The sequence below is a fragment of the Heterodontus francisci genome, unplaced genomic scaffold, assembly GCF_036365525.1.
Source record: "Heterodontus francisci isolate sHetFra1 unplaced genomic scaffold, sHetFra1.hap1 HAP1_SCAFFOLD_740, whole genome shotgun sequence".
Classification (NCBI taxonomy): Eukaryota; Metazoa; Chordata; class Chondrichthyes; order Heterodontiformes; family Heterodontidae; genus Heterodontus; species Heterodontus francisci.
In genome coordinates, this window is record NW_027141300.1 from 377,574 (window position 1) to 449,662 (window position 72,089).

Here is a 72,089-nt window from a genome sequence, read left to right on the forward strand (position 1 = left end):
TGCCTGGATTGGTGCAGCTCTAACAATACCCCAGAAGATCAACACCATCCAAGACAAAGCAGCCTGCTTGATTATCACCCCATCGACAAACATTCACTCCCTCCACCACATCCATCCACAGTGGCCACATTGTCTACCATCTACAAGATGCAGTGCAGCAACTCACCAAGGCTCCTTCGACAGCACCTTCCAAACCCGCGACCTCTACCAACTTGACAGGCAAGGGCAGCAGATGCATGGAAACACCACCACCTGCAAGTTCCCCTCCAAGCCACAAACCGTTGCTTCACTGTCACTGGGTCAAGAACGTGGAACTCCCTTACTAACAGCACTGTGAGTGTACATACCCCACATGGACTGCAGCGGTTCAAGAAGGTAGCTCACCACCACCTTCTCAAGGGCAATTGGGGATGGGCAATAAATGCTGGCCGAGCCAGTGGTTCCCACATCTCGCGAATGAGTGAATAAAAAGAAAACTGTGTTCAACTATAACTCTACAGCCTCAGACAGAATCAGTCAACAATGGGCAGTAGTGACTGCTGTCTCCAAACACAAAGCTGGATATCCCTGTTCTTGTTGGGATAAAATTGTAGGATTGAGTTTATTTTATTAAAGGACTATTAGAATTTCGTTATCATATCCTTCATTATAACGGTGAAAATAGTACTCTGCATATGATATAACCACAAAGCATTATGTTAGATAAACTTCTGGACAAATCATCAACTGCTGAGACATGTTATTTAAAAGTCGTTAAACTGTGGATTATCCCATGGAGTCTGTTATATCTTTAACTGGTATAAAACTGTAAGCAATGCCTTTGTGACCAGGAAGCTGTGAAATGAGATAAGCACATATCAATCCCATTAAGTGGTCACTGTGGTTGAAGAGACACAGCAGGATGTCACCGGGTCAAGATATGACCTTTGTAAAGGAATTCATAGAGTCAAGGCAGCTCGAATCTGGAGTCCCCTCCCCCCGACCCTCACTGAATGACAGTGACTTAAACCAAGCTCGAAATACCATCATGGAAGCGTAGCTAGCTGATGACTGAACAGTCCAATTAAAAGAAGCGGGCTTTTACCTAATCTGGCACATAACCAAGCTGGGAAAGGTGTATAACGTAAGAAATTGTAACACCCCAAAGGCACACATCATCATCAGGAAGAAGGCAGAAGATAGACTTCAATGAAGAGACAATGTTCCACAGTTAACCGGAGGTTAAAGACTGTGTTCTATTGTGAACACAACTGCTGGCCACTGCCCTTTGCTAAATATCAACATTTTGTGTTGATTGTGGAGAATTTCATTAAGTCTGTGAAGCTTGTGAAAGCAGCCTCGTACCCATGTGGTTTTATGGCTACTCTGAGCTGGAAGTCCCTTTTAGATCTAGTCTCCCAACATGGACTGTAATTGGATTTGACCTCAGTCTGACGATTAAAATAAATCAAACACCAGACCTTACAAGTGGGGCTGAAACCCAGGACTGTGACTTCTACCTAAACCAAGGGTGTTGGAGAAAGTTTCACATACATAAGAACATTCGTTTGACCAGCGAAAATTCTTGCAGGATAAACTCTGCTGAGGGGCAGCAGATTATACTGACCCAGTGGTGTCTCTTTAAATTGCATATTATGTCACAAAAAGAGAATTGGAAGAAGGGTCTCTGGGAAACATATGAGGAACAATTAAGCACTAAATGTAATATGGACAGCATCCAATCCCTGTTCGGAGAGTGTGTACGGAAGCATGAACACGTTCCATTTAAAAAGATAGTTCAGTTTATCCAGGCACAGGTCTTGGCTAAACATCGGAAGGGTGAAAAGGTTTTAAATCTGACTGCATGTGCAGCATCATACCGTGCACAGTGCGATGAGGAAGTGATACAATCACAGGTGAGAGAAATGGTAGCTCAAAGTGAACAGAACCAGCAGCAGCAAACACAGCTACATGAGTTACACACGAAGCTAGTGTCCTTTACTGATACTATAAAACAACAGACATTTAATGCAGTACAGGCTGGTGCCTTTCAGCAGCAGTTAGAGTTAGCAGAGAAACATATTGTCATTGTCACGCAGAATAATGTCCAGCTGACCCAGAAGTTAGAGGATTCTAGAGGTGCCCTTACGGAGTGACCCCACCGGGAGGCAGACCATGCACAGTACAGGTCAACCATTAAGTGACTGCAAACCCAGAGGGAAAACAGCACCCAGGCGGCTGCAGCAGCCATAACAAAAAACAGAGGATCATGCTGATGGCACTGAAACGGGGCAGGAGGCCTCGCAGGAGGACGATGATGGGGAGGAAGAAACCTTGCCAGTCTCTCCAGTTCAGGTAGCGCCCTTGCCTCTCTGTCCCGTTTAGGATGCCCACTTGCCTCTCTGTCCCGTTAAGGTAGCAACAACGCAGAAAAGAACAATTTGTTACTCCCAATCCCACAAAGTCACGACTGAGGTTGCGAAATAAAGGGAAAGGAAATGTTTAGGAGCCGCAGTGAGGCTAAAACACTGTGTGAGGAAAACAGGAGGAAAAAAATAACTAGCGTGTGAGTAAGTTTCTGTTTGTGTGTTTTAAGTTTCTTGTTTTATTTAATTGTATGTCGCAAGCCAGTGTCTAGTAAGGGTAAGTTAACACTCTATTGTCCTGTCCTGCATGTTATCTTAAAATCATTAGTAGTTTAACATGCGTGTATAGTTGGATTTTTAAGTTATGATAAAATGGATGTTGGAGTGTTAAAAAGCAATTGCTTTGTGCGGGGGGAGAGAGCGAGAGAGAGAGAGAACAGATCAAAACCACTGAAGTAAAGTATTTCCTTTGTTTTCCTTCTTTTAAAAGCAGATGTTATTTTATTAACTTAAGTTTTAAATTGTTAAGATCAGTGTTGTGAATGGAGAATACAAAGTACGGTATGCAATACTTCCAGTGGCAATTCTGACTGAAGATTGTTCCACATGCTTCTGCCTTATCTTTCGCTCTGATCTGCTGGGCTCCCTCATCAATGAGGATGGGGATATTTGTGAAGCCTCCTCCCCCTGTTAGTTGTTGAATTGTCCACCACCATTCACGACTGGATGTGGCAGGACTGCAGAGCTTAGATCTGATCCGTTGGGTATGGGATCGCTTAACTCTGTCGATCGCAGGCTGCTAACGCTGTTTGGTACACAAGAAGTCCTGGGTTGTAGTTTCACCAGGTTGACACCTCATTTTAAGGTTTGCCTGATACTGCTTCTGGCATGCCCTCCTGAACTCTTCATTGAACAGTATATGAAAGCATTAGTAATAGTATTCCCCTGTCAGTGATTCATTACAGCACTGAAGGTGTCCACTCGACCCATCGAATCCATGCCAGCTCTCTGTAGAGCAACCCAGTCAGTCTCATTCCTTGTTTTGTCCCCGTATTCCTGGAAGTTTATTCCCCTCACCTGTCCGGAGAAAATCCTTTTGAAGTCGTTCATTGTCTCTGCTTCCACCACCTCTGTGGGCAGATTTCCACGCCATTACCACCTGGTACATAGAAAGGTTCTTCCTCACATTCCCCCTGAATCACTTGTCCGAACCTAAACTCTAGTCCTTCTAATAACAGCGAATGGGAACAGTATTTCTTTCTGTTCCTTATCTAAACCTATTAACTTGTGCACCTCTATCAAATCTCCCTTCAATCTCCTTTTCTCCAAGGAAAACAACTCGAGGTTTCTGACCATACCTTGTAATCCTCCATCCCTGAAACTATTCTGGTAAATCTCCTCTGCAACCTATCAAGGAACCTCCTAAAATGCGGTGACCAGAACTGGAAGCCATATTGTAGTTGAGGTCGATCCAGAGCTTTAATAATGTCAGTAAAACTTTACTACTTTTGAACTCAATGGTTCTAATTAAGAATCCCAAGATCCCATATGCTTTACTAATGACTCTCTGAAGATATTCTTCCAACTTCCACCTTCTAAGGTCTATATGTATGAACCCCCAGGTCCCTCTATCCCTCCATAAACATTTGAACTCTGTTGGATTTGGTGCTTGGCAACCAACCAGGCCAGGTGGCAGATCTCTCGGTGGGAGAGCATTTCGGTAATAGTGATCACAACTCCCTAACCTTTCCTATAGTCATGGAGAGGGATAGGAGCAGACGGGATGGGAAAATATTTAATTGGGGGAGGGGGAATTAAAATGCTATTAGGCAAGTAATGGGGAGCTTAAATTGGGAACAGATGTTCTCAGGGAAATGCATTACAGAAATGTGGAGGTTGTTTAGGGAGCACTTGCTGCGACTGCTGGACAGGTTTGTCCCAATGAGGCAAGGAAGGAATGGTAGGGTGAAGGAACCTTCGATGACAAGAGATGTGGAACAGCTATTCAAGAGGAAGAAGGAAGCTTACTTAAGGTTGAGGAAGCAAGGATCAGACAGGGCTCTAGAAGGTTACAAGGTAGCCAGGAAGGAACTGAAGAATGGACTTAGGAGAGCTAGAAGGGGACATGAAAAAGTCTTGGCGGGTAGGATTAAGGAAAATCCCAAGGCGTTCTACATTTATGTGAGCAACAAGAGGATGGCCAGAGTGAGGGTAGGGCCGATCAGGGATAGTGGAGGGAACTTGTGCCTGGAGTCGGAGGAGGTAGGGGAGGTCCTTAATGAATACTTTGCTTCAGTATTCACTAGTGAGAGGGACCTGGTCGTTTGTGAGGACAGCGTGAAACAGGCTGATATGCTCGAGCAAGTTGATGTTAAGAAGGAAGATGTGCTGGAAATTTTGAAAGACATGAGGGTAGATAAGTCCCCGGGGCCTGACGGGATATACCCAAGGTTATTGCGGGAAGCGAGGGAAGAGTTTGCCGCGCCTTTGGCGATGATCTTTGCGTCCTCACTGTCCACTGGAGAAGTACCAGATGATGGGAGGGTGGCAAATGTTATTCCCTTGTTCAAGAAAGGGAATAGAGATAACCCTGGGAATTACTGACCAGTTAGTCTTACTTCGGTGGTGGCAAATTATAGGAGAGGATTCTGAGAGACAGGATTTATGATTATTCGGAAAAGCATGGTTTTATTAGAGATAGTCAGCATGGCTTTGTCAGGGGCAGGACATGCCTCACAAGCCTTATTGAATTCTTCGAGGATGTGACAAAACACATTGATGAAGGAAGAGCAGTGGATGTGGTGTATATGGATTTTTAGCAAGGCGTATGATGAAGTTCCCCATGTTAGGCTCATTCAGAAATAAGGAGGCATGCGATACAGGGAAATGTGGCTGTCTGGATACAGAATTGGCTGGCCCATAGAATTCAGAGGGTGGTAGTCGATGGAAAGTATTCAGCATGGAGCTCGGGGACCAGTGGTTTTCCACAAGGACCTGATCTGGGACCTCTGCTCTCTGTGATTTTTATAAATGACTTGGATGAGGAAGTAGAAGGCTGGGTTAGTAAGTTTGCCGACGACACACAGTTTGCTGGGGTTGTGGATGGTGTGGAGGGCTGTTGTAGGCTGCAACGGGACATTGACAGGATTCAGAACTGGGCTGAGAAGTGGCAGATGGGGTTTAACCTGGAAAAGTGTGAAGTGATTCATTTTTGAAGGTCGAATTTGAATGCAGAATACAGGCTTAAAGACAGGATTATTGGCAGTGTGGAGGAACAGAGGGATCTTGGGGTCCACGTCCATAGATCCTTCAAAGTTGCCACCCAAGCTGATAGGGTTGCTAAGAAGGCGTATGGTGTGTTGGCTTTCATTAACAGGGGGATTGAGTTTAAGAGCCACGTGGTTATACTGCAGCTCAATATAGCCCTGGTTAGACAACACTTGGAATATTGTGTTCAGTTCTGGTCGCCTCATTATAGGAAGGATGTGGAAGCTTTAGAGAGGGTGCAGAGGAGATTTACCAGGATGCTGCCTGGACTGGAGGGCATGTCTTAAGAAGAAAGGTTGAGGGAGCTAGGGCTTTTCTCATTGGAGCGAAGAAGGATGAGAGGTGACTTGATAGAGGTGTACAAGATGATGAGAGGCATAGATAGAGTGGATAGCCAGAGACTTTTTCCCAGGGCGGAAAGGGCTATCACCAGGGGGCATAATTTTAACGTGATTGGAGGAAGGTTTTGGGCAGATGTCAGAGGTAGGTTCTTTACACAGAGAGTGGTGGGTGCGTGGAATGCAATGCCAGCGGTGGTAGTAGAAGCAGATACACTAGGGACATTTAAGCGACTCTTGGATAGTTACATGGATGATAGTAGAATGAAGGGTATGTAGGTAGTTGGATCTTAGAGTAGGTTAAAGGTTCGGCACAACATCGTGGGCCGAAGGGCCTGTACTTTGCTGTACTGTTCTATGTTCTGTTGTTATGTCTATATTGCCTCTTCTCTGGCTTCTGCCAAAGTGCATCACCTCACAGTTCTCTGATTTAAATTGAAACCGTCACTGGTCTGCCTATTCTGTTTGTCTACTTATGTTTTGTTTCAGTTGGCATATAAAAGCAGTGTTCCCAGCACTGACCCTTCGGGAACACCACTATCTATTGCCCTCAGTCTGAAAACCTACGATTTCCTATGACTCGCTGTTTTCTGACCATAAGCGATTTTTTAGTCCAAGCTGACACAGATCATCAATTAACATGGACTTCATGAGTGTCTGTGGGCCATCAGCCGCAGCAGAATTGAATTCAACCACAATCTGTTACCTCAAGGTCCGACATGTCCCCCACTCTATCATTAACATCAAACCAGGAGACCAACCATGGTTCAATGAAGAGTGCAGGAGGGCATGCCAGGAGTAGCACCAGGCATAACTCAAAATGACGTGGCAACCTGGTGAAGCTACAACAGAGGACTACTTGCGTGCCAAACTGCCTAAGCAGCATGCGACAAACCGAGCAAAGCGATCCCATAATCAACGGATCAGACCTAAGCTCTGCAGTCCTGCCACATCCAGCCGTGAATGGTGATGGACAATTAAACAACCAACTGGAGGAGGTGTCTCCACAAATATCCCCAATCTCAATGATGGGGGAGTTCATCACATCCTTGCGAAGGATAAGGCTGAAGCATTTGCAACAATCTTCAGCCAGAAGAGCCGAGTTGATGATCCATCTCAGCCTCCCCTGAAGTCCCCAGAATCAGTGATGCCACATACCCCCTGCATCTCTTGTCCGGACCTAAACTCTAGGCCTTCTAACATCAGCGAATGGGAACAGACCCAGCCTCCAGTCTGTCACCACGGTGAACTGACCCGCCCTCCTCTATCACCACAGCTGCAGGTTCTGTCCCCGTTCTGACAACATAGCGACAGGCCCTCCCCCACCCCAACATCAGTCACTGCGGGGATGGGCTCCGCCCATGCTTAGTCACATCAGCGACAGGCCTGTCATCACTCTGTCAACACAGCGAAAAGACCCACCCTGCTCTATCACTATAGCGACAGGCCCCGCACCTGATTTGTCAGCAGTGTGGCAGGCTCTGTCCCCGGCTGCTGGAAATAGTCAGTGATTCAGTTGCTCACCACATCGAATACATTTAACAATTGCAGTAAAGGGATATTTCATCGCATTCTTCAACTGCTCTCTGAACTGTGTCTGGGTCACAGCATAAATCGCTGTGTTTGTGCAGCAACTCAGAAGCTACAGCATGAAGCCCACTTCTACCAGATAATCAGGTAGATAAACAGACCAAAACCCAGGCCCATACCCAAAATTCCACATCCGCCTCCATATTGCATACATGATTAACACTGCCCATAACAGGATGAAATTCCCCGAGATAACTAACAGTAAAATAATGGATTTCCTTCGGCTCTCCATCTCTGGGTCTCTGCGACTCTCCCCACTGCTGTGAGCCCGGAGTCTTCTGCGCGCACTGCTGCTCACTAAAATGTATCGGACAGTGAGGGCATTGAGCAATAGCATCAGCACAAATGGGACACATGGGGTTACAATATAATGGAGGAACTCGATTGTTGCCCAGAACGGAGAGAGCAGCACACCTGCTGATACATCACAAAACCCGGGGACGTTTTTCAGCCAATACCGACCTGTTAACATAAAATACCAGATGATGTTATTTAATCGGCTCAACACAGTCGCTGTTCCCAGAACTACAGCCGCTGTTTTTTCGCTGCAATATTTTCTTTTCAGCTTCTGGTAACAAATGGCCACAAATTGATCAAAGGTGAAAGTGATGGTGAACCAGACAGAACAGTCTGTGGCTGCGTAAAGCAGGATGGCGTGGATGTTACACAAGGGAATTGATTCCAGGAATTGAAAATGTTTCTGATAAACAATGGGAATGTGCCTCAATATCAGGTCGAGGATAATGACCAGTAGATCCGCCGCTGCCATGGCCACCAGGTAACGAGTGACACATTTGGAGAGACCACACTTTCCCCGGGACAGGATCCGAATCGTCAGCAGGTTAACTGTGAGGAAGGGAAATTATACATCAGGCTGGGAGAAAAGTTACCAGTTTGATTGAGGAATTATTGAGAATTATAAATGTGTTCCTGTATCCAGTGATGTACTGAAATGATTGGACCTGAAAGAACAAATGGGAAGGTCTGCGATACAGTAATAAACAGGAGAGATTAAATGACAAAAGGATGATACTGAAATTGTTAAAATCAACGTTGACCATAATCCCCCCCTCCCCTTATTTTGCCCAGTTTATAAACTGTTCCATCTCTAATCTCTCCCGGTTCTGATGAAGTGTCACCGACCTGAAACATTAACTCCGTTTCTCTGTCCACAGATGCTGCCAGACCTGTTGAATATTTCCTGCATTTCCTGTTTTATGTCATATGTATCGCATCTGCACCACTTTCCTCTTGTATAGAAAGTTAAATGTTGGACGACTGAGTGATTCCCTCACCTGTGAGAGGCTGCACTGAATTCTATTATTTCAAAGCAATAATGGGGAATGAGTCCACTGAGAAATCAATGAAACAAATAATCCCAATCGCCACTATGTTAACATCACCATTGGAAATTACTAAGGCATTTATACATCAGTTTGCAAATAAAAACAACAGATTGAAGGAGTTTAGAGTGACATTTGAACAATTGTTCATGCATTTATAATGGATCTAGTTGTTGTACCAGTGACAGGGATTTCTGCTGGAGACAGGGAGCTGAATTTAATGGAGCCAGCGGAATTCCTGACGGTGGGCTGAAAAGTTAGGGAAACCAATCAAAATTCGGAGCCCCCACCCAGCGCAATTCAGTGGTGCTCGGGCAATAAACTACCTGGCGCTCTGATCCCAGGCATTTTATGGATGGGTATTCCACCTGCCAAAGTTGCTGAACCTTGTTAGGACCTTGGCAGGAGGAGTGGACTGTAACTTCATTCCCACTTCTCCAGCGGTCACAGCATATCAATAAATCTTGCCAACCACAGAACAACAGCCAAGTTTCTCCTCTCTTTGTCCCCCAGAGTAAAGCACACCAGCCAGGTTTGTTTAATCAACTAAAAAAGTAACTATTTATTTAAATAAATCCTAAATCTTAACCAATAATGAGCCCTCCTGGTGGGAATGGAGGTGCAGATCGATTGGACATCCATAGTGAAGAGTTGGGGCCAGGAAACTGGAAATTGTCAAAATGACTAGGGCGACAGAAGAGTCATAGAAGTAGGTGGATGGTTTGAAGGTTCTCCGCTTCTTCCTTGAACAGAGGCCCAACCAGTCCCCATCACCACCACCCTCCTCCGCCTGGCTGAACTTGTTCTCACATTGAACAACTTCTTCTTCAACTCCACTCCCTTCCTTCAAGTAAAAGGTGTTGCTATGGGTACCCGCATGGGTCCGAGTTATGCCTGTCCTTTTGTGGGAAATGTCAAACATTCCTTGTTCCACTCCTACTCAGGCCCCCTCCCCAACTTTTTTCCGATACATTGATGACTGTATCGATGGCGTTTCCTGCTCCCGCCCCGAACTGGAAAACTTTGTCAACTTTGCTTCAAAAATCCACCCTTCTCTCACCTTTACATGGTCCATCTCCGACACTCCACTTCCCTTCCTCGACTTCTCTATCTGCATCTCTGGGGATAGGCTGTCTACCAATATCCATGATAAGCCCACCGACTCCCACAGCTACCTCGACGACATTTCTTCAAACATTGCCTCCTGTAAGGACTCTAATCCAGTCTCCCAGATTCTCCTTCTCCCACGCATCTGCTCTGATGAGGCTACCTGCCATGATAGCACTTCTGATATGTCTTACTTTTTCGTCAACCGAGGAATCCCCCAACACCCCCACTGTGGTTGACAGGGCCCTCAACCGTGTTCGGCCCATTTCCCGCACCTCTACCCTCACCCGTTACCCTCCTTCCCTGAACTGCGATAGCGTTCCCCTTGTCCTCACTTTCCACCCACCAGCCTCCATATCCAAAGGATCATTCTCCAGCAATTCCGCCACCTCCAGCGTGATGCCACTACCAAATGTAGCTTCCACTCCCTTCCGCTGTCAGCATTCCAAAGGGATCATTCCCTCCGCGACATCCTGGTCCACTCTTCCATTATCCCCACCACCTCCCCAGGGCACCTTTCCCTGCAATCGCATGAGCTGTAATACCTGCCCATTTACCTCCTCTCTCCTCACTATCCCAGGTGCCAAACACTCCTTTCAGGTGAAGCAGCGATTTGCTTGTACTTCCATACCTTATTCGCTGCTCACAACGTGGTTTCCTCGACATTGTAGAGACCAAACGCAGACTGGTTAATCGCTTTGCAGAACACCTCTGCTCAGTTCGAAAGCATGACCCCGAACTCCTTGCCATTTCAACACTCTCCGCTGCTCTTATGCTCACATTTCTGTCCGGGGATTGCAGCAGTGTTTCAGTGAAGATTAATGCAAGCTCGAGAAACAGCATCTCATTTACCGATTGGGCACACTACATCCTAACGGACTGAACATTGAGTTCAATAATTTCAGAGCATGACGGGTTCCGCTATTTACTTTTCTTATTAGTTATTAATTATTTTCTCTTTTATATTTGTTGTGTTTACTTAATCATATTTCATCTTAGTTTGTTCAGTTTGCTTCCTCGTTTTTTTCATCTTCCGACTTGTGGCTGTTCAGTTTTCAATCCGTTAACACCCTATCTGTGCTAATGCTGTATATTTCAACACACCATTAACATATTGTTTGCCTTTGCTCCATGACCTTCAGGTTGGTTATTCTCTGTGACCTTGCCCTATCTACACCTTCTCCTTTCTTATCTCTTGCTCCACCTCCGCGTTACTTGATTAAAACCTTTCAAATGTTTAATATTTGCCAGTTCCGAAGAAGGGTTACTGATGTGAAACTTTAACTCTGCTTGTCTCTCCACAGATGCTGCCAGACCTGCTGAGTATTCCCAGCATTTCTTGTTTTTATTATCTAAGATTTTAGTACAAGAATAAAACCCTTGTAACAGCAATCATAGGGCCAGCAGCTCAATAGTATCTGCAATTCCTTCGGGAACAATGGAACTTCCAGGACTACACCAGTTCTGGGAACAGGACTTCACTAGGGTTCGGGCTTCAGGTATGTCTGGTGGGGTAGCCGTGATCAGTCGGGGACGAAGGGTCACAGCTGGTGACCCATAGTTCACATAAGTGTGGCAGGGTCACCTGGGCCCGTAAGGAAACGTGGGTCACTGCCCATCGCTGGAAACCAGGTCCCCAAGTAAGTGATATGGGGTAGCTTCGGTCAGTCATGAACCGGAGGCCATTGTTGGTACGATACCAGCCCTGGGACCAGGAGCAGTCTTGGAGTTCCAGTGCCCAGGTAACTGTGGTAGAGTCGCCGGTTCAAGTCCAGTAACCCCTGGAAGGTAGGTCAGAGTGATTGTTGAGTGAGGGAGTGTTTAGCATAGAAGCGGTCTTTGCTGCCGTGTGTCCACCCATGGGTCACAGATTACCCACGGAGGAAGCCTCCCCAGATCCTATCCAGAGGCTGTATTGCTTTACTGGGCGGCCTGAACAAGTAGCGGGGCTCCCACCAACCGCTCGTGCGGTTTAATTGGCTTTAATTGGCTTCTTGACAGCAAGGTCGTCATATTCGCCATTTTATGGGCCCCTCCACCTTCTATCCCATCTCCTGTGGGCCCAGTAAATTCCACACAGGTTTTAAATTAAATATTCATGGTTGGATTTCGAAATATAATCAGAAAACAGGGATTTCAGCTGGAAAGAGCGGTGGATTGAGCAGCTAATAAAACAAGAGTAACTATTTCATGACTAATAGCTTTATAATATATCAGCTCCCCACGATTTACTGATGTGGACATCAACACAAATTATGAGGTATTTTATCAACATTGTGGTGAATGGCCGTTTTCTGAACTGGTGAGAAGTATACAGTACTGATCTGCATGGTTCAGCACCAGGACCACTGCTGTTTCTGACATACATTAAACACATAGACTTCGGGATTCAGGCAAAACATTTCAAAATGTGCAGAAGTCATGAAGGGTGTAAGTGCAGTGAAGATCGTTACATAATTCAACAGGGCATGGACAGGGGTTGTGGAATGGGCAGAATCACAGAAATCTTATCTCGCAGAAGGATGTAATTCGGTCCATCGTGCCCGTACTGGCTCTCTGAAATAGCATTCCCAGAAACAATAATATTTCCACAGCGCCTTTAATGTATTGCAGCCTACCAAGGTGCATTGCATGCGAAAATAAGAGATTGACTCACATAAGAATATTGTAGGTAAGATGGGTGAAGGGGCTAAGTTTTAAGCAGTGTTTTCAAAGGCAGACAGCGTGGTACAGAGTTGTGGAGAGGGTATCACAGAGCTTATGGGCCAGGCAACTGCAGGTACCGCCACCAATGGTGAAGATTATAAAATCGGAGTAGCACAAGAGGACAGTATTGGATGAGCTTGCGGGGTTGTGGGCCGGGGGTGATTACAGAGTTAAGGAGCTGGAGCTCTGTAAGAGGCGGGGCTCACAGCGCCAAGATGAACACCACCTCAGGCTTTTCATGCCAAACCCTCCCCGCCCCCAATGCCGAGTGATCCTGCGTTTTCTTTGTATAGATGTCCCGAGCCAGACTCCCTGTCTCTTTAAAAATGAGGGCCTGCCTCGAAGAGCCACCGGCCCAGCACAGGGCCAGCGGCTCAACAGTAGCAGCATTGTCACTGGCAGCGATGGCCACTGGTGAGATCCCAGCGGCGGCGGTAAGGAGCCCTTAAGCTGATCTTAATATGCCACTTAAAGGCTTCAAATGGATTCTGGGGAGGAAGGAAGTCAACGAGATGGTGACGAGCCGTTTGCACCCGCCAACTGTCGCAATTCTACAGGCCCCCGCCTCAGATATTGACTCAGGAGTGTCCAAAAAAGCCAGCCCAGGGAGTGCTGATACCATAGAGGAATTTGAAAAAAAGAAAGACATTTTAAAATCAAGGCATTTGTTAATGACTAGTCATTGTAGGTGAGTGAGCACAGGACAGATAGGTGAAGGGGAGCAGCTGTGAGTTGGTTAAGACGTCAGAAGCAGAGTTTTTTGATGAACTGATGTTTACTGATAGTAGAATGTGGGAGATGCGCAGGAGGGCATTGAATGGTCAAGTCCAGAGGTAACACATGCATGAATGAGGGATTTCAGCGGAGGAGCTGAGATATGGGCAGAGTGGAGTGATGTTACAGAGGTGGAATAAGCCATTTTAGTGAAGGTGTGTATATGTGGTCGGAAGCTCATCTCAGGGTCAAACAGCACACGATCCAGGGCTTCAGTTACGTGGAGAGATTGGAAAAGCTGAGATTTTTCTCTTTCGAGCGGTGCATGTTAGGGGGAGATTTAATATAGAAGGTCAAAATCGTGAAGGGTTTTGATGAGGTAATTAAAGCAAAACTGCACGCAGTGCCAGAAAGTTCCACTTTGAGAAGACACAGATTGACGGTATTTGGCAAAGAACCAAAGGGGGAGTGAGGAGAAATTTCTTATACAGTGAGATGTTGGGACCTGCAATTCATTGCCTGGAAAAAGGGTGGAAGCAGATTCAATAATACCTTTCAAAAGTGATTGTAATAAATATATGAAAAGAAAAAAAATGTAGGCGTCTAGGAAAACAGGAGGGGATTGAAACTAATTAGATAGCTCTTTCAAAGAGACAGCACTGACACTCTATGTCTCTATGACACAGTAGGCCAAATAGTCTCCTTCTGTGATGCATCCATCTCTGATTCTATGAACAAGAGAGAGAGAGAGAGAGACAGAGGTGAAAGAGAGGGAGGAAAATAGAGACAGAGAGTAACAGAAGTTTGCAGCAATTTTCAGGCACAGGGATTTTGATACGTGATCTGTCTGCGCCTATACTGTTGAGGCAAGCAGCATACAAACTCGTGCTGCTTCCTCATTTCTGCCTGCACTCTTAGCAGGGCCGAACTGCAAGGCTGGCCCACGATTCAGCGAGCTTCCAACTCTGACGATACAGCATTTACACCAAAGACCAAATCATTCTCTGATTCTATAAGCGAGAGAGAGCATGGAGAGAGAGAGAGATTTGTGCTGCTTTTTGAACGTCGGGTTGGCAATTTCTGATCTGCCTGTGCCCGTTCCTGTTGAGGCAGGTGACACACAAACTTCATGCTGCCTCCTCATTTCCATGAATTCTACGTGCCGCCCAGCGTGACCCGTGCTTCTGTCTGTCTGCACGCTTACCAGTGGCTTAACTGTGTGTGCGGTTGGCTCGTGTTTCAGCCAGGATCAAGCTCTTAAAGGTAGTCAGTCCCTCTTGTCGGGAAGCTGCACTGAAACACAGGAGGCTGCTGCTGCTGACTGTGAATGATGCAAATGTAGAAAAGGTTCAATGAATACCTGTGCAAATACAGGGCTCTTCGGTTTATGGATGAGGCACTGGAGGCCTTTGTCATGGACGTTGACAGAAGGAGAGAGGCAATGTTTCTGGGCAGGGGCAGAGGCCCTCAAGCAACGCTCTCCAAAGGGAATGGGAACAGGTGGCGAAGGCCCTCAATGCAAGATGTCTGGTCCAGAGGACCTGGCAGCAGTGCCAGAAGATTAATGAGGTCACACGGGTGGTCAATGTCAGTGATTGTATCTCCACCCATCAACAGTCCCTCACACTCAAGACGCACTTCTAACATTCATATGTTTCACATTGCCATCACAGAGCTTCCACTGTTGCCATCGTCTCACGGACATCTCACTGCCTCCACATACCGCCAGCTATTCAGTTATAGCAGGCACAGCACGCAAACACAGTGCAACACAATCACTGGTATCCTGCAACAAAAACAAGAAATGCTGGAATCACTCAGCAGGTCTGTCAGCATCTGTGGGAAGAGAAGCAGAGTTAACGTTTCGGGTCACTGACCCGAAACGTTAAATCTGCTTCTCATTCCACAGATGCTGCCAGACCTGCTGAGTGATTCCAGCATTTCTTGTTTTTGTTTCAGATTTCCAGCAGCCGCAGTATTTTGCTTTTATTTTACTGGTATCCTGCTCTGTGTTTTGCAGAACAAGGTGGCCCATCGTCGCTGGGAGCAGCAGTTAACTGGCGGGGGCCAGACATACCTTCATTCACTTAGCCTGAGGGAGGAGATGATTCTCCGCATTATGGGGCCGGCTGTGACTGAGCGAATATGGGCCAGAGTCACTGAGAGCATTCAGGATGATACTATGTTCCTGTTTTATGCTCCTTAGCTCCCACCACCCCTCATCCTGTTGCCTGGGATGATGTACAAGCTGCAGTTGTTGGGACCATGGATCTCCTGCTTTCCATCTCACCCCTAATCGCTCGAACCAATCGGTCCCTTCTGATTTTATACTTTCCAAAGTTGGCCAAAACATCTGACTTTCCAGTCACCGGACCTCCAGGCCACAGAGAGAGAACAACTGTGTAACAGTAATGATGAAACATGGTCACTTGGTCTGACATTCCCAAACACCAGATCAAACACTTGCACTGCATGTACCTCAGGGAGTGAGAAATGTGTATGTTACACAGGACTCTGATCGGCAATCTGATGGGGCAGCTTACAGGGAAATGCTCGTAAGAATGTATCCTGATATGCTTTTTGCAATGGCAGGCCTCTCAGGAAGTCTTAGATTAGATTAGAGATACAGCACTGAAACAGGCCCTTCGGCCCACCGAGTCTGCACCGAACATCAACCACCCATTTAGACTAATCCTACATTCCCAACAAACATCCCCACTTGTCCCTATATTTCCCGACCACCTACCTATACTGGTGACAATTTATAATGGCCAATTTACCTGTCAACCTGCAAGTCTTTTGGCTTGTGGGAGGAAACCGGAGCACCCGGAGAAAACCCACACAGACACAGGGAGAACTTGCAAACTCCACACAGACAGTACCCGGAATCGAACCCGGGTCCCTGGAGCTGTGAGGCTGCGGTGCTAACCACTGCACCACTGTGCCGCCCAGTCGATTGTCACTGTCAAGAAGCATGAGGTGTCTGGATAAAATGTGCAAGGCTGAAAGGGAATGTGTGATGGCCAGGCATAGTAGAAGAGCCAGGTAGGTAGTGCAGGAGTCCCCTGTGTCCATCTCCCTCTCGAACAGATATTCTGCTTCGATTAGCTTTGTGGGAGATAACGTCTCAGGGGACTGCAGCAAGGGCCTGGTCTGTGGCACCACTGGTCGCTCAGCTGCACTTCAGAGGAGGAGAACGAGTGGGAGAGCTATACTGATAGGGAATTCTATCGACAGGAATGCACATAGGCGTTTCTGTGGCTGCAAACGTGACTACAGGATGATATGTTGCCTGCCTGGTGCTGGGATCAAGGATGTACGAAGCGGCTGTAGGATATTCTGAAGAGGAAGGGTAAACAGCCAGAGGCCGAGGTACACATTGGTAGCAACGACAAAAGTAGACAGAAAGAGGAGGTCCTGCAACAAAAATTTCGGGAGCTAGGTCGCAGATTAAAAAGCACGATTACTCCCGGTGCCACGTGCCAGTCAGTATAGGAATAGGAGGATGTAGCAGATGAATGCTTGGCCTCGGAGATGGTGGAGGAGGCAAGGCTTTAGTATCATCCATCACTGGGTCTGTTTCTGGCGAAAGTGGGACCTGTACAAGTCGGACGGTTTCCACCTGAACCTGAACGGGACCAAAGTCCTTGCAGGGAGGTGGCGGACCAGGGGGATGGGATATAGAGTGGAGGTACAATTTGCGGTCATTCACAGCCAAATATAGAAGAGAAACTAAGTCAGTCTGGAAGACAGAGCAAATGTTGAGTTGTTAAGGCACACACGAATAATGCAAGGCTGGATTACTTCTATTTTAAGGCAAGGAGTCTTAAAAGTAAGGCAAATCAATTGAGGACGTTGATTAACACATGGCAATATGATATTTTGCTATCAGGGAGAGACGGTTGAGGGAAGGGCAGGACTGGCAGCTGAATATTCCAGGGTATAGAATCTTCAGGTGGAACGGGGTGGGCTGGGGGTGGGGGTGGGGGTGTAAAATAGGAGGTGGCATTGCATTGTTGGTCAAGGAGTCAATTACTGCAGAAAGGAGGGATGATATCTTCGAAGGTTACTCAAATGAGGCCATATGGGTAGAAGACAAAAACAAATAGGGCCATCACTTTGCAGGGATTGTACTGCAGGCCTCCAAACAGGCAGGGAGAGATAGAGGAGCAGATATGTAGGCAAATCGCAGAGAGGTGTAAAAATAATTGGGTACTGATAGTAGGGGATTTCAACTTCCCCAATATCAACTGGGATAGTCTTAGTGTAAAAGGCTCAAAGCGGGCGGAATTCCACCTCTTTGCTCTCCGAAGGAGAGTTTTTTGAATCAGCACGTAGAATGACCGACAAGAGAAGGGGCCCAATCTCAGCAAATGAAGCCGGACAAGTGGCAGAAGTGTCAGTTGGGACGCATTTTTGTGATAGTGAACAAACCTCTTTAAGATTTAAGGTAGTTATGGTAAAGGACAAAGATAGACCGGAAATAAAGGTCCTGAATTGTGGGAAGGCCGATTTCAATATGATAAAACAGGATCTGGACAAAATGGAGCAGCTACTTGCAGGAAACTCGACATCAGACAAGTCATTTAAAAATAAAATAGTGATAATTCAGGGCCAACATGTTCCCGTAAAGGTTAAAGGTGGCACTAATAAGTCCATGGAACCCTGGATGTCAAGGGATATAGGGGATTAGATGAGGGGAAAAAGAGGCTTATGGCATATTCAGAGGGCTGAAAAGAGCAGAGGCCCGAGAGGAATATAGCAAGTGTAAGGGGGTACTGAATGAAGTAATTAGGAGAGCGAAGATGAGGCATGAAAAAACACCAGTGGGCAAGACAAAGGAAAATCCCAAGGAATTTCATAAGTATGTAAAGGGTAAGAGGATACCGAGGGAAAGGGTTGGGCCTATTAAGGGGCAAAGTGGCAATCTGTGTGTGGAGCTGGAGGACGTCGGTGAGGTTTTAAAGGATTACTTTTCATCTGTGTTCACTATGAAGATGGACGATATAGGTGTAGAGGTCAGGGTGGGGGATTGTGATATACGTGAACAAATTAGATTTGAAAGGGCGGTGGTATTACCAGTTTTAGCGGGCTTAAAATGGTTAAATCCCCAGGCCCAGATTAGAAGTATCCCAGGCTGCTATGTATCAGGCAAGCGAGGAGACAGCAAGGGCTATGGAAAAAAATCAAGTCCTCTCTGGCCATAGGATAAGTGCCAGTGTACTGGAGGACAGCGAATGTGGTACCATTATTCAAGAAGGGTATCAGGGATCAGCCAGGTAATGACATACCAGTGAGACTAACATGAGTGATCGGGAATCGATTGGGAAAACAGTTCTGAGGGACAGGATTAATCTCAAGTTGGAGAGGCAAGGATTAATCAAGGATATTTAGCATGGCTTTGTTAGGGTGAGATCATGTATAACCAATTTGATTGATTTTTTCGAGGAGGTGACGAGGTGTGTCGATAAGGGTATGACAGTTGATGCAGCCGACATGGACTTCAGTAAGGCTTTTGATAAGGTTCCGCATGGGAGATTGGTCAAGAATGTAAGAGCCCATGGGATCCAGGGCAATTTGACAAATTGGATCCAAAATTGGCTTAGTGGCAGGAGGCAGAGGGTAATGGTTGACGGTTGTTTTGGCGATTGGAAACCTGTGACCAGTGGTGTTCTGCAGGAATCGCTGCTGGGACCCTTGCTGTTTTAAGTGTCCATTTAATGATTTAAATATGAATATCGGAGGTATGATCAGTAATTTCGCAGATGACACGGAAATTGATGGTGTCGCAAACAGCGAGGAGGAAAGACTAAGGTTACAGGACGATATAGATGGGCTGGTAAGATGGGCAGAGCAGTGGAAAATGCAATTCAAGCATGAGAATGTGATGTGATGCATTCTGGGAGGACGAACAAGGCAAGGGAATACACAATGAATGGTCGGACCATAAGAAATACAGAGGGTCAGAGGGAATTTGATGTATTTGTCCATAGATCACTGAAGGCAGCAGCACAGGTATATAAGGTGGTTAGGAAGGCCTGGAAGTGAGCAGAACGACATGGCACTATGCTAGATGGGAAATCTAGGCAAGTTAGGAGTAGTCACTTTGTTGAGCTCTGATGAAATGATTTAATGATTTAAAGCTTGAGAAACTGCAATGAAATAGTTAAAAGTAAAGGCTGAGAGTGTGATATCGTATAAACTTACAGGCACTGGTAATTGCAAGGACATTTGTTCATTCATGACTTGATTGTGTAACTCCTTGTGGTTTGGAACAAATGGATTCCTGTGAGACATGCTGGCCATCCCTGTGTGAGTGATGATAAGGAATGAAAGGCCACACTATCACTGTATACTGTTGCTGCTTGGTGTTAGTTCATGATGTGACTTGATAGAGATTACAGGATCCCAGGACTTATGACAATTGTGGGAAGCAAAAGCAGTATCTGTGGGAATCAAAATCAGTATCTTGTTTCTAACTCTTCTTCCTTTGCTAATTGTCTTAATGTCTGTTTTCTTTTAATCTTGCTGGTACAAAACGATATTTTATTAGTAACAAGTATGTATTGAGAATGGAGTGTATTGTAACCTCAATAACAGATGTACTGCATGTCACCACGTGGGTGAAGTCGAATTGTACCGCACTGATTGGTTAAACAAGGAGGTGCAGCATGAATCTTAATGTATAAACAGTAGTACCTGTATCACAAACTTCACTTACTCTGGGGGGGGGGGGGGGGGGGACCCGACAGACTCTGGTGGAGTCAGTGCCGCTGTTCTCAGAGTAAGTCCGCTGGCGACTGCGCAAATAAAGTAATCGATTTTACCTACACATCCGACTCGGTATATTTACTGAACCAGACTGAAGGCAAAAAGAACTCAGATTTACATTTTGGTGTCAGAAGTGGGATCTCAACAGACGACCGCCGATCATCAGCGAAATCAGAATCAGACTAGTAGAGGACGGAGAGAGAGGAAATGGGCCCCCGACGTGAGTAGTTGATGTGTGACTACGCCGGTTTTCCCCTGTCTCGTAGTCCGATAAAAGTTTGATCACTCGCTTATGGTCAGGTAAGATCGTCTGGACGAGATCAATGATCAGTCTGGTGGATTAGAAAAGATAAGGGTCAGTCGAAGTAGGTACGACTGAGGTTAAGGTTAAAGTAGGTCGTATTAAGCTACGGCTGAAGGTTGATTAAAGTCAGTGTCGTTTTAGAACGACTGACGCTCAGGTTCAGTCTGTTTCTTTAGAGGACGGCTGATGGGGACTGAGGTAGAATTAAAGTAGGTTGTATTGACTACGACTGAAGGGTGATTAAAGTCAGTGTCGTTTTAGAACGGCTGACACTCAGGTTTAGTCTGTTTCTTTAGAGGACGGCCGATGGGGACTGAGGTAGAATTAAAGTAGGTCGTATTGACTACGACTGAAGGTTAAAGTCGGTCGCGACTGAAGGTTATGCGAGGTTGTTTTAGAACGACTGAGATTATGGTTTTATTTTTTTATTGTGAGTAACTGTTTAGATAATTTGTAAGTAATAATAGTTTGTAATAATAGTTGTAATTATAGTTTGTGATAATAGTTGTGAATATGGGAAACTGTTTAGATAATCCAAGTGATCCATCCTGCCCATTACAAGTACTGTGTGATAAATATCCGGAGAAAGGGAAAGACTTCAGACAATTATCGGCAGCCTTAAATAAGAAATTAATAGACCAATGGCCCTTAGGGGGGACAAAAGATTTGGAAGTGACTAAAAAAAACCCAAGAAAAAATCTGGAAACAAAATAAAGGCAATAGGGCCAAAGAATTAATTGGATTATGGATACAATATTGTCAGGAGAAAAAAAATAGAATCCTCCTATCAAGTTGGCACGAAAACGCCCTCAAATTAGGAATACCGATTAGTGAAGGGGGAAACCAAAAGACTCTAAAAATTCCCTGTCCCATGTTCGTCTCCTTGTGTGTGGTTCGTCCTTTGTTTGTGTTACTGTGTCTATTCGTTTTCTTGTGTCATTTGTTTTCTTTCGTTTTAATGCTGCTTGATTCATAGAAAAGAACTAGGGTTTGAGAAAGTAGAGGAAGAATGGGCTTGACGGCTTGTAAGGAGGAAGGGTTGCCCCCGGGGACAAGTAAATCATGTCCTCTGGAGAAAGGCGACCCACGTCCGTTTGCCCCCTTGAGAAAGACGCAGAAGCGCCACGGTAACTATGTGTTTTAAAGATAGGTATGTTTTTGAGTAAAAACAAGTTACTGTGTCTTTGTTCTGTACAACTTGTGTTCTGTAAAACTGACTGTCGTTAACTCTTTGTTGTCTGGCCTTAATGATGAGAGAATGAGTCTGTTACTTTTTCTATTTTTACAAGTGTATATTTTGTGGGAACCTTGAGTCATGTTTTGGTTGTGAATTAGTTGAATCTGTGTGTGTTCCTTGACATCGGGACAAGGGAATTTTGAAAGAGATTTGGTATTTTGAATTCGTAACCCATTACAGAAATCAATTTTCAAAGTTGTTTGGTATTGAATGAGTGTGAAAAGTGATTGTTGAGTGTGTTCATTTCGATTTAGTGTTGTGCACCCAGGAATGGGATATAAAATTGAATTATATTTTAAGTTAAAATTTTATTTTGATTTTAAAAGCTGGTTTTGCAACTGTGAAAAGGCAATGAACAATTTTCTAAGAGATAAGCTTCAGCCTTGAAGGTCTGAAGATGTTTGGCAGAAATCCAATTTGAAGTTTACAACTCCTGCTTTAATTGGAGTTCCAGTTTAAAATCTGTTCTAGTTTTTTTGGAGTTTAAATTAAAGACATGTTTTACTGACTGTTTTAAGTAGCAAATGTTAGGAATTGGATATTGGTCTAATGGAGAGAAGGATAAACAAAGGAGATATAGGAAAGAAGAAGCTGATGTTAAATATTTTGTGTTAAGAATGTTAAATAACTTTTACTTTAGTTTTTGGTTTTATTACAGTCATTTGAAAAGGCGCCTGAAGAACAAGAAAATGACGTAATTTACCTATCTTTTAAAATAAGCACGTGCTATGCTGTTCTGTGTGTAGTTAATAAGTAGTATAAGTTAATAAGTCTGAATTGAATTAATACTATTAAGGTTAATTGACCTGTTTAAGTTGAAGAACAGGAAATTTCATTTGTTGCCACAATGAACTTTCAAGTTTATTATTTCATGTTTTGGAGGAGTCTTCGGTTCCGGACAGAGGACTCACTCATATAACATTGGCAGTTTTGATTTTAAATATTATTGCAGTGAATTGGAATTTGGAATCATCTTTGTTAAAAAAAAATCATCCTTGGATTAGAAACCTCTTATAAAAGATGCCAAAAAAATCAGTTTGGAAACAATTGAAGTTTAATCTAAAATGCTGTCTATCCTGATGGAGATGGTTTCCTTTGAAGTTGATAATGTTACTAAAGATTTTGTTGTTTGAAAATCCTAAGGATAAAAAAAAAACATTTAAAAAGGTGTTTAGTTCTTTTCCATTAAAAAAAGGGTTACGTAAAGCGACGCAGCGGAGAATGCTTTGCTCCGCCCCCTTGGAGACAAGCAAGAAATTAACCCTGCTGCAACCATCCTTATCAATGAGACAAAGTGCTTGAGAAGGAGAGATAGTTGCAAGCACTTCTGTCTTTAACGTACAAAACGTACAACCAAGTATGGGCATAAGAAATTGGAATCGATAAACTAAATTAAATTGATATGAGTGGTTATTTAAAGCATTCAAAGGGAAATTTACTGTTATTTGAATTTGGAATAATCTGAGATGTCAAAAATCCAGTTTAATTTGGCAAGTTATTTAAGGAATTAAAATGTCATCGAAGGTAAAAAAAAAACATAAACAATATACACTAATGTCTGGAATCAAATGGGAATGTTTGATTTCTGTTTTAAGGAATTATTAATATTAATTGTAAAGGTTCTCCAGGGCTCAAAATGAAATAGAATTATAATTAATGGGAATTGGCAATCAGATCTGGCTGATGCAAGCGCTAATAAAGGAATTCTGGGGATAAACAAATATTGAAATAAACAGCTAATTTCCAAGAAACCTCGAATTTTACAGTGAATATCAGGAAAGTGTAGATAAGACTAGCAATTGATAGTTTTCTCTTGGAGCTATGAGTTTTTAAGAGAGCTACATTTGAAAGTCTGGCCATAACCAGAGACATCAGGACCCTGCAGGGGGAGGTAAGCAAAGATCTCAGATAGACACCACCAGCCGCCCCCCTTTTTATCACCGCTGATATTTGATCTTTTGATAAGATCACCTGAGAGTTCAGAATATGTGGCATGACAGTGGAATACCAGTATAAGTGTGCAGATGTGATTTGTTATTTTGAAAGCAGCGGAAGCATTTGTGGCATTTTCAACTTCAAAGGCGAGCAACCCTAAGGATACCAAAAGGATTGAAAAAAAAATAGATTAAAATGGAGTGTGGTTTTTTTCCGATCACAGAAGGAAAAGGTTTTGTAACGTGACGCAGCTGAGACGATTTTGCTCCACCCCTTGAAAAAAAAGCCCCGCTGCAGCTGCTGTTTTTCCATTTAATCCACCACACAATTTTGCATTGCTGAGAGTAAAATTTATACATATTGGACATTGTTAAATTTTAAATTTCTAAATTGACAGATAGAATTGGACAAATTAACCCATTGGGCTCAGGGGCAGAGCCACAGTGGATTCTTTGTGGGTTGTTTTTAAGCAGGTGACGGCAGGCCATGTGAGAAATAAATGCCACGGCAAAAGATCCAGCAGCTTTGAGAATTTAAGACCTTAATTGCAGACATCAAATATCGCAGCATCTTTATCAATGAGACAATTTTCAGCATCTGCAGTATTTTGCTTTTATTTTAGTGGACAATTTAATCTACCAGGTGTGTCAGCTTTTGACAGCAAAGGCCCTCAAGGGACCTTTTGTGTCAAAATCATTGGGGGGGTGAACAAGGGAAAGAGCCAACAATCAAACCAGCATTCAAAATTTATCAAACGGACAACAAGCTCCAATCACCCCGATTACCCCCACATTTTAATTACTAACAAGTAAGGTTACGACCCAACAGCCACAAGTGACTGGTCTCGCTTGCCCAGCCTTGACTACAGAATGGACTTGCGATAATAAAAACTAATACAATTGTATATGATAACATAAAACTTGAGTTGGTACTGGTAATATTGAATATCTCAGATATCCAGCTACCTGGCTGGTGCCCTAAGAACCGAGAGTTGTACAAGGTTACTGTAACAATTGCTGAAACAGGGGTTTGGTAATGAGGGAATAATAAAGTTAAAGAGACATAAACATAGCTTAGTGAATAACGCAGCCACTGTCCTTAATACGGGAACTTCAATTGTCAATACTATAGATTTTGAAAATGTGGACCAGAATGTTAGAACACTTAGTCAGCTACTAAAGGATATTTTGTAAAAGAAACAAAAAGGACAGAGTGGTGTAGCTAAAGTAGGAAAGACTTGATGAATACGGTGACAGGAAGGGTGATGAGACTGCCAAGGTATGACGTAGCAGGTAGTGAGGAAATAGGACCCGTAAGAGAAAGAGTTAAAGATTTGTGAAGGAGCTGTGCAGACAACTGCATAAGGTGAGGCAGGAGGTTCTATCGAAACATGATAGAGGAACAGACAAAGGTGCCTGTTGTGGGAGACAAAGTAATGGTAAAGGGAAGGGCCGATAGAAATACATGGTACCAACTAAAAAAATATATAATCAAGGGAATAATGGTAGTATTAATAGGCATTTGGACTATTATTAGATGGGTTACTAATCGGCCAAGGATTGTGGGGAACGAATCCTGAGTACAACGGGACCATATAGATAATTTCAAAAGAGTAGAGATGATAAGAATATAAATTAACTCCTGGATTCCCCAGGACATGTTCGGTCCCCACAGGTAGACATGTATCCCTCATCGGGGGATACTCACAACATGGACAAGTACTAACACCTGGTGACCACCAGGGCAGTGTGTTTAAATTACAGATATAACCACTAGTGGCGTATGGCAAAGAACCGGACTGCAGTGGCTGTGGGGCCTGATACTAATATCCGGAGAGGAAGAACAAAGACCCGGTAATGGATGCACAACGGATTAATGAAAGGAATATTGATATGCACTATATGAACTATGGGGCATTGCACAACATGTTGGATGGGAAGTGTGTACGGTGTTCCACAGATGACCGTGCTAACTGCGTGATCAGACAGAAAGGGGAAGGGGTAACTGAGAGCTGTGTCTTTGGAATTATTTGTGCCCCTCCCATTGGGCAACAGATGATAAGGAAAGTTGAAAGGAACATGGATGTGTGTGGGTACATCGAGCCCAGGGGAAGCGTTGTATGATAATGTTAAACATGAGATTGTGCCTGCCCTGGACAATATCTCAAATGCCGGGATATTGTACGGAACAGGCAAGAAATATAATAGTGTATTAAGTAAGATTGTAATGCAGCAGGCTGCTGATGCCATGGGTGCCACCAGATTTAGAGGCCAGGATCAGCTTTATAGAACAAAGAGTGGGATAGTTAATGACGTTGCTACCAGATTCAATACCGGTGCCTCCATAGTAAAATACAGTTAATACTGGCCACAATATGGGGCATACTAGCTTGCCATTCATACAGGCGCTATGTGCAGCGAAGGAGGATGAAAACCAGAGCAAAGGCAAGGGAGACAATTTCTCTACCTAGAAATATTATTTTAGTAACCAGTAACATATAATATTAGTGAACAGTGACATTTCAAATAATGAGAGTGTTTGTAGTACATACAGTTTGTGAATGTTAGAACAAATTCGAGAAAATTCGAGGCAAATTGATGCAAGACAGGTGCCAGTTTGGATCAATGACACCCAGTTGGAATACTTAACTAGTCACACACATGATAAAATTACCAGGTGCCAAATCAGAAAACTTAAAGTATGGAAAGATCAGGAATGTGTAAATACAGGATCTATGAGTATTGGAGTAGTGTTGGGAATACCTGTAATTCTGAGAGATAAGTTAGGGATGCAATTATACAAAGTAGAAAATACAGGAGTGATAAGTGGAAAGATTACATAAAATACAATGATATTTTACCCTATGTTATGGAAATTGGAAAAGAAAAAGAGGTAATTGGAACAATATTGTCCATTGTCTGAGTGTAGTCTGGAAAACCAGGTGGTCATACATCCTCATCCTAAATATAAAACGGCAGAATCAAAATGTGGGTTTAATGCCACTGTAAATTACACCATGGAGACTAGGAAAGCATTGTCAGAGCTAACCCATGTGGCCTATATGGGAAAGGGGAGATATTGCTTAACCACCACAGCGAAGGAGTACCAATATGGACATAAACAGACTTGGCCGGTGAGCAACAGTACATTTTGGTTCATCCCACAAATGCCAACCCGAGTAGGGAAGATGGAGTTGGTACAGATACATAAGCAAAAGACAGAAACAATAACTGTGACAGAAAGTATTAAGGAGGATTTGACTATTCAGCCATTGCCCACACGCTTGGGTAAAGAGAGACAGCAGCTAGAAGTCATTGCTGTAGTGTAATACAATTTGGAACAATAGTCGAAGATGCAACAAGATGAGATTGACAAGATAAATGATTCTACCTGGCAGGATGGCAGGAGGACTTATGGAACTGGGGGTCAGACGTGCAGATACACCCCTGGTTTAGAATTATCTCCCATGTCCTGATAGTGGTTTTGGGTATCATGGTGTTATATGTGACCTACTTAAATTGGCAACTTTAGAAATTAATTGGGCGATGTAAGAGGATGTATGAACACAGGTTGGACAGCTACCCGAAAAAGCAATCTGTATTCGAACTTACTCTATAAATGGATAGGCAATTAGTTATGCCACACAAGGGTAAATGTATAACCTATTCATATATTGTTAAAATGAATTAGTGAAAGATCAGTATACTCTAAGAATGAAATTGCGACTGTATTATGTTCGCACAATTGATTGATTATGTAATAGTGATGTTTAAATTGTGCTTTCTTCAATATTACACTGCTTATGCTTTTGCTTTGCAAATGAAATTGTAATTGTACAAGTGTATCACCTTTTATGTTGTAAGAAAGTAGTTGAAGCCCCTGCAAAACTTATGCCTTGACAGAGTTCCCGCAGGCCCCTCTTATGGCACAAGCAGGCAACGTATTGAGTGCGACCCCTCTGGGTGTTGAAGGCTGTTTCCAGACAAATAGAGACCATTAAAGGCACCTAGGTGGGATCAAGGGATTGACTTTTTAAAATGTTTTGAAGAATCGAAGGGGGGACTGTAAGAACAGAATTTAGCTTTTATAATTTTTAAGAACAGAATTACATGGGAACATTTAAGATGAAACAATTAATCAGTCATGTATTGCTAACACGCTAGCTCCAGTGCTGTAGGGAGGGACAGCTTATCAGAAATGACTTCATAACTTCAGGTCTGCAGAGGCAACTTGGCCTTGCAGCTGGTACAGCGAGAGAGCGAGACATTGTACTTCAACAGCACTCTTCTTATCACCCAGACATGACAATCCTAGGGAAAGGCTAGAATGAAAAACATACCGACCAGGCTAATACACGCCCCCTTGTTAGAGGGTGGCTCAGCCTACCCTTCAGATTCAGCAGTTGCTGAGTTTTTTATATTTGCTTTTATATTATACTGTTTAAATGTTATTTGAGTAAATAGATCCATATAATCCTAGTGAATATATATAATCATATATAAGTTGATCAGTAGAGAGAAGGTTATCATAGAATGATAAAAGGGGGGAATGTGGAAGTGAGCAGAACGACATGGCACTATGCTAGATGCGAAATATAGCCAAGTTAGGAGTAGTCACTTTGTTGAGCTCTGATGAAATGATTTAAAGCTTGAGAAACTGCAATGAAATAGTTAAAAGTAAAGGCTGAGAGTGTGAGATCGTATAAACTTACAGGCACTGGTAATTGCAAGGACATTTGTTCATTCATGACTTGATTGTGTAACTCCTTGTGGTTTGGAACAAATGGATTCCTGTGAGACATGCTGGCCATTCCTGTGTGAGTGATGATAAGGAATGAAAGGCCACACTATCACTGTATACTGTTGCTGCTTGGTGTTAGTTCATGATGTGACTTGATAGAGATTACAGGATCCCAGGACTTATGACAATTGTGGGAAGCAAAAGCAGTATCTGTGGGAATCAAAATCAGTATCTTGTTTCTAACTCTTCTTCCTTTGCTAATTGTCTTAATGTCTGTTTTCTTTTAATCTTGCTGGTACAAAACGATATTTTATTAGTAACAAGTATGTATTGAGAATGGAGTGTATTGTAACCTCAATAACAGATGTACTGCATGTCACCACGTGGGTGAAGTCGAATTGTACCGCACTGATTGGTTAAACAAGGAGGTGCAGCATGAATCTTAATGTATAAACAGTAGTACCTGTATCACAAACTTCACTTACTCTGGGGGGGGGGACCCGACAGACTCTGGTGGAGTCAGTGCCGCTGTTCTCAGAGTAAGTCCGCTGGCGACTGTGCAAATAAAGTAATCGATTTTACCTACACATCCGACTCGGTATATTTACTGAACCAGACTGAAGGCAAAAAGAACTCAGATTTACATTTTGGTGTCAGAAGTGGGATCTCAACAGACGACCGCCGATCATCAGCGAAATCAGAATCAGACTAGTAGAGGACGGAGAGAGAGGAAATGGGCCCCCGACGTGAGTAGTTGATGTGTGACTACGCCGGTTTTCCCCTGTCTCGCAGTCCGATAAAAGTTTGATCACTCGCTTATGGTCAGGTAAGATCGTCTGGACGAGATCAATGATCAGTCTGGTGGATTAGAAAAGATAAGGGTCAGTCGAAGTAGGTACGACTGAGGTTAAGGTTAAAGTAGGTCGTATTAAGCTACGGCTGAAGGTTGATTAAAGTCAGTGTCGTTTTAGAACGACTGACGCTCAGGTTCAGTCTGTTTCTTTAGAGGACGGCTGATGGGGACTGAGGTAGAATTAAAGTAGGTTGTATTGACTACGACTGAAGGGTGATTAAAGTCAGTGTCGTTTTAGAACGGCTGACACTCAGGTTTAGTCTGTTTCTTTAGAGGACGGCCGATGGGGACTGAGGTAGAATTAAAGTAGGTCGTATTGACTACGACTGAAGGTTAAAGTCGGTCGCGACTGAAGGTTATGCGAGGTTGTTTTAGAACGACTGAGATTATGGTTTTATTTTTTTATTGTGAGTAACTGTTTAGATAATTTGTAAGTAATAATAGTTTGTAATAATAGTTGTAATTATAGTTTGTGATAATAGTTGTGAATATGGGAAACTGTTTAGATAATCCAAGTGATCCATCCTGCCCATTACAAGTACTGTGTGATAAATATCCGGAGAAAGGGAAAGACTTCAGACAATTATCGGCAGCCTTAAATAAGAAATTAATAGACCAATGGCCCTTAGGGGGGACAAAAGATTTGGAAGTGACTAAAAAAAACCCAAGAAAAAATCTGGAAACAAAATAAAGGCAATAGGGCCAAAGAATTAATTGGATTATGGATACAATATTGTCAGGAGAAAAAAAATAGAATCCTCCTATCAAGTTGGCACGAAAACGCCCTCAAATTAGGAATACCGATTAGTGAAGGGGGAAACCAAAAGACTCTAAAAATTCCCTGTCCCATGTTCGTCTCCTTGTGTGTGGTTCGTCCTTTGTTTGTGTTACTGTGTCTATTCGTTTTCTTGTGTCATTTGTTTTCTTTCGTTTTAATGCTGCTTGATTCATAGAAAAGAACTAGGGTTTGAGAAAGTAGAGGAAGAATGGGCTTGACGGCTTGTAAGGAGGAAGGGTTGCCCCCGGGGACAAGTAAATCATGTCCTCTGGAGAAAGGCGACCCACGTCCGTTTGCCCCCTTGAGAAAGACGCAGAAGCGCCACGGTAACTATGTGTTTTAAAGATAGGTATGTTTTTGAGTAAAAACAAGTTACTGTGTCTTTGTTCTGTACAACTTGTGTTCTGTAAAACTGACTGTCGTTAACTCTTTGTTGTCTGGCCTTAATGATGAGAGAATGAGTCTGTTACTTTTTCTATTTTTACAAGTGTATATTTTGTGGGAACCTTGAGTCATGTTTTGGTTGTGAATTAGTTGAATCTGTGTGTGTTCCTTGACATCGGGACAAGGGAATTTTGAAAGAGATTTGGTATTTTGAATTCGTAACCCATTACAGAAATCAATTTTCAAAGTTGTTTGGTATTGAATGAGTGTGAAAAGTGATTGTTGAGTGTGTTCATTTCGATTTAGTGTTGTGCACCCAGGAATGGGATATAAAATTGAATTATATTTTAAGTTAAAATTTTATTTTGATTTTAAAAGCTGGTTTTGCAACTGTGAAAAGGCAATGAACAATTTTCTAAGAGATAAGCTTCAGCCTTGAAGGTCTGAAGATGTTTGGCAGAAATCCAATTTGAAGTTTACAACTCCTGCTTTAATTGGAGTTCCAGTTTAAAATCTGTTCTAGTTTTTTTTGGAGTTTAAATTAAAGACATGTTTTACTGACTGTTTTAAGTAGCAAATGTTAGGAATTGGATATTGGTCTAATGGAGAGAAGGATAAACAAAGGAGATATAGGAAAGAAGAAGCTGATGTTAAATATTTTGTGTTAAGAATGTTAAATAACTTTTACTTTAGTTTTTGGTTTTATTACAGTCATTTGAAAAGGCGCCTGAAGAACAAGAAAATGACGTAATTTACCTATCTTTTAAAATAAGCACGTGCTATGCTGTTCTGTGTGTAGTTAATAAGTAGTATAAGTTAATAAGTCTGAATTGAATTAATACTATTAAGGTTAATTGACCTGTTTAAGTTGAAGAACAGGAAATTTCATTTGTTGCCACAATGAACTTTCAAGTTTATTATTTCATGTTTTGGAGGAGTCTTCGGTTCCGGACAGAGGACTCACTCATATAACATTGGCAGTTTTGATTTTAAATATTATTGCAGTGAATTGGAATTTGGAATCATCTTTGTTAAAAAAAAATCATCCTTGGATTAGAAACCTCTTATAAAAGATGCCAAAAAAATCAGTTTGGAAACAATTGAAGTTTAATCTAAAATGCTGTCTATCCTGATGGAGATGGTTTCCTTTGAAGTTGATAATGTTACTAAAGATTTTGTTGTTTGAAAATCCTAAGGATAAAAAAAAACATTTAAAAAGGTGTTTAGTTCTTTTCCATTAAAAAAAGGGTTACGTAAAGCGACGCAGCGGAGAATGCTTTGCTCCGCCCCCTTGGAGACAAGCAAGAAATTAACCCTGCTGCAACCATCCTTATCAATGAGACAAAGTGCTTGAGAAGGAGAGATAGTTGCAAGCACTTCTGTCTTTAACGTACAAAACGTACAACCAAGTATGGGCATAAGAAATTGGAATCGATAAACTAAATTAAATTGATATGAGTGGTTATTTAAAGCATTCAAAGGGAAATTTACTGTTATTTGAATTTGGAATAATCTGAGATGTCAAAAATCCAGTTTAATTTGGCAAGTTATTTAAGGAATTAAAATGTCATCGAAGGTAAAAAAAAAACATAAACAATATACACTAATGTCTGGAATCAAATGGGAATGTTTGATTTCTGTTTTAAGGAATTATTAATATTAATTGTAAAGGTTCTCCAGGGCTCAAAATGAAATAGAATTATAATTAATGGGAATTGGCAATCAGATCTGGCTGATGCAAGCGCTAATAAAGGAATTCTGGGGATAAACAAATATTGAAATAAACAGCTAATTTCCAAGAAACCTCGAATTTTACAGTGAATATCAGGAAAGTGTAGATAAGACTAGCAATTGATAGTTTTCTCTTGGAGCTATGAGTTTTTAAGAGAGCTACATTTGAAAGTCTGGCCATAACCAGAGACATCAGGACCCTGCAGGGGGAGGTAAGCAAAGATCTCAGATAGACACCACCAGCCGCCCCCCTTTTTATCACCGCTGATATTTGATCTTTTGATAAGATCACCTGAGAGTTCAGAATATGTGGCATGACAGTGGAATACCAGTATAAGTGTGCAGATGTGATTTGTTATTTTGAAAGCAGCGGAAGCATTTGTGGCATTTTCAACTTCAAAGGCGAGCAACCCTAAGGATACCAAAAGGATTGAAAAAAAAATAGATTAAAATGGAGTGTGGTTTTTTCCGATCACAGAAGGAAAAGGTTTTGTAACGTGACGCAGCTGAGACGATTTTGCTCCACCCCTTGAAAAAAAAAGCCCCGCTGCAGCTGCTGTTTTTCCATTTAATCCACCACACAATTTTGCATTGCTGAGAGTAAAATTTATACATATTGGACATTGTTAAATTTTAAATTTCTAAATTGACAGATAGAATTGGACAAATTAACCCATTGGGCTCAGGGGCAGAGCCACAGTGGATTCTTTGTGGGTTGTTTTTAAGCAGGTGACGGCAGGCCATGTGAGAAATAAATGCCACGGCAAAAGATCCAGCAGCTTTGAGAATTTAAGACCTTAATTGCAGACATCAAATATCGCAGCATCTTTATCAATGAGACAATTTTCAGCATCTGCAGTATTTTGCTTTTATTTTAGTGGACAATTTAATCTACCAGGTGTGTCAGCTTTTGACAGCAAAGGCCCTCAAGGGACCTTTTGTGTCAAAATCATTGGGGGGGTGAACAAGGGAAAGAGCCAACAATCAAACCAGCATTCAAAATTTATCAAACGGACAACAAGCTCCAATCACCCCGATTACCCCCACATTTTAATTACTAACAAGTAAGGTTACGACCCAACAGCCACAAGTGACTGGTCTCCCTTGCCCAGCCTTGACTACAGAATGGACTTGCGATAATAAAAACTAATAAAATTGTATATGATAACATAAAACTTGAGTTGGTACTGGTAATATTGAATATCTCAGATATCCAGCTACCTGGCTGGTGCCCTAAGAACCGAGAGTTGTACAAGGTTACTGTAACAATTGCTGAAACAGGGGTTTGGTAATGAGGGAATAATAAAGTTAAAGAGACATAAACATAGCTTAGTGAATAACGCAGCCACTGTCCTTAATACGGGAACTTCAATTGTCAATACTATAGATTTTGAAAATGTGGACCAGAATGTTAGAACACTTAGTCAGCTACTAAAGGATATTTTGTAAAAGAAACAAAAAGGACAGAGTGGTGTAGCTAAAGTAGGAAAGACTTGATGAATACGGTGACAGGAAGGGTGATGAGACTGCCAAGGTATGACGTAGCAGGTAGTGAGGAAATAGGACCCGTAAGAGAAAGAGTTAAAGATTTGTGAAGGAGCTGTGCAGACAACTGCATAAGGTGAGGCAGGAGGTTCTATAGAAACATGATAGAGGAACAGACAAAGGTGCCTGTTGTGGGAGACAAAGTAATGGTAAAGGGAAGGGCCGATAGAAATACATGGTACCAACTAAAAAAAATACATAATCAAGGGAATAATGGTAGTATTAATAGGCATTTGGACTATTATTAGATGGGTTACTAATCGGCCAAGGATTGTGGGGAACGAATCCTGAGTACAACGGGACCATATAGATAATTTCAAAAGAGTAGAGATGATAAGAATATAAATTAACTCCTGGATTCCCCAGGACATGTTCGGTCCCCACAGGTAGACATGTATCCCTCATCGGGGGATACTCACAACATGGACAAGTACTAACACCTGGTGACCACCAGGGCAGTGTGTTTAAATTACAGATATAACCACTAGTGGCGTATGGCAAAGAACCGGACTGCAGTGGCTGTGGGGCCTGATACTAATATCCGGAGAGGAAGAACAAAGACCCGGTAATGGATGCACAACGGATTAATGAAAGGAATATTGATATGCACTATATGAACTATGGGGCATTGCACAACATGTTGGATGGGAAGTGTGTACGGTGTTCCACAGATGACCGTGCTAACTGCGTGATCAGACAGAAAGGGGAAGGGGTAACTGAGAGCTGTGTCTTTGGAATTATTTGTGCCCCTCCCATTGGGCAACAGATGATAAGGAAAGTTGAAAGGAACATGGATGTGTGTGGGTACATCGAGCCCAGGGGAAGCGTTGTATGATAATGTTAAACATGAGATTGTGCCTGCCCTGGACAATATCTCAAATGCCGGGATATTGTACGGAACAGGCAAGAAATATAATAGTGTATTAAGTAAGATTGTAATGCAGCAGGCTGCTGATGCCATGGGTGCCACCAGATTTAGAGGCCAGGATCAGCTTTATAGAACAAAGAGTGGGATAGTTAATGACGTTGCTACCAGATTCAATACCGGTGCCTCCATAGTAAAATACAGTTAATACTGGCCACAATATGGGGCATACTAGCATGCCATTCATACAGGCGCTATGTGCAGCGAAGGAGGATGAAAACCAGAGCAAAGGCAAGGGAGACAATTTCTCTACCTAGAAATATTATTTTAGTAACCAGTAACATATAATATTAGTGAACAGTGACATTTCAAATAATGAGAGTGTTTGTAGTACATACAGTTTGTGAATGTTAGAACAAATTCGAGAAAATTCGAGGCAAATTGATGCAAGACAGGTGCCAGTTTGGATCAATGACACCCAGTTGGAATACTTAACTAGTCACACACATGATAAAATTACCAGGTGCCAAATCAGAAAACTTAAAGTATGGAAAGATCAGGAATGTGTAAATACAGGATCTATGAGTATTGGAGTAGTGTTGGGAATACCTGTAATTCTGAGAGATAAGTTAGGGATGCAATTATACAAAGTAGAAAATACAGGAGTGATAAGTGGAAAGATTACATAAAATACAATGATATTTTACCCTATGTTATGGAAATTGGAAAAGAAAAAGAGGTAATTGGAACAATATTGTCCATTGTCTGAGTGTAGTCTGGAAAACCAGGTGGTCATACATCCTCATCCTAAATATAAAACGGCAGAATCAAAATGTGGGTTTAATGCCACTGTAAATTACACCATGGAGACTAGGAAAGCATTGTCAGAGCTAACCCATGTGGCCTATATGGGAAAGGGGAGATATTGCTTAACCACCACAGCGAAGGAGTACCAATATGGACATAAACAGACTTGGCCGGTGAGCAACAGTACATTTTGGTTCATCCCACAAATGCCAACCCGAGTAGGGAAGATGGAGTTGGTACAGATACATAAGCAAAAGACAGAAACAATAACTGTGACAGAAAGTATTAAGGAGGATTTGACTATTCAGCCATTGCCCACACGCTTGGGTAAAGAGAGACAGCAGCTAGAAGTCATTGCTGTAGTGTAATACAATTTGGAACAATAGTCGAAGATGCAACAAGATGAGATTGACAAGATAAATGATTCTACCTGGCAGGATGGCAGGAGGACTTATGGAACTGGGGGTCAGACGTGCAGATACACCCCTGATTTAGAATTATCTCCCATGTCCTGATAGTGGTTTTGGGTATCATGGTGTTATATGTGACCTACTTAAATTGGCAACTTTAGAAATTAATTGGGCGATGTAAGAGGATGTATGAACACAGGTTGGACAGCTACCCGAAAAAGCAATCTGTATTCGAACTTACTCTATAAATGGATAGGCAATTAGTTATGCCACACAAGGGTAAATGTATAACCTATTCATATATTGTTAAAATGAATTAGTGAAAGATCAGTATACTCTAAGAATGAAATTGCGACTGTATTATGTTCGCACAATTGATTGATTATGTAATAGTGATGTTTAAATTGTGCTTTCTTCAATATTACACTGCTTATGCTTTTGCTTTGCAAATGAAATTGTAATTGTACAAGTGTATCACCTTTTATGTTGTAAGAAAGTAGTTGAAGCCCCTGCAAAACTTATGCCTTGACAGAGTTCCCGCAGGCCCCTCTTATGGCACAAGCAGGCAACGTATTGAGTGCGACCCCTCTGGGTGTTGAAGGCTGTTTCCAGACAAATAGAGACCATTAAAGGCACCTAGGTGGGATCAAGGGATTGACTTTTTAAAATGTTTTGAAGAATCGAAGGGGGGACTGTAAGAACAGAATTTAGCTTTTATAATTTTTAAGAACAGAATTACATGGGAACATTTAAGATGAAACAATTAATCAGTCATGTATTGCTAACACGCTAGCTCCAGTGCTGTAGGGAGGGACAGCTTATCAGAAATGACTTCATAACTTCAGGTCTGCAGAGGCAACTTGGCCTTGCAGCTGGTACAGCGAGAGAGCGAGACATTGTACTTCAACAGCACTCTTCTTATCACCCAGACATGACAATCCTAGGGAAAGGCTAGAATGAAAAACATACCGACCAGGCTAATACACGCCCCCTTGTTAGAGGGTGGCTCAGCCTACCCTTCAGATTCAGCAGTTGCTGAGTTTTTTATATTTGCTTTTATATTATACTGTTTAAATGTTATTTGAGTAAATAGATCCATATAATCCTAGTGAATATATATAATCATATATAAGTTGATCAGTAGAGAGAAGGTTATCATAGAATGATAAAAGGGGGAATGTGGAAGTGAGCAGAACGACATGGCACTATGCTAGATGCGAAATATAGCCAAGTTAGGAGTAGTCACTTTGTTGAGCTCTGATGAAATGATTTAAAGCTTGAGAAACTGCAATGAAATAGTTAAAAGTAAAGGCTGAGAGTGTGAGATCGTATAAACTTACAGGCACTGGTAATTGCAAGGACATTTGTTCATTCATGACTTGATTGTGTAACTCCTTGTGGTTTGGAACAAATGGATTCCTGTGAGACATGCTGGCCATCCCTGTGTGAGTGATGATAAGGAATGAAAGGCCACACTATCACTGTATACTGTTGCTGCTTGGTGTTAGTTCATGATGTGACTTGATAGCGATTACAGGATCCCAGGACTTATGACAATTGTGGGAAGCAAAAGCAGTATCTGTGGGAATCAAAATCAGTATCTTGTTTCTAACTCTTCTTCCTTTGCTAATTGTCTTAATGTCTGTTTTCTTTTAATCTTGCTGGTACAAAACGATATTTTATTAGTAACAAGTATGTATTGAGAATGGAGTGTATTGTAACCTCAGTACAGATGTACTGCATGTCACCACGTGGGTGAAGTCGAATTGTACCGCACTGATTGGTTAAACAAGGAGGTGTAGCATGAATCTTAATGTATAAACAGTAGTACCTGTATCACAAACTTCACTTACTCTGCGGGGGGGGGGGGGGGGGGGGACCCGACAGACTCTGGTGGAGTCAGTGCCGCTGTTCTCAGAGTAAGTCCGCTGGCGACTGCGCAAATAAAGTAATTGATTTTACCTACACATCCGACTCGGTATATTTACTGAACCAGACTGAAGGCAAAAAGAACTCAGATTTACAAAGGCATATGGGATACTTGCCTTTATTAGCCGAGGCACAAAATATAAGAGCAGGGAGGGTATGATAGAGCTGGATAAAATGCTAGTTCGGCCACAGTTGGTGTACTGTGACAGTTCTGGACGCCACACTATAGGAAGGATGTGCTTTCACCGGAAAGGGTGCAGAGGAGTTTCACCAAGAATCCTGCCTGGGCAGGAGAATTGCAGATATGAAGAGAGACCGGATACGCTGTTTCTTATTTTCTTTACAGCAGAGAAGGCTGAGGAGGGACCTGATAGAGGTACACACAATAATGAGGGGAATATACTGGGTAGATAGGAAGAAAACTGTTTCTTTCCCATTGTGGAGGTGTCAATAACCATGGGCTATAGACTCAAGGTAACAGCTAGGAGGTTTATTGGGGATTTGAGGGGGGAAATCACACAGAGAGTGGTTGGAAACTGCAACACACCGGCTGAAGTTGTGGTAGAGGCAGGGATCCTCACAACAATCTAGAAGTATTTAGATAAGCTCTTAAAACGCAATATCAAAAAGGGCTACGGAAAAAGCGCTGGAAAATTGGATTAGAATATATAGGCTTGATGGCCAGTGCAGACACGGTCGGTCGAAGGGCCTGTTTCTGTGATGTATAGGACTTGAACACACTCTTACCCCCGTGGATGTGGTCACGAACTTCATGACAGTAACTGGTGAGCAATAACCTGCTCACTGATGGTCAGTTTGAGTTCTGCCAGGGCTAGTAAGCCTCATTACAGCCTTTGGCCAAACATGGACGAAAGTGCTGAGCTCAAGAGGTGAGGTGAGAGTGACGGCCCTTGACATCAAAGCAGCATTTGACCGAGTATGGTATCAAGGAGCCCTCGTAAAATTGAAGTCAATGGGAATCAGGGATAAAACTGTTCACTGGTTGGCGTCGTACCTAGCACAAAGGAAGATGGTTGTGAATGTTGGAGGTCAATCATCTGAACACCAGGACATCATGCAGGAGTTCCTCAGGGTAGTGTTTTGGCCCAGCCATCTTCACCTGCTTCATTAATGACCTTCCTTCAATCATAACCTCAGAAGTGGGTTATTCGCTGATGATTGTACAATGTTCAGAACTATTCACGACTCCTCAGATACTGAAGCAGTCACTTTAGAAATTCAGCATGAGCTAGACAATATCCAGGCTTGGGCTGAAGTGGCAAGTGGCATTCACGCCACACAAGTGCCAGACAGTGATCATCTCCAACAAGAGAGAATCTAAGCATCTCTCTCGACTGTCAATGGCATTATCATCTTTGAATCATCCACTATCAACATTCGGGGGGTTACCATTGACCAGAAACTCAACTAGATTAGCCATATCAATACCGTGGCTACAAGACCAGGCCAGAGGCTATTCTGTGGCGAATAACTCACCTCATGGCTCTCCAAAGTCTGACCAACATCTACAAGGTGCAAGTCAGGAGTATGATGGAATAGTCTCCACTTGCCTGGACGTGTGCAGCTCAAACAAAGCAGCCCGCCTAAAATTCACTAAAATTCACTCCCTCCGCCATCGACGCACAGTGCGAGGAGTGTGTACCATTTACAAGAGGCATTATGGCAACGCACCATGGCTCCTTAGACAGCACCTTCCAAACCGCGTCCTCTACCACCTAGAAGGACAAGGGAAGGAGATGCATGGGAACACCACCACTGACAAGCCATACATCATCCTGACTTGGAATTATATCGCTGTTCCTTCACTGTTGCCGGGGCAAAATCCTGGAACTCCCTTGGAAACAGCAATGTGGGTGTAGCTATGCTATATGGACTGCAGCGATTCAAGAAGGCAGTTCACCAAGACTTTGTCAAGGGCAATTATTGATGGTTAATAAATGCTCTCCTAGCCAGCCACACCGCCATCCCAGGAACGAATTTAAAAAGCACGAGCAGACCCAGCCGAAAGACAGCGTCTGGTGGCCATTGCCTGAGCTTCCAATGTAGCACAGGCGGCAGACATCCAACGTGGAAGCTCATACTGAGGTCATGAGATCCATGCTTGCTGCCATGCAGGATCAGACTTCTGCCATCAGGGCTGTGAATCTAAGAGCTCAAAGGGATTTGCAGGCTGTCCCAGCAGTACAGCAATCTGTGATCCAGTAGATTACTAGGATTGCTAAATTGTCGTCACGTGGGCTCTTTGGAGCATGAACCTGCTGTTCTCTCTCAGGATGTCAGCCTGTTCTCCCTTCATTGCCACTCCACCAGTGTCCTTGCTGCTGCCCGTCAGCCAGCCCAGGCTGCAGCTGCCCATGCTGAGGTGGTGCAGTCCGAATCTGGGACTTCAAGGCCCAAAGCTGCTCGAAGGCATCCTGCAAGGCAAACTGCAGTGAAAGTCAGTAGGCTCCCACCAGCCGTGCTGCAGCCACTGGGGAAGAACGAGGCAAGTTGAGGGAACGCACAAGGTAGACAGTAAGGGAATAAACGAAGGTGAATAGGTCAATTTTGTTTGTACAATTGGACGTGTTGTTGGATAAAGATATTAATAAATATGTTTTTGTTGGTGGTCGTTTTTATTGCAGGATAGTGACCAAAGGGATGCTGTGATGGGTGTAACAGTGAAGAGTGGGGGATTCATGTTGCTGAGGCAAGTTATCCGATGGGAACTGGAATCTTAGCAGGCACTCTCCGACAGGCTGTCTGCGTCAAAGGTGCGCAGGAGCTATTCTTCCTGCCTTCTCTTCCTTCTCCTCTGGTGGCCTCCGGATTCCTGGCAGCAATGCCTCTGTCCCCGTGATGGTGATGATATAAAGGGTGCAGCAGAACATCATGAACTTGGACACTTGCTCCAGTGTGTATTGGAGGACTCCCCCCGGAGCGGTTCAGACATCGGAAGCATTATTTCATGATTCCAGGATCTTTCTGGTGGCTACATTGCTCACGTTCTACACGTGGTTGGTCAGTAGTAGGGGTGTAGAGGGAGGGGAGTTTGTGGAGATAAGAGGTCATCAGCCGTGTATAGAGGGGGTAGCCTTCTCCTCCAGGAAGCCACATTCTGTTTCTCTATGGAGGGATGAAGATTATGGAACTGGCTGTCTGTTTCACAATGCTTGCACATTAACAAGAACATAAACTTTGGGGCAGTAGTAGGGCAGTTGGCTCCTCAAGACTGCTCCACTCTTTAATACCATCACGGCTCATCTGATTGTGGCTTTAACTCCATTTTCCTGCTGGTCCCCAATAACCCTTGACTCCCTTGTTGATCAATGGAGTGAGAGTTCGCTCTGCACCGCTCTCCCTTGCCATGGGGACCCTATGGAGTCGCCTACACCACCGTAAATCCCACGATCCTGACAAAGCCACGGGACCTCTCATTCTGCTCCTCCCTGCTGAGGGAAAGAATATATATTCTCCTAACCCAGCATAAATGGGCTCTGTCACCTAGCGGATAGATCGATGGACACCATACCGGGAGATGACGGATGTGTCACCCGCTCCTTTCTCGAAAGATCAAAATCCACAGAAGTTAAATGAAACTGTAACCTTAACGGCCACTGACAGCTTCGTCCTCATCCTGGTGTGAGGCTCCATGTTGTGTTGCAGGAGGTGCCACAGCTGTGTGACCACATCCTTATTGAATCAGAGTCACCTCACAGACTGCTCCTGGGTTAGGTGTAGGTAGGAGAATTGTTCTTGGTAAACCCGGGGTGGGTAGGGCAGAGCCCCCTTCCTCCTCCCTCTTTACAGAGCTTCCCCTCTCTGAAGCCTCTGTTCCACTTGTTGGTCATGTTACAGTCCCAGAGACTCTGTAACTTAAGTCCCCATATCTAGTACAGAGTTGAATCATCAAATCCTCTGGCCTCCCTGATCGTCTGCCTCCCTGAACGTCTGCAGCAGCTCACAACACAATCTATAATAGAAACATCCACAGTACCTCCATTAACTTCACAATAGCATACGTAAGTCAAAATCCCCTCACCTGTAAGTTGGATTCCTTGTCCTTGTCCTCAGGTTCAGTTGAGAGTAAGTAACACGGCGGTCAATGGACATGCACCGACTAAGTTTAGTTTAGTTTATTTTTGAGATACAGCACTGAAACAGGCCCTTCGGCCCACCGAGTCTGTGCCGACCATCAACCATCCATTTATACTAATCCTACACTAATCCCATATTCGTACCACATCCACACCTGTCCCTATATTTCCCTACCACCTAGGGGCAATTTATAATGGCCAATTTACCTATCAACCTGCAAGTCTTTGGCATGTGGGAGGAAACCGGAGCACCCGGAGGAAACCCACGCAAACACAGGGAGAACTTGCAAACTCCACACAGGCAGTACCCAGAATTGAACCCGGGTCGCTGGAGCTGTGAGGCTGCGGTGCTAACCAATGCGCCACTGTGCCGCCCCTAAGTTTGAAAGACGTGCAACAAAGTAGTTGGAATGGTCACTGACGTCAAATTGAGACGCCTCCTCACACCTTTTTTATTATTTTATGCGATGTGGGCATCACTGGCTCAGGCAGCATTTGTTGTTCATCCCTGATCGTCCTTGACAACTGAGCGACTTGCTAAGCCATTCCAGAGCGCAATTAAATGTCAACCACATTTCTGTTGTTCTGTAGTTACATGTAGGCCAGACCAGGTAAGGATGGCAGATTTCCTATCCTTAGCGATATTAGCGAACCTCCTGGGTTTTAACGTAAATTGATGATAGTTTCATGGCACTATTACTGAGACAAGATTTCAACTATAGACGTTTTATTAACTAATTTAATTAATTACAACCCACGAGCTGCCATGGTGGGATTTGAACTCCTGACCCCAGTGAATTAGCCCTGGCCTCTGGATTACTAGGCCAATCATATTACCACTATGCCATCAAACCGCTTAACATCATATGTATGGTCCTCCCAGGCTGGAGTACTGACAGTATAGCGTATTGTGCTGGTCCCCCAGTAGTGGCTGACAGTGTGGCTCGCATCATTTTATGGATCCAGGCTTCTTTATTGTTGGCACCAGTGGCACGGTAGGTCAAAAACCACTGCCAACTGCGACAGATCCTTGAAAGCAAAGTTTTGCAGGAATATGGAGATGGACAGGTGACATTAAGGCAGCATTTGACCAAGTATGGCATCAAGGAGCCCTGGCAAAACTGAAGTCAATGGGAATCAGGGGGAAAATTCTCCGCTGGCTGGAGTCATACCTAATGCAAAGGAAGATGATTGTGGCTGTTGAATATCAATGCTCTGAGCTCCAAGATATCACTGCAGGGGACCCTTATGATAGTGTCCTAGGCACAACCATCTTCAGCTGCTTCATCAATCATAATGTCTGAATTTGGGCTGTTAACCGATGATTGCACTATGTTCAGCACATTGACGACTCCTCGGATACTGAAGCAGTCCATGTAGAAATGCAGGAAGACCTGGACTTATCAGCTTGGGCTGATAAGTGGCAAGTAACTTCCGCCCCAAACAAGTGCCAAGCAATGACCATCTCCAACAAGAGAGAATATAACCACCTCCCCTTGACATTCAATGGTTTTACCATCGTTGAATCCCCCACTCTCAACATCCTAGGGGCTAGCGTTGACTAGAAACTGAACTGCAGTAGCCATCTAAATACCATAGCTACAAGAGCAAGTCTGAGGCGAGGAATCCTGCGGCGAGTAACTCATCTCCTGACTCCCCAAAGACTGTCCAAAATCTATAACACACAAGTCAGGAGTGTGATGGAATATTCTGCACTTTCCTGGATGGGTGTAGCTCCAACAACACTCAAGACGCTCGACACAATCCAGGACAAATCATTCCACTTGATTGTCACCCCATTCGCAAATATTCACTCACTCCACCTCTGACGCACATTGGCAGCATTGTGTACCATCTACAAGATGCACCGCAGCAACGCACCAAGTCTCCTTAGACAGCACTTTCAAAACCCTCGACCTCGACCAACGAGAACGACAATGGCAGCAAATGCAAGGGAACACCACCACCTGCAGGTTCCCCTCCAAGTCACACACCATCCTGACGAAGAACTATATCGCCCTTCCTACACTGTCGCAGGGTTAAAATCCTAGAAATCAATTCCTAACAGCACGGTAGGTGTGCCCACCCCACATAGACTGCAACGGTCAAAGAAGGCAGCTCACCACCATCTTCTGAAGGGTAATTAGGTCTGGGCAATAAATGCTGGCTTAGCCAGGGACGCCCACATCCCATGAAGGAATTTTTTTAAAAGGATGAGGGTATTTGGAGGGGTGAGACCACGGAGAGATTCAAACACAAGAATGAGAATATTACAATTGGGTGATGAGTGATTCGGATTTGTTGTGAGTTGGGATGCAGGCACCAGAGTTCTGCACGGGCTGTGGTCTATGAGGTGTGTAGCTGGTGACCGGGATAGAATTGGAATGATCAAATATCGATTGAACAAAGGTATGGAAGAGGTTTATGCAACAGCTCTGCTGAGGCAGAGGTGGTGACGAGCGGTATTGCAGAGCTGTTAGGACGCAGGGTAAGTGATGGAGACAATCTGAGGATGGACTCAGCTCAGCATTGACTAGATACCAGAAGTTGTAAACAGACTGGTTGAGCTCCACAGAGAAGGATGCAGATTGTGGATAAAGAATGGTGTTTGTGATGGAGACTGAAGATAGTAGCTTCAGTCTTCCCATGACTTAAATGAACGAACATTAATTCAATGAAATATAGTTTCTAGATCTAATAGTTGGATACAGAGACTTACCGGGCACACCAACAATAGCGAGGATTGGATAGTAAATCGCCTGAATCATCTTCAGTACATAAAAGATCCGGTCATCTAATTTTACCCAATAATAATCTGCAATAAAATAGTAAAACCAATGGGATAAACTCCTATCCATTATTGTCACATTCCAATCGATTGTCCTCAGATTCTGGCCCATTGTTGTAACATTCCAATGTCTTGTTTCCAGATTCTGATCCATTATGTAACATTCAAATCTATTGTGCTCAGATTCTGATCTGGCCTATCACTCTCGCTGGAGCTTCTAATCTCTGTTAGTACCGGGGTTGATGTTCCCACTGACACTATGGAATGACACAATGAAAGTTATTTCTTATTAAGAGAAGAGAAAATCCCTCCAGTGACACAATTAGGGTCCATGGAGACTGATGTTAATCACGATCACTAAACAAACAGGTTCGGTTAACTACTTTCAAGCGAACATTTTTTTCTGTATTTTAATAAAGTAGAACATTTACCTATTCTGGATGAGATGTATGAGGAATGCTGAAGGAAGGAATGGTGGAAAAAGCAGATGCACTGTCCAGACTTTTCAATACTCCTTGGATATGGGAGTGGTGACAGAGGACTGGAGGTTGTAAATGTTGCATCCTCTTTATAAAAGGAGAGACTGAATTAACCCTGCAGTTTCAGTCTAACATCTGTGGCAGTAAATTTCTAGACACTATAAACCTGCACTAAATAGATCTTGCTTGGAAGAACGTGGGTGAATAAATGACAAGCAGCATGATAGATTATTGGCAAAGCATGTCTGATAAACTTGATAGGGTTCTTTGATAATGTAGCAGCGAGTGCTTATGAGGGTAGTGTGGTTAGTTGTATGTCTAAGGATTTTCAAAAGTCCTCTGATGATATGGCATTTCATACACTTGTTCGGAAAAATGAAAGTCACGGTTTAATGGGACAGTGATAGTGTGAATATGATGCTGAATCAGGGACAGAAAGTAGAGCGAAATGGTGAAAAGTTATTTTACAGATTGGTTGTGGAGGGTGGAGTATACAGTGCGGTTCCCCAGGGTACATAGGAAAATAGGAGTAGGAGTAGGCCATTCAACCCATATAGCCTGCTCTACCATTCAATACAATCATGGCTGATCATCCACTACAATGTTTTTATTTCCACATTATCCTCATATCCCTTTATGTCACTGGCATTTGGAAATTTTTCAATCTCTGCTTTAAACATAGTAAATGACTGAGCTTCCACAGACATCTGAGGCAGAGAATTCCAAATATTCACAAGCGTCTGAGGAAAAAAAAACATATTTTCATATATCTACTAAGTGGCTTCCCCTTAGACACCTTAACCAGGTGGAACATCTGAGCTGTATCTACCCTGTCTATCCCTTTAAGTATTTCATAGGTTTCAATGAGATCGTCTCTCATTTTTCGAAACTCCAGAGAATACTAGCCCAGCTTACTAACCTTTCTTCACAGGACAGGCCCGCCATCCCAGCAACAAGTCTTGTGAAGCTTCGTTGCACTCCCTCTATGGCAATAATATCCTTCCTAGGGTAAGGCAACCAAAATCAAACACTGTACTCCAGGTGCTGTCTAACCAAGATTCTATTCTACTGAAGCAAGACTTCACTACTCCTGTACTCAAATCCTCTTGTAATAAAGGCTACAATACCATTAGCCTTCCTAATTGCTTGCTGCAATTGCATGTTAGCTTTCAATGACTTATTGACAAGGGCACACAAGTGCCTTTGTCCTTCTCCATTTTCTAACCACTTACCATTTAACAAATACACTGGACATCATTTCCTCCTGTCAAACTGCATAATATCAATTGTTTCCACCTTATATTCCATGTGACATATCCTTGCCTACTCCCTGCACTGGATTTTATTAGCATGCCGCCCATCACAGAGACACGCTTTAAAATCTGTGACATACCAACTCTGAGCACCACCCGCCGAGCCCTTGCAATATTACATGCGGGGGCTCATAACCATTATGGTGATGCGCTGCCGAGCTCCCTCACCACCCACCATAATACTGGGCAGAGGCGGGGCATCCATCGCAGTGACGAACCTTTTGACAGCTGTACATCATGTGTATGCACTATATTTAAAGCCCCCCAGCACTTAATTCCTGGCACCCTTCAAAGAAATTCTTCCCTCACTGTTGAAGAGTGGGGCGGCTGTCAATCTGGCAGCAAAGCAGAAAGTGCTGGGGAGACTCAGCAGGTCAGGCAGCATCTGTGGAGAAAGAAACATCGTTAATATGACCAAGTTCACAGACTTGAAAATTAACTCTGCTTCTCTCTCCAAAGATGCTGTCAGACCTGTTTAGTTTCGCCATAACTTTCTGCTTTGCTGCCACAAACATACCTTGCTGTGCCCCACTATCCTGTAAAGTTGTGATCCTCTTCTTCCACTCAAGTGTTACATTCCTTCTTGTCCTGCACTGGGTGAATAATCTGAATGTTGCACATGCCAGGGCGTGAGACGTAATTGTATCATATATGGCAAATACACAACAGAAATAAAACCATAATGGAAGAATATCGACATACTATGGGCTTTAATCATCTGACTATGAAAAGACACTGACTATTATGCATTTGAAATCGGTATTCATTTCTCTGCTAACCGTTCTATGAAAAGACATATCACACCAATTAAAGGATCGGTTCAAACAACCAGGAAAATATGTTTATATTCTGGGTGCATCGGCAGCTAGAAATATTACATCAATAATTTTGATTAGCTGCTGCAGAAGCAAAGTGTACGTTAACACGTGATGATCTGTCCGAGATGATAAACGATAACAACAGTACAGGTTTCCTCAGCAGTCCTGCATTGGTTTTCAAACATGTGCAAGAAGAACCTTGCAGCCAGAAATTAGAGCAATTACACTGTGGAATCACCTTTGCATTTAAAGGATCAGAGCAAAAGCTGAAGACGGCAGAGGGGTACAATAGGGTGGCCCTACCGTTCAGCAAAGCTTCTCTGGTCACTGTCCTCCAGGCTGTGCGGGCAAGGCGGGATGTAATTTTCCACAGCGATGGTAATAAGAGGCCTTCCCGCCTGACCAAGGCAGCCTAACTGGAGATGGCACAGAAGGTGAGTAGTTTCGGGGCCATCCCGCATCAAAGGGTCCAATTCCAGAAGAGGGAGAACAAGCACTCCCCCAGCCAGCTGGGGTTCTCTATGCCTCATGTACAAAGGTGGCGACCATCAAAGTCAGCCACAGCCAAACGCAATCATATCAGCAACCTTCCTACAGCCAGGCTGCTAGCAGAGAGGTGGCACCACGTAGGAGCATCCACAAGCATCTCCAAAAGCAACATGACACAAATGGGTCTGCACGCGTGAAGAAAAGTTCAGAAAGGCTGAAATCAAAGTCTTCTTCACTAAAATGTGTGTTGCTTTTACTGTGTGAACGAAGTGTGCCAACGATCGTGTCTCCTCGCACTACATCATTGGCTTTTCAGAACTGCCAATTTATGGAATAACATCACTGTCTTTTCAGTATTACTCCTGTGCGTTTCCACGGATACAATAACATGGACAGTGGCTCAATATGCTGCTCCCAGTAATGGTAGATGCAAAAATGTTGCATCTGCGAACTGCTGCACAACAGGGTGCCGTGTGTTTTCCTGAGCCCATGGTAGTTCCTATGGTGTGGAGAACCTTTGATCAAGAAGGCACTGCTCTATATCCCTAGCTAGCTGCTAGCCTTGCATGGGGCGCCTGAATGATATTTGTCCTCCCAAGCGCCTTTCCTATCGTAGGTTTCAGCGTCCTCATAAGCCGAGCAGGAATCCTGCTGAAATCTCTCCTAATCATGTCAGGCCTCTCCCCTATTGGGTGCATAGTTGTGCACAAAATAGCGAGCATCAAAGAAAGGCGATGCCCTTTTCGGCCCGGAGGACAGGACATTACCCTATTTATCTAGGCATTGAAAGTGCTTTTTCAGCATGCAGATGGCCTGTTCAATAGTGGCTGTTGTCGCTCAGCGGCAGGCATTGTGTTACCCGTCTGCAGCAATGGCGGGGTCTCTCACTGCTGTCAGAAGGCTTGTCTGCTAGGAATAGCCTATGTCTGCAAGAAAGCACCCCTCTGTCTGAGCCAGTTCACTGAACAGCAGCAGCAGCTGGGACTGGCGCAAGACCCATGTGTCCTGGCAACTGCCTGAGAGGAGGGCCTGGTTTTGCCTGAAGCGTACCCGCTGATCACATACCAGATTCAGCTACATTCAGAGGGTTCCTTTTATGGTGACGTCTGCACGGGATGGCATGGTGGGAGGCTCGCTGGCCACATGGGTGCAGTGTATGAACCCTAAAACCTTTGGTGTCTGGCAATGGTGCCAAAACGAATGGCCCTCTGGGACTGGCTATGAGGGTCCGTCCAGAAGTGGACTTACTCACTGACCCTCCACTACAGGACATCGGCAACCTCCCTGATGCAGTGGTGCAGTGCCGACTCTTTTATCTCCGCTGGGCTTCTGAAATCTGCAGAGGTGTCAAGCTTAAGAGCCACTGCCACTATGAGGACCACAGGCATAGGATGTAGAGCAAAGTCCATGGGCTTCAAGTTGACAAGGAGCTGGGCACAGCGACATGTCACCACCCTCTCTCCATGCGCAAATGCCTCTGACACTGGTGCTCTGACATCCACTGACATGTCATGTGGTGTCTGCAGAAGCGAGCAGTCCTTGGGGGATGCTGCTTACGACCGGGGGCCCCTACATAGAACATAGAAAGAACATAGAACAGCACAGCACAGGACAGGCCCTTCGGCCCACGATGTTGTGCCGAACCTTTAACCTACTCTAAGATCAAACTAACTACCTACTCTTCATTCTACTATCATCCATGTAACTATCCAAGAGTCGCTTAAATGTCCCTAATGTATCTGCTTCTACTACCACAGCTGGCAGTGCATTGCACGCACCCACCACTCTCTGTGTAAAGAACCTACCTCTGACATTTCCCCAAAACCTTCCTCCAAACACCTTAAAATTATGCCCCCTGGTGATAGCCCTTTCCACCCTGGGAAAAAGTCTCTGGCTATCCACTCTATCTATGCCTCTCATCATCTTGTACACCTCTATCAAGTCACCTCTCATCCTTCTTCGCTCTAATGAGAAAAGCCCTAGCTCCCTCAATCTTTCTTCGTAAGACATGCCCTCCAGTCCAGGCAGCATACTGGTAAATCTCCTTTGCAATTTCTCTAAATCTTCCAAATCCTTCCTATAATGAGGCGACCAGAACTGAACACAATATTCCAAGTGTGGTCGAACCAGGGCCTTATAGAGCTGCAGCATAACCTCACGGCTCTTAAACTCAATCCCCCTGTTAATGAAAGCCAACACACCATACGCCTTCTTAACAACCCTATCAACTTGGGTGGCAACTTTGAACGATCTATGGACATGGACCCCAAGATCCCTCTGTTCCTCCACACTACCAAGAATCCTGTCTTTAAGCCTGTATTCCGCATTCAAATTCGACCTTCCAAAATGAATCACTTCACACATTTCCAGGTTGAACTCCATCTGACACTTCTCAGCCCAGCTCTGCATCCTGTCAATGTCCCGTTGCAACATACAACAGCCTTCCACACTATCCATAACTCCAGCAACCTTCGTGTCTTCGGCAAACTTGTTAACCCAGCCTTCCACTTCCTCATCCAAGTCATTTATAAAAATCACAAAGAGCAGAGGTCCCAGAACAGATCCCTGCGGAACACCACTGGTCACAGAGCTCCAGGCTGAATACTTTCCATCTACTACCACCCTCTGAATTCTATGGGCCAGCCAATGTTGTATCCAGACAGCCAAGTTTCCCTGAATCCCATGCCTCCTTACTTTCTGAAAGAGCCTACCATGGGGAACCTTATCAAACGCCTTGCTAAAATCCATATACACCACATCCACTGTTCTTCCTTCATCAATGTGTTTTGTCACATCTTCAAAAATTCAATATGGCTTGTGAGGCATGACCTGCCCCTTACAAAGCCATGCTGACTGCCTCTAATCAATATGGACTTCAATTGCCTGTTCATTTTGACCGCGGCGCATACAGATACTCAGAAGAAGCGCATCACACAACCGAAGATGAGACATACCCATTTGCATGTTATAAATGCAGTTGTTTCCTTCACGTAGGTTCTTGAACAGAAGGGCACATGACAGCCACCTATTTCAACGTAAAAGGCAGAACTGTGAATCGGGAGGCGGCGGGATGCAGAATGAGGAGGAGAAGGAAGCGTTTTACAAATGGTAATTGGGGTGATGCTGCCGAGCAGTGGGAAGGTTGCACCGAGGTCCCGCCGCAGCTGATATCATGCACCGGTGCCTGCTTGGCACCGAGGGTCGAGGCAGGTCTCCTCCACAAGCATTTTACGCCTCCCCGCCCCACCCTACCCTCTCGCCATCACCCACAGCATCGATGGGTAGGTAAAATCCAGTCCGTTTCGTCTGCCAACATCCCTTGAAACCACGTTGCATCGTCGTCACAAAATACATTCCCACCTAGTTTTCTGTCCTCCAAGAACTTAGAAATATTAAGTTTGGTCCCCACATCCAAATCATTAATATGTATTTTGAACGGCTGGGACCCAAACTGTGATTCCTGTGGGACTCCACTAGTCACAGCCTGCCAATGCGAAAATGACCTGTTTATTCCTACTCTCTGTTTTCTGCCTGTTCACCAATCTTTAATCCATGCCTCCTCTGCCATGTGCTATGTGTTTTAATTTCGTTAATTCTTAGTTTTGTTTAATTTTAACCAAACTCCTGTGGTCGACTTTATCAAAAGCCTTCTGGAAATACAAGTACACCACGTCCATCGACTCCCCTTTATTAATTCTGTTAGTTATTAATTCTCGGAAAACTCCAACGGGTTCGTCAAACATGATTTCCCATTCATAAATCCATGTTGACCATACCCAATCATATCATTATTATCCAAGTGTACATTTATCACATCCTTTAGAATAGATTCTGGCATTTTCCCAACGACTGATGTAAGGCTAACAGGTCTGTAATTCCCTGTTTTTCGCGGCCTCCTTATTTTTTAAATAGTCGAGTAGCATTTGCGGCCTTTCAGTCTGCAGGAATCGCTCCAGAATCTATACAATTTTGGAGGATGATCACCAATGGATCCATAATTTCCATAACTGCCTCCTTCAACATTCTGGGATGCAGCATATCAAGTTCCGGGGTCCTATCGACCTTCAGATCAATTAAGTTCTCCAAAATAACCTTCTGACCAATACTACTTTCCGTCAATTCCTCATTCTCCCTTGTCCCTTAGATCTCTAATTCTGTCAGATTTCTTGTATCTTCCTCAGTGAAGACACATACAAAGTTATCATTTAGTTTATCTGCTATTTCTCTATTCGCCATTATAAATTCTCCTGACTCTGCCTGCAAGGGACCCACATTTGTCTTCGCCAAACTTCTTTTTACCTATGTGTAGAAGCTTTCACAGTCCGTTTTTCATGTATCGCTAGCTTACCATTATATTATAATCTCCCTTTCTTTATCAGTTTCTTTGTCCTTTGCTGTATTCTAAAATCCACCTAATCCTCAGGTTTACTACTATTTCTGGCAACTGTATCGGCCTTTTCTTTTAATCTTATACAATCCTTAACTTCCTTTGTTAGACACGGTTGACTGCCTTTACTTTTTGGGTGTTTGTGCCTTGAAGGAATGTGTAGTAACAGTAAAGTAAATAACATTTCTTAAAAGACTATGCATTGCCTGTGTACTGTCATACCTTTTAACGTTTTTTTCCCAATCCACCTCAGCCAATTTGCCCCTCACAGATTCATAATTTCCTTTGTTCAAATTTAACACCCTGGCTTAAGATTGAACTACCTCAGTTTCAAACATAATGAAAAAATTATTTCATATTATGGTCACTCGTTCCTAAATTTTGTTTTACAAGACGTTTATTAATCAGCCTTTTCTCATTTCGTAATACTGGATCTATAATAGCCTGTTCTCTTTGCTGTTACTCAATAAAATGCTCTAGAAAACTATCTGTAACCAATTCCAGAAGCTCCTTATCCAGAGCATTTGTGTTCATTAGGTTTGCACAGTCTATATGCAGATTCAAAGCACCCGTGATTACTGTATTACTCATGATACATGTTTCTCTAATATCCTGACTAATGCCCTGGCCCACAATACCACTACGGTTTAGTGGCCGCTAAACAACTCCGATTGATGCGCTAACCCTTGTTATTTCTTAGCTGCAACCAATCAGATTCCATATTTTGTTCTTGTGAGCTGAGATACTCCCTTACTAATGTATTGACCCCATCAGTTATTATCAGTGCAACACAACTTCCTTTTCCTTTTTGTCTGTCCTTCCTAAATGTCGAGCATAGTGGTATATTCAGTTCTCAGTCTTGGTCACTGTGTAGCTACGTTTCCGTTACGGCAAAGAGATCATACCCACTTACCTCCATTAGGGCCTCTAAATCATCTACCTTGTTGCGAATTCTGCGTACATTCTGGTAGAATGCCCTTAACTTTTTCTTCTTGACATTCTGCATTCTAAGCCTAGTTATTGCTCACTTTTGTTTCAACTACGTTCTAATGTCACGTGATACTTTTCTACATCCTGTTACCAGCTTTGCTTCCTTCCAATTTGAGCTGCTCCTCAGGCTGCCATCGCCCTGACAAGCTAGTTTAAACCTATCCCAACAGCACTGGCAATTCTCCCTGTGGGTATGTTAGTTCCTGTCTTGTTCAAGTGTAGACTGTTCATCTTGTACAGGTCCCACCTGCCACAGAACCGGTCCCACGACTCAGAAATCTGATGCCCTCCCTCCGACACCAATTCTTCAGCCACGTGTTCAATTGATCAATTCGTCTATTACTATGCTCACGAGCACGTGGGACTGGGGGTAATGCTGAGATTACTGCTTTGGAGACGGTGCTTTTTAATTTCCTTCCAAACTCCCTAAAATCTGCTTTCAGGACCTCGTCACTTTTCCGACCTGTATCATTGGTACCAATGTGGACCACGACCTCAGGCTGTTCACACTCCCCCAGAAGGATATCCGGCAGCCGCTCCAGGACATGATTATGATTTTAGATTTTTAGATTAGAGATACAGCACTGAAACAGGCCCTTCGGCCCACCGAGTCTGTGCCGAACATTAACCACCCATTTTATACTAATCCTACACTAATCCCATATTCCCAACAAACATCCCCACCTGTCCCTATATTTCCCTACCACCTACCTATACTAGTGACAATTTATAATGGCCAATTTACCTATCAACCTGCAAGTCTTTTGGCTTGTGGGACGAAACTGGAGCACCCGGAGAAAACCCACGCAGACACAGGGAGAACTTGCAAACTCCCGGAATCGAACCCGGGTCCCTGGAGCTGTGAGGCTGCGGTGCTAAACACTGCGCCACTGTGCACTGGCACCAGGGAGGCTACACATAATCCTGGAATCACATTTACTGCCGCAGAAACACCTGTCTAATCCTCTGACTGTTGAATGGCCTGTCACCATTGCTCTTCCACTCTTCTTCATCCCCTCCTATGCCGCTGAGTAACCGTGGTATCACGGACTTTGCTGTGGCTGCACTCTCCTGAGGAACCAATGCTCTCACCAGAATCCAAAATGGAAAACCTATTAGCATTCAAGATAGACCCAGGGGTCTCCTGCACTGCCTGCCTGGTTCTCTTCGACTGCCTGGTTGTCACCCCTTCCCCAACTGCATGCATGTTCCTAAGCGTGCTATCCACGTAGTCCTCCACCTCTTGGAGTCTTAAAGCTTAAGATACTCCAACAAACTCAAGAGTTTTGCCATTTATTTCCTTAGTGGGTCGAATCTGCAGTTAGGTTGGACTCGACTTGTGATGAAATCTTTTTAAATTGTTTGTCCTACCGTATGTGTGCAACTCGATTTGCAGCATCCCATCATATAATCTACGTTGCTGTCCATGTTGTCAGAATACAGACATAAAATATCCACAAATTTTGCTATTTATGCTGGGGCGGATAGGTGAAGTGTTTATTTTGTCTGTGTTTTAACTCGGCTCCTAATGATACCTAACATGGCGGGAGAGACTGATATACAGAGAGAGAAGGGCAGAGGTAGAGTAACAGAGAGATAGGGTGGGACAGAGACTGAAGCAGAGAGATAGAAAGTTCCAGGACACCCTGAGACACTTTAGAAGCAGAGGGACGGGGAGGCAGGCTGTGTAGAGAGTCTGGGGTAACGTTATAGAGAAACAGGGTAGATGCAGGGAAGATGTTTCTCTGGTTGTGGAGTCTAGAACTAAGGAACACAATTTCAAAATAATTAGGAAAGAGACGAGGAGAAATTTCTTTACTCAGAGGGTTGTGAATCTTTTGAATTCTCTGCCCCAGAGGGCTGTAGAAGCTCAATCATTGAATATGTTTAATGCATAGAATAACAGATTTCTAAATACCAGTAACACAAAAGGGTATGAGGATAGTTTGGGAACATGGCATTGAAGTGGATGATCAGCCATAATCATATTGAATGGCGGAGCAGGCTCGATGGACTGAATGGCCTTCTCCTGTTCCTACGTTCCAAAGCTGCTGAAATGGCTTCTCCCAAACTACCCCATCAGTTGCCCGCAATATCACAACATCTTTGAACAAATCACCACTGATCCTCCTAAATTCCAAGGAATAAATCCCTATTTTGTGTAATATCAACTCATAATTTAACACTTGGCGTCCAGTTATCATTCTGGGATATCTATGCTGCACTCAAATAGACATGGAACCTCTCCCAAGTCTCTTAGGACCTCCAGCGTCTCTAGTTTTTCACCATGTATAAAATACTCTGTTCTACTCTCTGTTACTCTATGAATGCCAGTCTTTTTTGTTGACATTGAAATCCAACTACCACAGTTTTGCCCATTAACTTATGATAGTAATAGCTCTTTGTAATTTGATGCTTCCAGCTACACTGCTTGCAATGCGGCCTATTTTTGTGCCATTGGCAAACTTGGATATGTGGCATTCTACCCCATCACCTTAAATCGTTAATAAATACAGCAAAACTGCGACACACACGGGCTTTGCACGAGCAGAAAGGAGTGAATCATTCTATCCTCGAGGTTTTTTTTAAATTCCAGATTTATTTTTTTTTAGCAGAAAAGTACAAATTCACAGCAGCCCAGTGTGGGATTTGAACTCCTGCTTTTTCAATCATCAGATCAGGCCTTCAAATGAAAACCCATAAAAAGAGATTTCCCTTCCGACTGCTGTTGGCTGACTATCTCAGGTTTTCTATATTGTTCCGTTGGTCTCTTCTTCCATGTGTCTCAAGTCTGTAAACTTTGTCAGACATTGGTAAACTACTTCATGTGGTGTTCTGTAAATACCTTCAATTCTGTGTACCTTCAAGAGAAACAAATCAAATTCTCACCTTATTACATCAACCAAAACTTGCAGGTCCATTCAGCATGTCCATATCCTGCCTCTGCAAAGATAGCTCACACTTCCACAATGCAGGAATGTCTGAATGGAAACAGCTTATGACACATTTCTCAAAACATTTGCTAACACTTTTCAGGATGAAGCTAAATTCAACTGACAAGATTCCAAGCACCAAATTGAATCCTTAAGTTACAACAAGTGAAGCAATTGAATTTCCAGATCTCTCTGTACCCGCACCCATTTTAACATCGTATCATTTAGTTTATATGGCTTGTCTTCAGCCTTCCTTCCAAAATGCATCATTTTACATTTCTCAAAATTGAAGTTAACCTGCCATGTGTCTGACCAGTTCACCAGACTGCCTCCATCCTCCTCAAGTCTACTTTTATTCCCTTCCCTGTTTATTCCCTTGCAGATGGCACAATGGTGAAGTTATGCCCTGTAAACACAAGTCCAAATCATTAATATATATCAAAAATATCAGTGGTCCGAACGCAAACCCATGGGGAATACCACTGTACCACAATGTACACTGTATACAGTGAGTGCAAAAGCAGGGAGGTTATGCAGAACATTTATAACGCTCTGGTTAGGTAACAGAGAGGGTGGAACTGGGATTCAGAAGGGAAACAAGAGGGAGGGACTGGGATTCAGAGGATAACAGAGAGGGACACACTGGCATTCAAAGGGCAACAGAGATGGCGAGACTAGGATTGAGAGGGTAACAGAGAGGGAGTGACTGGGATTCATATGGCAAGAGAGAGGGAAAGATTGGGATTCAAACGGTAACAGAGAGGGAGAGACTAGTATTCCGAACATAACAGAGAGGGAGAGACTGGGATTCAGAAGGTAACAGAGAGGAAGAGACTTGGATTCAGTGGGTAACCGAGAGGGAGAGACTGGGATTCAGGGAGTAACAGGGAGGGAGAGACTGGGATTCAGAGCGTAACAGAGGGAGAAATAGAGATGGAGAGGTCATTATAGATGGTTAAGGGATAATTTGGCACATCGTGTCTGTGCCAGTTGAAAATCGGTCCACCTATTCCAATCCCACCTTCCAGCATTTGGTCCGTAGCCCTACAGCTGATGTCACTTGAGATGCCTATCAAGACTCCTTTTGAACATTTTAATCAGATCTGTCTTCAGCCCTTTCTGTTCCAAGGAGAACATGCCCAGCCTATCCTCATAGCTACATTTCTCCAGTCCTGGCATCGTGCTAGAAAACGGGAGAGAGACAAAGTCCTGTGTTCAAAGCACAGGGATAAAGAGGAACAGAGAGGTGAGAAAGGGGTTGAGAGAGTAAAAGACAGAGGAAGGACGGATAGAGATCGAGAGATTTCCAGAAAGAGTAAATCTCCAGCACTCTCTTCCTGCTTATCACTCATTTTTATCTGTTACGCCCTCTCCATCTATATTTCTCCCTTTGTCCCGTTATTTCACAGGAAATCGAGAGAGTGAGGGAGAGAGAGTGGGAGAAAGAGTGGAAGGAGCTGTACTCTATGTAATGCATGCTGAACCTGCCTTGGGAGTATTTAATGGGACATGCTAATCTGTCATGCACAGTCCTGTACCAGGTTGTGAAGTGGATAACACAGCAGGTAAAACAGAACCGTTCACTCTTGTCTGCTATTCTATGGCCCGTATGCATTTCATATTATCCAATGGATCAGAAAATATAATGAAAATAACTGCCCTTAACCATAATGTAGCATTTGACGGAATATGGCATCCTCGAGCCTGAGTGGAGTTGAAGTCAATGGGAATCAATGGGAAATCTCTCCAATGGCTGGAATCATACCAAGCACAAAGGGAGATGGTTGAGGTTGTTGGAGGTCAATCATCTCAATCCCAGGCCATAACTGCAGGAGTTCCTCAGGGTAGTTTCCTAGGCCCACCCATCTTCAGTCGACAGTTGTCCTTGCTATCCAGTGAGAACGTCCATAAGACACATTGGGATGAAGTCAAAGTGGTCATTGTTGAATTTGAGATTTGCAGGATCGCAAGAGTTAAGTAAGTTAAAAATATTAAAGGGTCAATTCACTTGTACAAGCACACACTCAACAGAAATGGATACTGAATGTCCTATGTGTTGCATTCCTACTCCAACATCTACTCTGTCAGGGCCCCTCATGATTTTGAACACCTCCATTCAATCTAATCTCAAGTTTCTCTTCTCAATGGAGAACAACCCCAGCTTCCCCTATCTATCCACGTAACTGACGTCCTCACCCCTGGAACCTTGCTTGTGAATCTTTTCTGCACCCTCATGAATGCCCCACATCCTTCCTAAAGTCCGGTGTCCAGAATTGACAAAATATTAGTTGAGGCTGAACCAGTGTTTCATAAAGCTTCATCATAACCTCCTTGCTTTTATACTCGAAGCCTCTCTTTACAAAGCCTGGGATCCCATATCGATGATCAGTCATGATAGTGTTAAATAGCGGAGCAAGCTTGACGGGCTGAAAGGCCTACTCCTGTTCCTTTGCTCCAAAGCTGCTAAAATATTTTCTCCTAAATGCTGCTACCAGTTCCCCTTAATATGTCATCAACATTGAACAAACCACCTTGATCCTCCTAAATTCCAGGGAATAAATCCCGAGTTTGTGTAACATCACCTCATAATTTATCCCTTGGAGCCCATTTATCATTATGGTAAATCTATGCCGCACTCAAATGGACATGGCCCTCCCAAGTCTCTTTAGACCTCCAGTGTTTCTAGCTTTTCACCATTTATTAAGTACTCTATTCCAGCATTTTTATGCTGACATCGAATTCTATCTACCGCAGGATTGCCCATTCAATTAAGATATCATCATCTTTTTGAAATGGTATGCTTCCAGCTACACTTCTTTCAATGCTGCCGATTTTTGAGTCATTGGCAATTTGGGTACCTGGATGTCTACCCCATCATCTGAAATCGTTAATAAATACAGCAAAACTGTGATGCAAACGGGTTTGCACGAGTTGATGGCAGCGAATCATTCCATCCTAGAGGTTATTTTTTTTAATTCAAGATTTATATATATATTTTAGACAAAAACAGAATTCAAATTCACAACAGCCCAGTGTGGGATTTGAACTCCTGATTTTTCAATCATCAGTTCAGGTCTTCAAATTAAAACCCATAAAAAGAGATTCATTTTCCTGCTGCTATTGTTTGACTGTATCAAGTTTTATATATTGTTCCCTTCTCCTCTTCTTCCATGTGTCTGACGTCTTTGACGTTTGTCCGACATTGGGAAACTACTTCATGTGTTGTTCTGTAAATACCTTCAATTCTGTGTATGCACACGGGACACAATTCAAATTCGCACCTGATTGCATCAACCAAGGCCTGCAGGTCCATTCAAACAACCTTATTTCCTGTCTCTGCAAAGACAGCTCACACTTCCACAATGCAGGAATGTCTGAAAGGAAACAGCTTTTGACACATTTCCCAATACGTTTGCTGACATTTTTCAGGATGAAGATAAATTTTACTGACAAGATTCCAAGCCTCAAATGGAATCTTTAAGATATAAAAGGTGACACAAATGAAATCCCAGATCTCTCTGTCCCTGCACCCATTTTAACATTGTACCATTTAGTGTATATAGCTTCTCCTCAGGCTTCCTTCCAAAATGCATCATTTTACATTTCTCAGCATTGAAGTTAACCTGCCATGTGTCTGAGCATTTCACCAGACTACCTCTATCCTCCTGAAGTCTACTACTATTCCGTTCCCCGTTTCTTATATTATAGATGGCACAATGTTGAAGATATTCCCTGTAAACCCAAGTCCAAGTCATTAATATATAACAAAAAGATCAGTGTTCCTAAACCAAGCCCCTGGGGAATAGCACTGTACCCGAATGTACACTGAAAACTGTGAGTGCAAAACCAGGCAGGTTATGTGGAATATTTTAAAAACCCTGGTTACGTAACAGAGAGCGAGAGAGTGGGATTCACAGGGTAACCGAAAGGGGGAGCCTGGGATTCAGACGGCAACAGAGAGGGAGAGACTGGGATTCGGAGGGTAACAGAGAGGGAGAGATAAGAATTCACAGGGTAACAGAGAGGGAGAGACTGGGATTCAGATGGTAGCAGGGGGGGGGGAGAAACTGAGATTCAGAGGGTAACAGCGCGAGAGAGACTGGGATTCAGAGGGTAACAGAGAGGGAGAGTCTGGGGTTCAGAGGGTAACAGAGAGGGAGAGATAGGGATTCACTGGGTAACAGAGAGGGAGAGACAGGAATTCAGTGTGTAACAGAGAGGGAGAGACAGGAATTCATAGGGTAACAGACAGGGAGAGACTGGGATTCAGAGGGTAACAGACAGGGAGAGACTGGGATTCAGTGGGTAACAGAGTGGGAGAGACTGGGATTTAGCTGGTCACAGAGAGGGAGAGACTGTGATTAAGGTAGTAACAGAGAGGGAGAGACTGGGATTCAGATGGTAGCAGAGGTAGTAATAGAGTAGAGAGGGCATCATGGAGAGTCTAAGGCACAGAAAGATGCCATTTTGCCCTTCGTATCTGAGCTAGCCGTAAATCGATCCACCGATTCAAATACCACCCTCCAAAATTTGGGCCGTAGCACTGCAGCTGACGGCACTTTTGGTGCATATCCAGACTTATTTTGAATGAGATAAGGGTCTCTGCTCAACTATCCTTTCAGGCAGTGAGTTCTTCGCCATCACCACCCTCTGGGTGAAAAAGATTTTCCTCATCTCCCCTCCAATTTTTCTACCAATCACTTTAAATTTCTGCCCGCTCAACAGTGACCTCTCTGCCAAGATGAATGGACCCTTCACTGCTCTCTGGCCAGGCCGCTCAAAATCTTGTACAATTCAATCAGTTCTCCCCTCAGCCTTCTCTGTTCGAAGGAGAACAACCCCAGACTGTACAATCTTTCCTCATATCTGCATTTGTCTCGTCCTGGCAACATCCTAGAAAACGGGAGAGAGACAAAGTCCCGTGTTCGGAACACATGATTTAAGAGGAATAAAGAACATAGAACATAGAACAGTACAGCACAGTGCAGGCCCTTCGGCCCACGATGTTGTGCCGACACTTGAACCGACTCTAAGATCAAACTATCTACATACCCTTCATTCTACTATCATCCATGTACCTATCCAAGAGTAACTGAAATGTCCCTAATGTATCTGCTTCTACTACCACCGCTGGCAATGCATTCCACGCACCCACCACTCTCTGTGCAAAGAAACTACGTCTGACATCTCCGCGAAACCTTCCTCCAATCACCATAAAATTATGCCCCCTGGTGATAGCCCTTTCCGCCATGGGAAAAAATCTCTGACTATCCACTCTAGCTATGCCTCTCATCATCTTGTACCCCTCCATCAAGTCACCTCTCATCCGTCTTCGTTCCAATGAGAAAAGCCCTAGCTCCCTGGACCCTTCTTCATAATACATGCCCTCCAGTCTGGGTAGCATTCTGGCAAATCTCCTCTGCACCCACTCTAAAGCTTCCACATCCTTCATATAATGAGGCGACTAGAACTGAACACAATATTCCAAGTGTGGTCTCACCAGGGCTTTATAGAGCTGCAGCATAACCTCGCAGCTCGAAAACTCAATACCCCTGTTAATGAAAGCCAACACACCATAAGCCTTCTTAACAACCCTATCAAGTTGGGTGGCAACATTGAGCGATCCATGGACATGGACCCTAAGATCCCTCTGCTCCTCCACACTAACAAGAATCCTATCTTGATGCCTGTATTCTGCATTCAAATTCGACCTTCAAAAATGAATCACTTCACACTTTTGAAGGTTGAACTCCATCTGTCACTTCTCAGCCCAGCTCTGCATCTTGTCAATGTCCTGTTGCAACCTACAACAGCCTTCCACACTATCCACAACTCCAGCATCCTTCGTATCAACGGCAAACTTACTAACCCAGCCTTCCACTTCCTCATCCAAGTCATTTATGAAAATCACAAAGCGCAGAGGTCCCAGAACAGATCCCTGTGGAACACCACTGGTCACCGAGCTCCATGCTGAATACTTTCCATCTACTACCACCCTCTGGCTTCGATGGACCAGCCAATTCTGTATCCAGACACCCAACCTTCCCTGTATCCCATCCCTGCTTACTTTCTAAAATCCATATACACCACGTCCAATGCTCTTCCTTCATCAATGTGTTTTGTCACATCCTCAAAGAATTCAGTAAGGCTTGTGAGGCATGACCCACCACTCACAAAGCCATACTGACTGTCTCTAATCAAACTATGTTTTTCCAATTAATCATAAATCCTGTCTTTTAAGATTCCTCTCCAATAATTTGCCCACGACCGACGTAAGACTGACTAGTCGAAAATTCGAAGGGTTATCCTTTTTCCCTTTCTTGAACAAGGGAATAACATTTCCCACCCTCCAAGCATCTGGTCCTACAGCAGTTGACAGTAAAGACGCAAAGATCATCGCCCAAGGCGCGGCAATTTCTTCCCTCGCTTCCCGTAATTACCTTGGGTATATCCCGTCTGGCCCCGGGGACTTATCTGTCCTCATGACTTTCAAAATTTCCTGCACATCCTCCCTCTAAACATCAACCTTTTCGAGCATATCAGCCTGTTTCACGCTGCCCTCACAAACGACTGGCTGTTCCACAGCTCTTGTCATCCAAGGTTCCTTCACCCGACCATCCCTTCCTTACCACATTGGGAAAAACCGATCCAGCAGTCGCAGCAAGTGCTCCCGAAACAACCTTCACATTTCTGTCGTGCATTTCCCTGAGAACATCTGTTCCCAATTTATGCTCCCTTGTTCCTGCCTCATAGCATTGTAATTCCCCCTCCCCCAATTAAATATTTTCCCAACCCGTCTGCTCCCTGCCCCTCTCCATGACTGCAGTACAGGTCAGGGAGTTGTGATCACTATCACCGAAATGCTCTCCCACCGAGCGATCTGCCAACTGGCCTGGATCATTACCAAGCACCAAATTCAACATAGCCTCCCCTCTAGTCGGCCTATCTGCATATTAAGTCAGGAAACCTTCCTGGACACACCTGACAAAAAACTGCTCCATCCATACTATTTGCAATAAGGAGGTTCCAATCAATATTGGGGAAGTTGAAGTCACCCATGACAACAAGCCTGTTACTTCTGCACCTTTCCAAAATCTGCCTCCCAATCTGTTCCTCCGTTGCTATTGGGGAGTCAAGAGAAAACTCCCAATCAAGTGACTGCTCCTTTCCTGTTTCTGACTTCCACCCATAATGACTCAGTAGACAAACCCTCCTCGACGACGTCACTTTCTGCAGCTGTGATACTATCCCTGACTATAAATGCCACTCCCCCACCTCTTTTACCTCCCTCCCTATTCCTTTTGAAACATCTAAACCCCGGAACATCCAACATCAATTCCTGCCCCTGTGATATCCAAGTCTCCGTAATGGCCACAACATCGTAGCTCCAAGTACTTATCCATGCTCTAAGTTCATCAGCTTTATTCCTGACACTTCTTGCGTTAAAATAAACAGACTTCAACCCACCATACTGGCTGCAACTTTGCCCTGTGAACTGTCTAACCTTCCTCAAAGGCTCTCTGCACTCTGTATTTGCCTGTTCAACACCTACCCCATCCACTAATCCGTAGCTTCGCTTCCCATCCCCCTGGCAAACTAGTTTAAACTAGTGCTGAGACAGGGCTTGTGCGATTACAAAAGGAGGAAGGAGAGATAGAGATGGAGAGATTACCAGAAATAGTAAATTTCCAGCACTCCCTTCATGCTTTTCACTCCTTTTCTCTGTTAATCTCTTTCCATTTACATTTATCCCTCTCTCCCGATGTTGCTACCACATCCCCACCTGTCCCTATATTTCCCTACCACCTACCTATACTAGGGGCAATTTATAATGGCCAATTTACTTACCAACCTGCAAGTCTTTTGGCTTGTGGGAGGAAACCGGAGCACCCGGAGAAAACCCATGCAGACACAGGGAGAATTTGCAAACTCCACACAGGCAGTACCCGGAATTGATCCCGGGTCGCTGGAGCTGTGAGGCTCCGGTGCTGGCCACTGCGCCACTGTCCCAGCGCCGTGTCCTGGGCAACCATCTATAACCGCTTCCTCAATGAACTGCCCTCCATCGTCAGGTCAGAGTGGGAGAGAAATTGGAATGATCTGTACTCTATCTAATACATGCTGAACCTGCTCTGCGAGCCTTTAATGAGACATGTTAATCTGTTGTGCACTGCCCTGTACCCGGCTGTGGAGTGGATAACCCAGCAGGCAAAACAGAACCATTCACTTGTGTCTGCTATTCCATGGCCCGTCTGCATCTCATATGATCCAAAGGATCAGAAAGTGAGGTGAGAATAACTGCCTTTAACCTCAAAGGTCGCATTTGATGGAATATGGCATCATAGAGCCTGGGTGGAGTTGATGTCAGTGGGAATCAGGGGGAAATCTCTCCGCTGGTTGGAGTAATAGTGAGCACAAAGGAAGATGGTTGTGGTTGTTGGAGGTCAAACATCTCAGTCCCAGGACGTCGCTGCAGGAGTGCCTCATCGTCGTGTCCTGGGCCCAACCATCGATAACTGCTTCCTCAATGACCTGCTCTCCATCGTCAGGTCAGAAGTGGGGATGTTCACTGATGATTGCACAGTGTTCAGTTCCATTCACAGACAAGGCAGCATCTGTGGAGAGAGAAACAGAGTCAACCATTCAGCTCGATGGTTTCATGATTTCCAGCATCCACAGAATTTTGCTTCAGATAATGCAGCATTTCCTAGCCGCATGCACCAAGACCTGTGATGCAGGTTTAGTGAGAGTGTTTTAGGGTTTGAGTGTTGGATCAGTGTTCCTTATTTTCAAACTGCAGTGAAATTCCCAACAAGGCAAGAGTTAAAGGTTCAAACTTAATCAAGAAATGGCTGAAATCATTGCTGTCCTGGGAGAGAGGGAGGAAGGGACAGATGAAAAGAGAGAGAAGGGGAAAGAGAGAGGGAGAGATGGTATACTAGAGACACAGACAGAGTCATGGACAGAGACAGGGAAAGTGAGAGACGGTGAGACAGAAAGAGAGAGAGAGAGAGAAAGTGAGAGAGAGAGAGAGGAATAGGCATAGACCGAGGGAGAGACATAGAGAGGGATAAACAGAGAGAGAGGCAGAGACAGACGCACAGATAGAGGCAGAGATAGAGACACTGATAGGGAAAGACAATGAGAGACACAGCGATAGGAGCAGAGACAGAGAGAGAGAGACAGACAGACAGACAGACAGAGGGAGTTTGGGCTGCAGAGTGTCGGTCAATGTTCCCACAAAGCTGTATGCAGCATCGTTGAAGGTATGACATCGCGAGTGATTGAGATTGAGAGGGTGTAGAGGGAGATAGAGATAGAGAAAAGAGGAGAGAGATCAAAATGGAGAGAATAGCAGATAGGGGAATTAGTGATTGACTGAGTAAGAGAGAGGGGAAGACAGAGATGGCGAGAGATTACCAGTCAGAGTAGCTCTCCACTTCTCTCTCCATGCCTATCTCTCCCTTTCTCACTGTTACCCTCTCTCTATCTGTATTTCTCCCTCTCTCCTGTTGTTTCACACTCTATGCATATTTCTTGTACGTCTATGTACAGAGGATTACATCAAACAATGATTATATTTGACATTTGCCTTTTCGATCTAACCTAACAACGTGGCTGTCTCCAACATTATCTCTGTGTCTGTGAACAACGGGACCTTGGAGTGAATGTTCACTAATTCCTGAGGCTGTCAGGTCAGGTGGATAAACTGGTTAGGAAGGGATAAGGGAGACTTTCATTTCCCGACCAGCTGAAATAATCTCTCAGTGTCGACCCTACCTGGTCCCTTTATAATCTGATATGTTACTTGAGATCACCTCTCATTCTTCTAAACACCAGAGAATACAGGCCCAATTTACTCAGCCTCTTATGGACAATGACAGTGAAACTAAATAAATACTTTGTGTCTGCCTACATGTCCTCTATCATCTGTAATCTTCCTTGAATCATAGAACACTGCAGTTTATGGATCATTTCACTAATTGCTGTTGAGCTGATAAAATTGTTTGAGTGGCAGTGATAATAATTTTGAACCATTGTATTGAGTCCAATGGGTTGCAACCAGGATTATTGGGTGATTTCTCTCTGCAACTTTTAATCTATAATAAAGCCTTTCTGGGCATTAATCTGCATTCTGAGAGAGGAAAGTCTCCCTCTATTTCTCACCATCTCTTGCTCTCTCACTCTCTCCCGATCACCTATTTTCTCTCAGTCTCTCCATCTCTCTATTATTCTTTCAATCTCATTTTCCTCTCTCTTCTCTCCATCACACTCTCTTTTCTATTTCCCTCTCTCCTACTTGCTCTCTAATTCTCTTGCTCTGTCTGTCCATGTTGGGTCCTTTTAAGAGGTTGCGACAGTTTTGGCGGTGCAGTGTCCCTTTAAAAGTCTGGAGACAGGCGCTGGCCCCTCCCCCACCCCGGGTGGGGGGTGGTTGTCACATGACGCCCAAACTGCGGCTGCGCGGAGGCCGGAGGCACTTGTTGACCTCTTTGACCTCCAAACAAGTGGTTCGACGCAGACAAACAGAGCTCGGGAGACAGTGGTTGGGAATGAAGCGTCATCAGCCTCCATGTTTGCGTGAAGTCGCCCGCCGGCCGTTTGTTTCTGCAACAAGCACCTGAAGGGAAAAGGAGAAACGGTTTCAGTTGTCGATCTCAATGGAGGAAACTTGAAAGTCTGAGCCGCGGGAAAATGAAAAAAATGCCGCGGTTAACGTGGCTGTGGAGATACACATGTGCAGAAACCCCTCCCAGAGTGCAGAGCGGCCTGTCCCACAGATAGGGGCCCTTCCCAATCGCGGGGCACTGTAGGAGCCGCCGGAAACCATTGCCCGTCCCCCCCCCCTCGTTAATTCAGCCAAAATCAAATCATTCCCTCTCAGCTCCCACTCTCTCCCCTTTTCATTTTGCAGGCTGAAACGGGCTTTGTTGGTAACAATTATAGCATCCCAGGTGTGATCGGATACTCTGTCCCTTTGTAAACGATTTCCCGTCCCTCCAAGAATTTGTGCTTATCAGTGTGATTTTTCCCCCTTCTGTTGCTGTTGCATTTGTTGATGCTTCTGTCCTTTTGAGGTTGTTGTTGGATTTGTTGCAGTTTTTCGACTGTTGAAGTTGTTGTTGGATTTGTTGGAGTTTTTCTCCTGTTGAGGTTGTTGTGGCAACAATGTGGCACTCCTTCGGTCCTGACCCTCCAACAGTGTAGCACTCTCTCAGTACTGACCCTCTGACAGTGCAGCACTTTCTCAGTACTGACCTTCCGAGCAGAGTAGTAATCTCAGGATTGTTACCAGTGCCACGTGCTAGTGAGGCAAGAAACAGAGAGCGAGTGCAGCTGAACACGTGGCTACAGCACTGGTGTAGGAGGGAGGGATTCAGATATGTGGATCATTGGGATACCTTCTGGGGAAGGTGGGACCTGTACAAGAAGGACGGGTTACATCTGAACTGGAGGTGCACCAATATCCTGGGCGGAAGGGTTGCTAGAGCTCTTTGGGAGGGTTTAAACTAGTTTGGCAGGGGGATGGGAACCGGAGCTACGGATCAATGGATGGGGTAGCTGATGAACAGGCAGATACCGAGTGCAGAAAGTCTGTGAGGAAGGTTAGACTGTTGACAGGGCAAAGTTGCAGCCAGTATGATGGGTTGAAATGTGTCTATTTTAACGCAAGAAGTGTCAGAAATAAGGGTGATGGACATAGAGCATGGGTCAGTACTTGGAGCTACGATGTTGTGGCCATTACGGAGACGTGGATATCACAGGAGCAGGAATGGATGTTGGATGTTACGGGGTTTTGATGCTTCAAAAGGAATAGGGAGGGAGGTAAAAGTGGTGGGGGAAGTGGCATTGCTAATCAGGTTTAGTATCACAGCTGCAGAAAGGGAGGTCATCGAGGAGGGTATGTCTACTGAGTCCTTATGGGTGGAAATCAGAAACAGGAAAGGAGCAGTCACTTTATTGGGAATTTTCTCTTGACCCCCAAATAGCAAGAGACACGGAGGAACAGATTGGGAGGCAGATTTTGGAAAGGTGCAGAAGTAACAGGGTTGTTGTCATGGGTGACTTCAACTTCCCTAATATTGATTGGAACCTGCTTAGTGCAAATAATTTGGACGGAGCAGTTTTTGTCAGGTGTGTCCAGGAAGGTTTCCTGACTCAATATGTAGATAGGCCGACTAGAGGGGAGGCTATGTTGGATTTTGTGCTTGGCAACGAACCAGGCCAGGTGGCAGAACTCTCGGTGGGAGATCATTTCGGTGATAGTGATCACAACTCCCTGACCTTTACTATAGTCATGGAGAGGGACATGAGCAGACAGGATGGGAAAATATTTAATTGGGGGAGGGGGAATTACAATGCTATTAGGCAGGAACTGGGGAGCATAAACTGGCAACAGATGTTCTCAGGGAAATGCACGACAGAAATGTGGAGGTTGGTTCGGGAGCACTTGCTGCGACTGCTGGATTGGTTTGTCCCGATGAGGCAAGGAAGGGATGGTCGGGTGAAGGAACCTTGGATGACAACAGATGTGGAACAGCTTGTCAAGAGGAAGAAGGAAGCTTACTTAAGGTTGAGGAAGCAAGGATCAGTCAGGGCTCTAGAGGGTTACAAGGTCGCCAGGAAGGAACTGAAGAATGGACTTAGGAGAGTTGAAGGGGACATGAAAATGTCTTGGTGGGTAGGATTAACGAAAATCCCAAGGCGTTCTACACCTTTGTGTGGAACAAGAGGATGGCCAGAGTGAGGGTAGGGTCGATCAGGGATAGTGGAGAGAACTTGTGCCTGGAGTCGGAGAAGGTAGGGGAGGTCCTAAATGAAATCTTTGCTTCAGTTTTCACCAGTGAGAGGAACCTGGTCGTTTGTGAGGACAGCGTGTATCAAGCTGATATGCTCGAACAGGTTGAGGTTAAGAGGGATAATGTGCTGGAAATTTTGAATGAGATGAGGACAGATTAGTGCCCGGGGCCAGACGGGATATACCCAAGGATATTACGGGAAGCGAGGGAAGAGATTGCTGCGCCTTTGGCGATGATCATTGCATCCTCACTGTCCACTGGAGTAGTACCGGAAGATTCGAGGGTGGCAAATGTTGTTCCCTTGTTCACAAAAGGGAATAAGGATAACCCTGGGAATTATAGACTAGTCAGCCTTCCGTCGGTAGTGGGCAAATTATTGGAGAGGATTCTCAGAGACAGGATTTGTGATTATTTGGAAAAGCACGGTTGATTAGAGACAGTCAGCATGGCTTTGTGAGTGGCAGGTAATGCCTCACAAGCCTTATTGAATTCTTTGAAGATGTGACAAAACACATTGATGAAGGAAGAACAGTGGATGTGGTCTATATGGAATTTAGCAAGGCCTTTGATAATGTTCCCCATGGCAGGCTCATTCAGAAAGTGAGGACGCATAGGATACAGGGAAAGTTGGGCGGCTGGATACGAAAATAGCTGGCCCAGAGAAGACAGAGAGTGGTAGTAGATGGAAGGTATTCAGCATGGAGCCCGGGGACCAGTGGTGTTCCACAAGGATCTGTTCTGGGACCTCTGCTCTTTGTGATTTTTATAAATGACTTGGATGAGGAAGTTGAAGGCTGGGTTAGCACGTTTGCCGATGACACGGAGTTTGCTGGAGTTATGGATAGTGTGGAAGGCTATTGTAGTTTGCAACAGGACATTGACAGGATGCAGAGCTGGGCTGAGAAGTGGCAGATGGAGTTCAACCTGGAAAAGTGTGAAGTGATTCATTTTGGAAGGTCGAATTTGAATGCGGAATACAGGCTTAAAGACAGGATTCTTGGTAGTTTGGAGGAACAGAGGAATCTTGGGGTCCATGTCCATAGATCGTTCAAAGTTGCCACCCAAGTTGATAGGGTTGTTAAGAAAGCGTATGGTGTGTTGGCTTTCATTAACAGGGGGATTGATTTTAAGCACCGTGAGGTTAAGTTGCAGCTCTCTAAGGCCCTGGTTCGACCACACTTGGAATATTGTGTTCAGTTCTGGTCGCCTCATTATAGGAAGGAGGTGGAAGCTTTAGAGAGGGTGCAGAGGAGATTTACCAGGATGTTGCCTGGACTGGGGGGCATGTCTTCCGAAGAAAGATTGAGGGAGCTGGGGCTTTTCTCATTGGAGCAAAGGAGAATGAGAGGTGACTTGATAGAGGTGTACAAGATGATGAGAGGCATAGATAGAGTGGATAGCCAGAGACTTTTTCCCAGGGTGGAAAGGGCTATCACCAGGGGGCATAATTTTAAGGTGATTGGAGGAAGGTTTCGGGGAGATGTCAGAGGTAGGTTCTTTATGCAAAGAGTGGTGGTTGCGTGGAATGCACTGACAGCGGTGGTAGTAGAAGCAGATACATTCGGGATATTTAAGCGACTCTTGGATCGGTACATGGATGATAGTAGAATGAAGAATAGGTAGTTAGTTTGATCTGAGAGTAGGCTAAGGCTTCAGCACAACATCGTGGGCCGAAGGGCCTGTACTGTGCTGTACTGTTCTATGTTCTATCTTCTACTGACCCTCTGGCAGTGCAGCACTCCCTCAGTACTGACCCTCGGCCAGTGCAGCAATCCCTCAGTACTGACACTCTGACAGTGAAGCATTCTCTGTGTATTGACCTTCGGACAGTGCAGCACTCTCTATTCACTGACCTTCCGACAGTGCAACACCTCCTCAATACTGATCCTCCGACAGTGCAGCCCTCCCTCCGTACCGACCATCTGACAGTGCATCACTCTCTCAGTATTGACCTTCGGACAGTGCAGCCCTCCTTTCGTACTCACCATCTGACATTGCGGCATTCCTTCAGTACTGACCCTCTGACAGTGCAGCACTTTCTTAGTATTGACCCTCCGACAGTGCAGCACTCCCACAGTACTGACGGTCTGACAGTGCAGCACTCTCTCTGTACTGACCTTCCGAAGGTGCAGCACTTCCTCAATACTGACCCTCCGACAGTGCAGCACTCCCTCAGTATTGACCTTCGAACAGTTCAGCACTCCTTCAGTACTGACCTTCTGACAGTGCGGCATTCCTTCAGTACTGACGCTCTGACAGTGCAGCACTCTCTGAGTACTGACCTTCCGACAATGCAACACTCCCTCAGTACTGACCCTCTGACAGTGCAGCCCTCCCTCAATACTGACCCGCCGACAGTGCAGCACTCCCTCAATACTGACCCTCTGACAGTGCAGCCCTCCCTCAGTACTGACGCTCTGACAGTACAGCACTCTCTGAGTACTGACCTTCCAACAATGCAACACTCCCTCCGTACTGACCCTCTGACAGTGCAGCACTCCCTCAGTGCTGACCCTCGGACTGTGCAGCACTCCCTCAGTACTGACCCTCTGGCAGCGCAGCACTCTCTTAGTACTGACCTTTTGACAGAGAATCGCTGCCTCTGTACTCACTGGAGTTTTACTGGGGTTCTGAGAGAGGAGAGAGAAACAGGAAGAGACACACAGAGAGACTCAGACAAACGCACACAAGTAAACATACACACAGACTGACACACACACAGAAGCAGACTGCGCCAGTAAAAGAGAGTGACAGAAGAATATTTCAGTTTCCAAAAGGCATTCGAGAAGGTCAATCTTAGATTTAAAAAACGAACAATTGATTTAACTTCAATGGGCGTTTACAGAAGACAGTTCCAAATTGACACCACCTTTAGTGTGTAGAGGTGTTTCCTAACTTCACTGCTGAAAGGTCTGCCTCTAACTTTTAGACGATACTCAATAGTCCCAGACTCCCCCAAACATAAACGGACTGTAAAAGTTTCTATTGGTATGGAGAAAGGAAACGTTTAGTTAAGACAAGTGTGGGTCCATTACAGGCAGAGTCAGGACAATTTATCATGGGGAACAGAGAAATGGCAGTGCAGCTAAATGATGACTTTGTGTCTGTCTTCACTGAGGAAGATACAATAAATCTCCCAGAATTAGAGATCCAAGGGATTAGGGGGAAATGAGGAATTGAAGGAAATTAGTATTAGTTAGAAGGTGGTATTGGGGAAATTAATGGGGCTGAAGTTTGATAAGTCCCCAGGACCTGATATTCTACATCTCAGATCGTTGAAAGAGGTAGCTATGGAG

General features: G+C 44.2%; 1 protein-coding gene and 2 long non-coding RNA genes across 3 annotated transcripts; 2 read left to right on the plus strand and 1 right to left on the minus strand.

Annotated features, from left to right (window-relative positions):
• Positions 1-7,592: 7,592 nt before the first annotated feature.
• On the minus strand, positions 7,593-44,654 carry LOC137362672 (probable G-protein coupled receptor 139). Its single transcript, XM_068026992.1, has 2 exons — positions 44,516-44,654; positions 7,593-8,386 (listed from the first exon to the last, which is right to left on the minus strand). Exons 1-2 carry the CDS (start codon positions 44,652-44,654, stop codon positions 7,593-7,595), a joined length of 933 nt encoding a protein of 310 aa, XP_067883093.1.
• Positions 20,155-25,513, plus strand: LOC137362674 (uncharacterized). The gene is made up of 3 exons (XR_010972572.1): positions 20,155-20,194; positions 22,381-22,416; positions 25,400-25,513. It is a non-coding gene; the product is annotated as an uncharacterized lncRNA (long non-coding RNA).
• On the plus strand, positions 28,839-34,256 carry LOC137362673 (uncharacterized). The gene is made up of 3 exons (XR_010972571.1): positions 28,839-28,936; positions 31,124-31,159; positions 34,143-34,256. It is a non-coding gene; the product is annotated as an uncharacterized lncRNA (long non-coding RNA).
• Positions 44,655-72,089: the final 27,435 nt, after the last annotated feature.

Bases quoted from the DNA above. Each gene is read 5' to 3' on its own strand.
- LOC137362672 (XM_068026992.1), bottom strand. From the start codon at position 44,654: ATGGATAGGAGTTTATCCCATTGGTTTTACTATTTTATTGCAGATTAT. The intron at 8,387-44,515 runs GTAAGTCTCTGT...CCTTCCTCACAG, and splicing joins CGCTATTGTTGGTGTGCCCG to TTAACCTGCTGACGATTCGG.